This window comes from Medicago truncatula, chromosome 2 (assembly GCF_003473485.1).
Source record: "Medicago truncatula cultivar Jemalong A17 chromosome 2, MtrunA17r5.0-ANR, whole genome shotgun sequence".
Classification (NCBI taxonomy): Eukaryota; Viridiplantae; Streptophyta; class Magnoliopsida; order Fabales; family Fabaceae; genus Medicago; species Medicago truncatula.
The window spans coordinates 44,451,998-44,522,485 of record NC_053043.1 but is presented as its reverse complement, the minus strand read 5'-3'; the positions used below and the strand labels follow the sequence as shown (position 1 = coordinate 44,522,485).

At 32.6% G+C, this 70,488-nt stretch overlaps 9 protein-coding genes, 1 long non-coding RNA gene and 1 other non-coding gene across 13 annotated transcripts; 4 read left to right on the top strand and 7 right to left on the bottom strand.

Annotated features, from left to right (window-relative positions):
* Positions 1-6,227: 6,227 nt before the first annotated feature.
* LOC25487647 (uncharacterized) lies at positions 6,228-9,587 on the bottom strand. 3 transcript variants are annotated; one of them, XR_003009169.2, is made up of 4 exons: positions 8,729-9,578; positions 8,081-8,273; positions 6,768-6,886; positions 6,228-6,485 (listed from the first exon to the last, which is right to left on the bottom strand). It is a non-coding gene; the product is annotated as an uncharacterized lncRNA (long non-coding RNA). The 3 variants fall into 3 exon arrangements; XR_005644208.1 differs by lacking the exon at positions 6,228-6,485 and having other exon boundaries at positions 6,520-6,886; positions 8,729-8,936; positions 9,207-9,587; XR_003009168.2 differs by lacking the exon at positions 6,228-6,485 and having other exon boundaries at positions 6,524-6,886; positions 8,729-9,559.
* A 7,287-nt stretch (positions 9,588-16,874) lies between these two features.
* On the top strand, positions 16,875-19,685 carry LOC25487645 (E3 ubiquitin-protein ligase RMA1H1). The gene is made up of 2 exons (XM_013609629.3): positions 16,875-17,016; positions 18,568-19,685. The coding sequence occupies exon 2, from the start codon at positions 18,610-18,612 to the stop codon at positions 19,351-19,353; it is 744 nt and encodes a 247-aa protein (XP_013465083.1). The 5' UTR covers positions 16,875-17,016; positions 18,568-18,609; the 3' UTR covers positions 19,354-19,685.
* Positions 19,686-21,627: 1,942 nt separating this feature from the next.
* Positions 21,628-25,113, bottom strand: LOC25487644 (pentatricopeptide repeat-containing protein At2g20710, mitochondrial). Its single transcript, XM_013609628.3, has 2 exons — positions 24,767-25,113; positions 21,628-23,087 (listed from the first exon to the last, which is right to left on the bottom strand). Exons 1-2 carry the CDS (start codon positions 25,019-25,021, stop codon positions 21,888-21,890), a joined length of 1,455 nt encoding a protein of 484 aa, XP_013465082.1. The 5' UTR covers positions 25,022-25,113; the 3' UTR covers positions 21,628-21,887.
* A 5,236-nt stretch (positions 25,114-30,349) lies between these two features.
* Positions 30,350-33,469, bottom strand: LOC25487643 (uncharacterized). The gene is made up of 4 exons (XM_013609627.3): positions 31,665-33,469; positions 31,051-31,287; positions 30,776-30,895; positions 30,350-30,686 (listed from the first exon to the last, which is right to left on the bottom strand). The coding sequence occupies exons 1-4, from the start codon at positions 32,769-32,771 to the stop codon at positions 30,600-30,602; spliced, it is 1,551 nt and encodes a 516-aa protein (XP_013465081.1). The 5' UTR covers positions 32,772-33,469; the 3' UTR covers positions 30,350-30,599.
* Positions 33,470-35,783: 2,314 nt separating this feature from the next.
* On the bottom strand, positions 35,784-35,856 carry TRNAV-UAC (transfer RNA valine (anticodon UAC)). The gene has a single exon. It is a non-coding gene; the product is annotated as a tRNA-Val (tRNA).
* A 5,374-nt stretch (positions 35,857-41,230) lies between these two features.
* Positions 41,231-43,743, top strand: LOC25487640 (expansin-B3). Its single transcript, XM_013609625.3, has 4 exons — positions 41,231-41,551; positions 41,857-42,157; positions 42,346-42,475; positions 43,231-43,743. The coding sequence occupies exons 1-4, from the start codon at positions 41,395-41,397 to the stop codon at positions 43,423-43,425; spliced, it is 783 nt and encodes a 260-aa protein (XP_013465079.1). The 5' UTR covers positions 41,231-41,394; the 3' UTR covers positions 43,426-43,743.
* Positions 43,744-47,293: 3,550 nt separating this feature from the next.
* LOC25487639 (expansin-B3) lies at positions 47,294-50,069 on the top strand. Its single transcript, XM_013609624.3, has 4 exons — positions 47,294-47,582; positions 47,915-48,215; positions 48,755-48,884; positions 49,590-50,069. Exons 1-4 carry the CDS (start codon positions 47,432-47,434, stop codon positions 49,782-49,784), a joined length of 777 nt encoding a protein of 258 aa, XP_013465078.1. The 5' UTR covers positions 47,294-47,431; the 3' UTR covers positions 49,785-50,069.
* Positions 50,070-56,574: 6,505 nt separating this feature from the next.
* LOC25487637 (expansin-A16) lies at positions 56,575-58,854 on the top strand. Its single transcript, XM_013609622.3, has 3 exons — positions 56,575-57,081; positions 57,544-57,862; positions 58,326-58,854. Exons 1-3 carry the CDS (start codon positions 56,946-56,948, stop codon positions 58,627-58,629), a joined length of 759 nt encoding a protein of 252 aa, XP_013465076.1. The 5' UTR covers positions 56,575-56,945; the 3' UTR covers positions 58,630-58,854.
* A 75-nt stretch (positions 58,855-58,929) lies between these two features.
* On the bottom strand, positions 58,930-61,290 carry LOC25487636 (probable L-type lectin-domain containing receptor kinase VII.2). The gene has a single exon (XM_013609621.3). It carries the CDS (start codon positions 61,244-61,246, stop codon positions 59,177-59,179), a length of 2,070 nt encoding a protein of 689 aa, XP_013465075.1. The 5' UTR covers positions 61,247-61,290; the 3' UTR covers positions 58,930-59,176.
* Positions 61,291-61,721: 431 nt separating this feature from the next.
* Positions 61,722-64,382, bottom strand: LOC25487635 (bifunctional epoxide hydrolase 2). The gene is made up of 5 exons (XM_013609620.3): positions 64,152-64,382; positions 63,856-64,070; positions 62,914-63,084; positions 62,501-62,736; positions 61,722-62,149 (listed from the first exon to the last, which is right to left on the bottom strand). The coding sequence occupies exons 1-5, from the start codon at positions 64,219-64,221 to the stop codon at positions 61,900-61,902; spliced, it is 942 nt and encodes a 313-aa protein (XP_013465074.1). The 5' UTR covers positions 64,222-64,382; the 3' UTR covers positions 61,722-61,899.
* Positions 64,383-67,091: 2,709 nt separating this feature from the next.
* Positions 67,092-69,402, bottom strand: LOC25487634 (bifunctional epoxide hydrolase 2). Its single transcript, XM_013609619.3, has 5 exons — positions 69,242-69,402; positions 68,943-69,157; positions 68,242-68,412; positions 67,815-68,050; positions 67,092-67,558 (listed from the first exon to the last, which is right to left on the bottom strand). The coding sequence occupies exons 1-5, from the start codon at positions 69,309-69,311 to the stop codon at positions 67,309-67,311; spliced, it is 942 nt and encodes a 313-aa protein (XP_013465073.1). The 5' UTR covers positions 69,312-69,402; the 3' UTR covers positions 67,092-67,308.
* Between the last annotated feature and the right edge of the window lie 1,086 nt (positions 69,403-70,488).

Sequence of the window (70,488 nt, the reverse complement as noted above, 5' to 3'; positions counted from 1 at the left end):
ATTCAAATATATTATTTGCTCAAGTATTTAAATGAAAAAATGGAACAATTGAAGTTAAAGTTACAACTGAAGATGAAACAGAGTTTAAATGTATTGATAAATTTTGTTTTTTTTTTTTTTGTCAAGTAGCCTAGTGGTAGAGAAATTCACCTTAAAGATGAATAAATTTTGTTTTTTATTGTTATAGTTTATTATTTAAATGTGGTTAATTGGTTATGTTTTGTTTAAATATTAGGTTACATATACATATATGGGAGCCCCTAATATGGTCCTCAAAAATAAAGGTCCACTGATGGACCTGTTTAAATGACTGGCTGCAATCGGTTACTCTCACTTTAATTACTAGAATTTATTGTGTAAATACTAGTACCAATCTTATCCTGATTCATTCCATGCGGCCCCCACTAGAACAACAACTCACTTGCTTCTAATCTTCCCAACCTGCATAGATCTGCATTGAAGAGTTTACTTGTGAGGGTTGGTAGAATGAAAAGAGAATGAGTTTTTGCAGCCAAATCTGTGGAGTTCGAAAACAACCATGGAAGATTTTCTATACAGATCTACTGAGATTGGACTTCATCATCACTATTTCGTTTTGAGCCTTTCATTTATTTTCTTCTTGTTCAATGTCTAGTTGCTCAAAATTGTTTTACGAAAAGTACATAACATTCAATTCATATATGTTGGCTTAATTTTTTACTTTTGCCTTGTGTAATCTCTTGGCTGGCTGCTTGACAGAAACAAAAAGCAAACAATACTTCAGATATTTTATTTTTATTAATCCCATTTAGATAATAAAAATCGATTCCCATGAAGAATTAAAAATAAAAATAAAATAGTAACCCAAAGTCTCTAAGTTTGGTGGTTAAGTCATTGTATCACTATCAAGGGCTTCTTCTCTTTTTACATCCATAAGCTTCACGCCGGTTGGTGCTTGAAGGAAGGTGAGAGTTCGTGCAGTGAAAGAAAGAATTGAGCTTAGTGATGGAGAGGACACACTCAAGGCTAATTAAATTAAACTATTTAACTAAATTGAGGATGACCGGTTGCAGCAAGTAATATGTAAAGATCTACCAATGGACCTTTATTTTTGAGGTCCATATTAGGGGGCACCTATATATATATATATATATATATATATATATATATATATATATAATATTTTATATAATTTAATTTTAGGTAAACTCGTACGAGTTTACGATTCGAGTTTACATAGCTAAAACGAGTTGAGGTAAACTCTCGAGTTGTAAAAGATCACGTATTACCGGAGTTGATTATAGCGAAAGAGGATATACTTTCACAATGTGACAAACCAAAGTTTGATTTCTAGCTGATAAAATGCTCATATTTAATCACTGTTATGCACAAATCATATAAAATTACTTTCGATTGAAGGAACTTATGAATTTTTTTCTTAATTTTGTCTTATTCTCTCTACACGCACATAAAAGGTCTATTTAAATTTTGTTTTAGACCTAAAAATACATTGGATCGGCCCTGTCACAGACCATGATTTTGACAATGGTAAGTTGTTTTCTATTTTGTCAAATTAATTTTTCCTATTAGCTCTTTAGGAAATTTTTTAATTCTAGTTATAGTGCCTAAAAAACTCTTGAATAAATTCATCCTGAGTTTCAAAATTCATTGTTACAACAAATATATAAATAAATGGAACCGTTAACTCTTCAATAACCAAGAAAAATCATCTAAAAACTGAAAAAAGTTGAATGAGAAAGGGGAAGAGGTTATATTACTATGTCTAGGAATTTCAGATGTAGCTTCGATTGACAAGAGGAGAGAAAATGAAACCCTCAATTGATAGTTGCAAGAACGGTGCAATGTTGTGATAAGGGTTTCGTCGGTAATGGTGACGGTGAGGAGCGAAACGGAAAAGGAAAAGATTGTCGATGGTGGTGAGGAGCGAAACGAAGGTGAGGAACAAAGGGAGAATGAACCTAGATGACGGTGAGGTAAGGTGAGGAGCAAAGTAATAGTGACAGAAAGGGGGAAAGGTCACGTTAGTGATTTTTTGTTCTTTGTATGAGCCGTAGGATTTGTTTAATCAAACGGTTGAGATTTGGTGTAAGTCTATCAACGGATCATGCGTTATATATATTATTTTTAGGGCATTCTAAATTCTAGTTGTGAAATTTTGTTGTTTTTGTTATTGCACTAGTTTTGGTGTGTTTTTGTATTTTTATTTTAATTTAATGTTTTCCTTTTATAAAAATTAAATGAATAGTTACATCCAAATTATCTTCCAACTTGTTAACAATACTCACATGGCGATTGTGCGATCCAAGAACGTTGTGCATTGAGAGCAACAACAACACACATAACATTAGCAATTTTGGGAACACCATAGACATCACACCTTCAATTGAATCTTTTGGAGGTGAAAAACTTTTGATATATGAAGGTTACGATAGTTGTTAAAAGAATAATATATGTCGATAGTTTTATAGGAAAAGACACGAATATAAAAAAGTTTAAATTTGTAAATATATATCTGATATATCTGCATTCAAGGTGCGCTTAACGGGTCATGGTCTCCTGTATTCAACAAACCCTATTATCTGATAGTTTGTAAATATATTTATCAGATAAACAATATATTTGAACTTTTTTACATAAAGAGTACTTACCTAAAACTTGTAAATATATTTATAAAAAAGTTTAAATTTGTAAATATATCTGATATATTTTGGGATCTCGGAGTGTGCTCCTCCTAAAGGTCTTATGTTTGATTCTCCCAATGTAAATAATGTTAAATATTTGACTAAACGCAAGTTTTATGTTCTTAGATCCCTTACAAATAGGGCTGGAAATGAGCCGAGTCGAATCGAACCTATTTGAGCTCGACTCGTTAAGAATTGGCTCAGTCCGAACCTCGGTTCGAGCTTGACACAAACTTTTTTTTCAGCTCGAGTTAGGCTCGTTTAAAGTTCACGAACAGTTTGGTTCGGCTCATTAGGTTCAATTCGTTTGTTTAAAGCGCATAACTTTAGGTGTGGAAATAAGTAAAGCCACTTGAACGACTTAACTCAAAAGTCAAAGAATTTAAATTTTTTACCCGTAAAATATATTGAAATTTATACCAATTTTTAATGGACTGTACGAGACTATTATTACACATAGTAATTAACATCGGTATGCAACCACCAAATCAAATTTTGCCTTCTTGTGTCATATGTTTCTCTTGTTATAGATAGATAATCATATCCTTCATTTTTCATGCATGTTCCTATGCAGGACTATTTTACTTTTGAAATCCTTAAAAACTGCAATAACATTGTTCATGACGTTGTCTATCAATTTTAATATAACTTATTTTTATCCTGTTATTACTAAGTGTTTGTCTTTGTTTTTAAAATATTATATATATGATCAATTATCTATAAATTTTAAAATATTTTTTAAAGTGTTATATATATAATCGGGTCATCTCGTGAACCAAACGAGCCGAACTATATATAGTTAAAGTTCAGCTCAATTAGTTCACAAACTTAATTTTCAGCTCAAGTTCGGCTCATTTGGTTCATGAACCAAATTCGACGAATCAATTGTCGAATCGAATTGATTCGGTTCATTGTCAACCTTACTTACAAAAATATGAACAACTATGTTGGTTATCAATAAACTTGTCCTCAAAATGTAAATATGAAGACATAAAAAAATACAATGCTAAAAAGAATAGCACTAAACACATATGAGCCTTGGTGATTCGAGTAAATAGCATTCACTACAGTAAGAATCACTTTCAAAAACAACAAACAACTCGATCAAAACCTTTGGTGGATCTCGGAAAAAAAGTTGTTGCTTTGCCTAATTGTCCCTGCCAAAGTAAATTGCCCATGATGATCTCGGAAATAACTTGCAGTGGTTGTTACTCCTTCAAATTCAAAGAATCCTACATCGAGATTTTTTTTTAAGAGGCTAAAATGAATTATATTACCACAACAAAAGGCCTTCCTAACATAAGTTGTGTCGAGGAAGAAACACCAGAATCAAAACAAAGTATAAACAATAATTACAAGGCAACAACCTGAACCAAAAGAACCAAACCAGAACAAAATAACAGTAATTAGCCTATACCTAGAATGGTAAACGGACTGAACCACCAACCATGATAATTGAAGGGAAGTGTAGCGAATTTCACCTTCAACTACATGTAAGTTAACGACTTAATCTTGTCCACCACTTGCATAATTGAGCATTCTTTTGCATTAAAAATTATGTTATTTCTTTCTGTTCATATTTCTCACACTATTGCAAACCAAATAACTTGTAAGATCGAACGCCTCGACTTAACAGCACCACCAAAAAAAACTGAATTGGTTAAAATGACCTGCTACATCGTAAGGCATAACCGCAGAAACACCAAGCCACCGAAAAATGTGGTTCCAAAAAAAGCCAAAAAGATTACAATGTAAAAGTGAGCATATGTTTCAATCAACCCACACCCATCAACACAAATTTGAGCATCATTGTCAAGGACACGACGATGATGAAGGTTATCCTTAGTAGAAAGTCGATCACGAAACAGACGCCGCGCAAACAGCACCACCTTCACTGGAATGTCCTTGTGCCAAAGAGAAGACACAGACGCCGCATATTCAAAAAAATTTATGCACTATGGACTGTATAAATGGAAGATGGTTCCAAGCTCCAAATCCATCTATCTTCCCTGTCAACTTGCAAAGTAACATTTTGAAGAAAATCATAAGCTCCCCTACCAACTCCCCTTCCCACGCAAACAACATACGCCTCCAACTCCAAGCCGCCCTAGACTTTGTTTAATCCATCCATCCATCCCCAGACTTCTCCCACCGTGGGCTGCTATCCTAAATAAAGAAAAATGCTAACAATTGTTTTTAGGACATTATTTAAAATTAAAGTATAGAAAACTTGCTTTTAATCAAAAGTCCATTGGTGAAATGAAAGGCAAAATTACATTAGAAGACATCTATCTTATTTATTTGTAACATTTTGATTTTTTTTTTAAGTATACTTTAGTCTTTTATCTTTATTTTTTTCCCCATTTAGGTCTTTTATCTCTCATAAAAGCACATATAATTCATTTTTCTCATTTTTTTTATTAACAAATACATAGTTTTATTTTTAAAAATATATTTTATTAAAAATAAAAATAAGATGAACATGTTCATCATCTTCATCTTATTCCTTTGAATCATAATCCTCTTCATTTGAATCTTCACCATCTTCCTCGAATAAAAAAAATCTACACAAAAATATTTCCAAATATCATGAATTTATGTTATGTTCACCTCAAATCTTCTTCTAAACACAAAAATCAAAACCTCAAATTCTCAATAATTAAATTAAGAACAACAAATACGTAGAGCAAAACGACGTTAGAAACAAAACTGAAGAAAATGAAAATGGATTATGGTTTGGGAGGGGGAGAGATAGAACCACTTACGCTAAATCAAACAGTATAAGCGGTTAATTGTGCTCTACGTATTTGTCTTTTTTTTAACAAAAAATGGCTTTTGATTTATGTGATTCGTGCTCATAAGTTGAACTTAATGACACAAACAAAGTTGTTTATGAACTTTAAACATTCTAATCTCAAGTCAGTAAAAAGTTGATATCAAACTCAAATTGAATTTTGAACTAAACCAATTTTTATCAAATTGAATCGAGTTTAAACAAGTTCGACTCAACTCAATTTATTTATAGTCTTGCATCTCCGGTAGACTAGAAAGAGAGGGAAGTTTAAGAGAAAAAATAAAGTGTGTATTTGATGATCTTGAAAATGAAAACAAAGTCTTAAAACTATGGAAAAAAATTGGGTTCTCAATACCACAAGTACCACATTTATGAAGATTAAAAATACATTACATTAATAACTTCTTATTCCAAGGAAAACAATGTGTACTAAGGAAACATGGTCCAGATTTCCCTATATACCAATTGCAAACACCACAAACATTACTATCTCTACTAGACTTGTACATATCATACCAATGAAGCTCACCATTCCATTGAAAGGAACAGTAGAATAGTGTGGTGCCAAAAAAGTTATCGTTCAATTCCCAACCATAAATATCACCATTATGAAGAAAATGAACTCCAAGATCATCATCTTTAGATTTACAATGAACTAGACTTTCCACCCGTGCGTTCATAACATCACTTGCAACATATTTTAAACAGTAGTTGTGGTATATTATGGACACAACTCGCCTAAAAGTGTTTATAAATTCACATGGTCTATTAAAAAACGTATTCTCTGTATATGAGTTTGCTCGTCAATTATTTGTCCGAAACGCATATCAATTGGAATGAAAGTGAAATTAATTGGATAAAAATGTTGAAGTTCGTTAGGATTGATACACAGCAGCAAATTATACAGCAACAGTGAATCGAATTCATATTACCATGAAAATTGTGCATAGTGTACAAACATACTGATACACTGCCTTTGTATTCAGTCTGTTTTCAGCTTTTATATAATTCTGCAATGGAATGGCAACGTATCAGAAATCCTTTCACGCACTACTAATATAGAAGAAAACACAAAACAGTTGCATCTGCAAAAGTATGCCTTGGTAGCACGGCATATTGAATGTTAAATAAACTGCAAACAATCAAGGTTCAGTACACAAAACAGGATAATAGACATAAAAGTAAAAAGTCTAAATGTTCCTAAAAATCTCTCGATATACAACATTTCAGGAAATGTGCCTCAAATTTACATAGAACTGAATGCATAAAATTAACAAACTTAGGTGACATACCATATGCATTGTCAGGTGTATATCGAGATTTAAGCTACATCAATGTCAGTTCTGCTAAATTCTAAGCAATACAAATCTGCCCACCAGCCACAACCCACAACCAATCTTGAAATGCGAATCTAAATCACAAAGAAATTGAGTGTTCAATCCCAATTGTGTTCACAATCATTCAACTTGGGACTAACCAAAGGAACTAAAGATATAATTGAAATAAAATAATAAGCAAGAAGTAAAAGGAAAATAAAATAAAATAAAAAGAGGAAAGAACTAAAGAGTAAACGGGACAATGCTCTATTAAGCTTTCCTAATTAGCATACATAAACCCCCAAACCTCTTTGCAAATTTAGTGAGGAAAAAAACTGATAAAAATTGGACAGTAAATTCAAGTTATACAATAGTAGTTTCTCATCCAAATCTTCACATAACGATCTCTTGGGATAGAAAGATGCATGCTGACATAAGACACTAATCAATAACCAAATGAACATGTTATTGTGAGCACATAATAAACTAAATATAGGTTCTAAAAGTGGCTTAAATAAATCATACAAAAGGAGAGTTCCAGCCTATTGGTTGGCAATATAGCTACAAATGCAAAGTAGCACCAAGCACTATCAATCTCAAAATCATCTCACACATTCTCAAGCACCAAGTCAATTTCAAAAACATCGCACTCATGCTCAAGCACCAAGATAATCCTATATAGTTGTTATTATCACTAAATATAGTGTTGAAAACAATAACAATAAAAATTCAAAACATATAAAATAGGGCTCAATTAACGGGGTACAATCCATTTTTTTTTTAGAGGAAAGAATAAGCAAAGACTTCTTAATAAAAAAGACAAAGCTTTCATTGAGCAATTTATTTGATTGATTGTAAGAATTTTAGGCTTGTTCTTCTACAAATATCTTCTTATGTAATTTATATATAATCTCAATACTGTCATCAAAATTTATATGAAACCAATATCGGTGATTATGGTCTTATTTTTGGTTCAATTGAAGAAGCCATAAAACTGTGGTCTTAGTAAACGATATTCATTGACTAATTATTCAAGTTTAGTGTAGTTTCATTTCCCATTCTTTTTACTATAGAAGTATGTATCAGAAAAGTAAAGTGCATTAGATGGTACCAGGAACAAAGGGCTGAGTTTAACACCGTATCGAGCGTCTATTACCCACGTGGCTAACTGAACAATGAAAATAATACAAACACAAAACATTTTAAACTTGACAAACCTCAGCTGTTTTAATGCTTTATAGTCTAGGAAAAAATTTAATGTTTGGTGGAAAACTGAACATATAACTTACCTCAGAAACTCCAAGAATAGATAAGAAACCACCAAATAGAGGCACAACATAGCAACAGGTTTAAGGAAGAATCCACTCATCAAAGCAACCGTTCCAAAAGTAGTAACAGCAAATGCAACTGCACTTAAGTATTGCTCATATTTGTTGACTGAAATTGGAGATCCATTTCTGCTTTTGGTTGCACCATACAAACCTGAATGTACAAAGCACGCAATTAACTGAAAGCCTTAATTGTATTTTTGTCCTTTAGCTTAAGTATCGTGTGATTTTAGTCTTCATAATCTTAATTTTTTAAATCAAATCCTCATACTTTTCAAATGAAATAGATTTGTTTTAACATTAACATTTCTTACAATTGCTAATAAAAAGTAGCCCTAAATAGAGAACAAACATAAACCTTATAATCTTATATCACTCTCCATTCTAGTTGTTAGATTTCTTTACAACTACCAAAGGATTTCCACAAAAAAAAAAAAAAAAAAAAAAAACTTGATTCAATCAAAATTAGAAAACCAATAAATAACAGAGAAAATTAAATCTCAGTTTTGCAATATCATAATACTACTCTACTGATTAGTAACTAATTGAATACACATTTGGGCAAAAAGTTTTTTACTGTTTCTATAAAGAGATTGCCGGAGAAATTACCCTGTCGGTGGTGATATCAAAGAGACTGGATCTATGGCGACAGCAATTGCGATTACTTCGGCAGAGAAAGTACTTCTGAGCATGACTTGCAACCTGCGAAGGCGTTCTTGTTTTCACATAGTTCCTTGAGATTCCTCTCCAATCACCTTTGTCAACTTTCTGCAATCCAACCGAAAACAACTTGTGCTCTTCCTCCGTCCACGGAATCCTTGATCCATTCAAAGAAAATCAATAACAATAATCACTTTTCAATTTCAATCAATTCAAACAAAGAAAGAAACAAAAAAATTCTCAAGTTAATTTCAAGTTTTAGTTAATTTATAGAATCTCTATAGCCAAAAACCATGTAAATATGAGACATGTAGCCATTGTTTGCTCAGAGAGAATGCAGTCAAATAGCTACTTAAAATCCTGAGGTAAGCAACCTTTAATGCTCAACCTAAGTGAAAGTAGCTGCAACTTAAGATGTAGTTATTACAATTAAAGTTTGTGTTAACTCCAATGGCAGTCTCCTCATTCTCAGCCCCTAAATGAATAAAGCACACCAAAAATTGGACATCGTTGTAAGTAATAAACCTGCTGCCTTACAAACCAGAAGCAAATTCGCAAAAAACACACAGGACAGGGGGCACACAAAAAACAGCTCTCAAAAACTCAGCACCAAACATTTTTTGGTTTTGAATCTTCATAATAGACATTGCCTGCTACAGATGAAAGATTCAACTTATATAAAGAAAAGCTTGCATACATATATATGCTTTCACACAAATTTGCAATCGCTACAAAACCAACATGAACCTAGAGAGGAGGCCGGAGGAGAAACGCATGTTTTTTTTAGAGAAAGAAACGCGCGTGTTGTGTGGTGTGCATAGTAATTGTGGTGAATTTCCAAGGATTCAAATTTCAAATTTGAACTGATTGTTGTGATGTGTGCAAGTCAACATATAAGATCAATGGCTGATATAATAGCGGCACCCAAAGATAGAGATCCAACGTCCAGAACGATTTGGAGCCAAAAAATTAGGATTAGGGTTTGGCAAATAGGGTTTGCATTGCTGCTAGGATTAGATATAAAGGATAGTATACATTCAAGTTATCTTCCAAAAGGTTTTCAATATTCACACGGTGATGAAATCCAAGAACGTTGTGCATTGAAAGCAACACCAACACACATAGCAGGAACAATTTTTGGGACAACAGAGACATTGCACCTTCAATTGATTTTTTTAGAAGATGAAAAACTTTTGTTATTTGAAGGTTACAATAGTTGTTAAAAGAAAAATATATGATGATAGGTTTATAGGAAAAAAATATATTAAATTTATTAACATATTTTATATACTTTATTGAATTTACTAGTTTATAGCGTATAAAAATAAATTCAGACAAATATTAAAGATTACCATAAAAATTGAGATATTTAAATACATTTTAAAGTATAATAACATAATATTACTCAAAAAAAAGTATAATAACATACTAATGTTTGACTCGAGAAAGTGTTGACCATATATCTTAAAAAAGTAAATTCAAAGAAAGTTAAGGTTTTATTTGATATAAGATTTTTTTTTTTTAACCGATAGCCTAGTGACTAGAAATATAATAATGCATTGTCCTACCAACCGAGTTATGCTCACGGGACTGATATAAGAATGTTTTATTTAATTGAATAGTAATTTAGCAGCATAATATTTTTATTGGCTTTGACTATCATTTATTTTTATAGAAGCTAGTGAAATATATTAAATTAAAGAAAAATGCTAACAAGTGCTCTAAGAACATTGTTTAGGCATCTAAAAGTAGCAACTTTTGTATTGGAAATTGTACGGTTATGACTTTAAGAAGTGTTTAACTTGTATTTTCAAAACATAATTTCTTTTTATGGATTCCTTAAACAATGCCCTTATGACACTTGTTAGCAAGACCCTAAATTAAAAAGCGAAAACCATTCAAACACGAGGGGTGTGTCTAAAATGGAATCAACAAAGTTGCTAAGTATACAAACAAAAAACAAAGACAATAAGCCACCAAAACAACATCAAAAGTTGGAATAACCAATTCAAGACAACGGGTTAGACCACCAAAAGCTCAAGTAAAAAATAGAACTAGATCTTCGAGCCTTCAAACACTACCATGAATGCAGCTTAACCTTCGCAATCAATTGCACAATAGACATATTTTTGTTGGAGAAAATCCATGAATTTCACTCCTTTCAAATGACCTAGATACAAGCCAACCATATCACTTAGGAGCAATGACAAATTATATTTGTAATATTGTGAAATGTTTAAAGATGTTAACTAAAAATGATCAACATCAGTATAATGTTTCGATTAAATATATTTCCTTTAATATCAAAAGTTTGTTAAATATTTGCACCGCGTCCGCTGCGTCTTTTATTTTTTTGTCTTTCCAAAAGAAGTTTTTTATATATTGATACGAGAAAGTCAATAGGATAAAAAATTTAAAACTCACAACTATTTACAAAATATCAACATTAATGTAATTTTTTATAATATTTTGTAATGTTATAAGCAAAATAACATTAAATATTTGTATCATATCTATTAGACGCGGATTTTATGTTTTTATATCTGCAAAAGCAAATTTTATGCACCGATATGAAAAAGTTGATATTGTAAAATTTTGAAAATTCATGACTATTTTTAAAATATCAATAAATTTAAAAGGTTTAACAGGTAAAACCGGTCACACGTAAGTGATAAAATAAAACATATTATATGACATGCTACAAGAGGGTGTGTTAAAATGCGACTGTTTAAACGTCTGTTCCTAACATTTTCAATGCATGACCTCAAGAAATAATACTCTAGTTTATAGATTGTACTCTCAGCAAGTAAGTACAAAACTCCTTTTTATCACTATTTGGAGTATTAAAAATATTTTGACCACTTGACCAAAAATATATTTTGACCATAATTTTGAAAAATCTAGAAAAATCAATGGTTGTGATGCCTGTGTCGACGTATACACTTTTTTTAATTGGTCCACATGTGTGATGGAGTGTAGACTATTTTTTAAAGGTGATGAAGTTTCGTAAGATATGCGAAGTCGAATACATACATTTTGTGGTATTTAAGAGCATTTATTATCCACTTTAGAAAAAAGAAGCATCTTGACAAAAAAAAGAACCATTTATTACCTCAAAATTAAAAAAGAGCATTAATATTTTTTTGGTAAAAAATAACTTTTATCAATCTTGAGATTAATAAAATTCGAATATACCTATCCACTTGATCTTAAGATTAATTCTTCAAAAAAATTAATTTTAAGATCGAGTGTATATATACTCGAATTTTCAAATGTATCATAGAAATTGTCTTTTTATATTCCTTTCAAAAAAGAAGAATATTTATGTCGTTTGTTAAAAAAATAACAACCAACTTAGTTTCAAAACTTTATATATGTCACCAACATTCTGGTAATAAAACCAAGGTCGTTCTTACGAATCCGAAAGTTCGGCTCTGTAAGTGAAAAGAGACCCGCAATAAAATAAAAACATATATTTTTTATAAGAACAATGTTCTATTTAAATTTTTTAAAAGATAAATACAAGGTGTCATATATATGCGATACATTCAAAGGTGAAAATCACTACCGTATACATGAGGAACCTCAAACCACCCTCTTAAAAAAACACCCACCTAACACCAAAAGCAAGATGACCCTATTCTAATAGGCCTAAAACAAGACAACAGAACAGGAAAAGAAAATCAAATTGGGGAAGAAGAAAACGAAAGTTTGATGGAGTGACAGTGATGGAACATGTGGTATCAGAAAGAAAGAGAATAAGGAATTTTGTTTAGTGGGGTAGTACTTAGTAGTACTATTGGACTATACATTATTAAACTCGCACACAACTATGAGGTCCTGGATTCGAACCCTGGTCACGACGTCCGATCTTGCAATTTCGGCATTTATCAGTTGTGGCATTTACCAGTTGTGATAGGAGTAGTATTTTTTTATTTTTTTTTGGTCAAGTAGCCTAGTGGCTAGAGCTCACACAATTTAATTGTGGAGAAGTGGGGTGTCCAGGGTTCGAACCCCGGCCGGCCCCTGCATATAATATGCAATATCCCTACCAACTGAGCTAAGCTCACGGGGATGATAGGAGTAGTATTTTAATAGAACTTTTAATTGATTTTAGTAATTCAAGATCAAATTAATGAAATAATGATGATTTATGAGTAAATTAACCGTTTATTAAAAAATAGAACACTTATATTTAAAAGCATTTAATTCTTTTTAACTACGCTAAATATGCCAAATTGGGTGAATTTTAGGGTGATAGATCAATTAAGTCCCCTCATCGATGGACCACTTAATTTAAGTGTTAGATTAAAGTAAGACAACGTAAAAAAAAAAAAAAAAAAAAAAAAAAAAAAAAAAAAAAAAAAAGGTAAGACAACGTGATCCTGATAGTCATTATCAAACCGAATCCAAGTTGTTTCTCTCTCTTTCAACCGCTTGAAAGATTCATCGATGTATGGCGAGCAGTGGCGGAGCCACGTTTGCCTCTATGGAGGCTTGTGCTTCCACTAAGATGATGGCTCTACTACAAATTTACATATATAGCGTCCTCACTATTCAAAATTTATGGCTACGCGCCCCTTCCTCTCATTGCCGAGTAACTTTAACAATGGATGAACTTTTGTTTTGCAAAGACTGTGAATTTAGCATATTTTTTAAGTTTTTAAAATTTTTGTCCTACCATTTTATTTCAAAGAAGGATCAAATTTTAGGAATCTACGGTTGAAGTTTAAGATATGGTTTTAAAGCTTAAAGCTTCGGGATTAGAGACAAGTTTTAGTAAGCAACATCAATTTTGTAGGATGAATTTGGGGGATTATAGCATGAGAAACTAATAGAATTAGAAAGATAGTCAAAACAGGATGAACATTTTATTATTAATAAAAAAATTGAAGTCCCATTGCCTGGCCACAAAGCACTGTGCATTTGGTTTTACAAAGAGTTTAATCGAGGATGAGAAACTAATAAGGATATTTTGATTTACTTGTTTTACCTTTTTATTTTTTATTTGGTTGAGAGATGAGAAATGGTGCTAAGAGGGGGATACATCATGGAAGAGTAGGGAAGAGCCACAAATGCAATGGCTAGTTTTGAGGTTTGCGGTGATGACGGTTGGGGTGAAAAGACAAAAAAACATGAAGAATTTTTGTTAAATATTTGATCCTAAATTGGATGTTTAAGATGATTGAAAAAATTCTGATTGTGTGTGGTAAAGTGCACATGTTCTTGTTTCAATTTATGTTAGATATGAACCATTGATAAAATCTAATGATGTTATTTTTATGGTTTATCGGTGAGGGACTTAATTGATTTCTTATCCTATAATTCACCGTCAAATCGAGTACATACATGTTTTCCTATCTAATCAATAGTATTTGTTTCTTTTCCAATATATATAAAAAAATAAAAAATAAAAGAGTTTTTGTTTCTTTTAATAAAATTTAAAGAAAAAAAGTAAAATCTCTAAAAAAAAATGTAAAATAAGACATTAGTTTTCTGTGGGGGCAAACCGGGACGGTATATTATATTATATATAAAAAATTGGTACCTTGCACTTAATAAAATATGACAATAGATTTGTGATTATATCTTATCCACAAAAAAGGAAGTGATTATTATCTTTCTGAAAGGAAAAAAAAAATGATAACTATTTTAAGCCAAAAAAGAAATGATTATTGGTAACACACGAAAAAAATTAGTGATCATGTACTTAGATACACGTGTCGCTCAAAATGTTGATTTTTTATTTTATTGAAAATAAAAAATATGATGATGTGACATTAAATCATTTATGTGAATCCAAGCCACGTTATTAAAGATTAATTCAACTAAAAAAACGTTATCAAAGATTAAATTACATATAATTTTTTTAAGATAAAAATAATTTGATTTAAAAAAAAAAGATAAAAATAATTTAATGTGTTTAAAATATGTTACAGTTTTGTTTTTAAAATATAAAATGTCATATATCTTTCTACTGTTTATCGGTAAAATCCATACAATTAATTAGATATTCGAATATGCATTCGAGCATATTATTATTTTTAGTCTTTTTTTTAAGACCAAATAATGATATAATAACAAGAACATGATGTTTCCGCACAAGATGTGCTAGAAACAATGCACAAAAATGTCAAAAACAACAATCAGTCAAACAACTGTACAAACCGTAAAAAAACAGACACAAACAACATCACAAGACAGTTGAAACACACATAATAGGATTAAGCCTCCAAAATTGGTAATCATAATCGAAAGTAACATAATGCCTGAATGTTCTCTTGTTTATTCTGAAAAATGTGACGATTTTGCTCTTTCCAAATGACCTAAACCACCGCAATCCAAATAATATACGGGGAATATCTAACTTTGGTCGAAAATCCCCCTAGGCCACCAAATTGAGTGAGATGAGACATTAAATTTCTGTGGAAAGTTGTAGAGAAACCGAGCCAACTACCTGTGGGTTGCCAAATTTTACCGTAAAAATGACTTTGAAAAAATAAATAATCCATGTCTTCAGTTAAACCACAATTTGCAGAACAACCCTGCTCGACATCTGTAAGAACCCTCCTTTTAAATAAATTGTCTTTTGTAGGAATACGATTCAAACCCAAACGCCAAGCGAAAATTGATACTTTGAGAGAAACCACTTTAAGCCAAAGAACCTCAGAATTCTAAATAGTAATATTATGCAAGTCCTCTGTCAGTTTATCATAAGCATTGTTGATTGTGTAACCATGAGACGAGTATAAATGTCAAATCCATCTATCCTCAAAAGCCATAGCAGAATTAAGTTGTTTCACACACTCCCCACCATCTCCTCCCACACAAATAACAATATTATGCTAGTGTTGTCATTCTTCAAGTTGGCATGGGTACATGGGTTTTTTTACACAATCAATCATAAACGTTGGATTGTCAAAATATTTTGAATTGTGTACGAAAAAACTTTTAACATCATGTACTCTTAAAAAAAACTTTTGACATCATATATAAATGATTATAATTAGGAAAATGTTGGACATTTGTTAAGAAGACAATATGAAAATAATTATCTTAAAACTTGTGTAATCATTTCTTTAAAAATCTAAAAAATATGTTCTTTTCAATATTAAATAAAATGGGTTTAATATGTAGAGTATGTATTGACGTGCTACGATTTATGTTAAAAAGGGTAAAGATCCTCTCCATTTTGTATAATAAACGGAGTATGCAATTTGAAGAGAGATAGACAAATAAAATAGATAGTGGGTGCTACTATTAAGTGAGTCCCACCATCAATAATTACTTTTTAGTTTTTCAAATTTTTTTTGTCTATATCTCTCCAAATTGATGAAATGGAGAGAAAAATAAATGGAGAATATCTTAACTCGTTAAAAAGACATTTCATTTAATGTGTTTTATTGCATCCTTTGACAATGATATATAACAATTTAAAATAAACAATTAAATAAATAACATCTTTTGACCATGAGTTAAGTAGTAACAATTTTATTTATTTCATATATTTTTTCTTTGGCCTAATTGCACATTTGATCCCATATCTTTCCAAAAGTTGCGATTTTAGCCTCCTAACTAATTAAAATACAAAACAACCCCTATGTAATGAATCTTTGACAGTTTTGACATTCAATTCCACTTTTGACTTAGTCTTCACTGACGTGACATCCACAATGATCGACACGTGACACCTCACTTAAAGGATGTGGGTGCCACGTCAGCGAAGACTAAGTCAAAGTGGCCTTGGGTGCCAAAACTGCCAACGATCCAATACATATAGACTGTTTTGTATTTTAATTAGTTAGGAGGCCAAAATCACAACTTTTAAAAAGATAAGAGGCCAAAAGTGCAATTAAACCTTTTTCTTTTAGTTTTACAACTTTATCATTCATCATAAAGAAAATCTTGAAAAATACTTATTCCTGATCTTGAAAAGAAATGTTAAAAAGTACTTAATTCTTCAAAAAAAAAAAAACAAATTAAATATTAAAAAAAACTCCACCCTTAATTTTGATATATTATTAATTTAATTTAATTTAATATTTGTGATAAAATAACACTCAAAAGTTTGACTCCTTCTTCTTCTATAAAAACAACAACAATATCAGATTTTCTTCCTCCTCTTCTTCATTTCATTCCTTCCGCTCCGCTGCCACCGATTTTGCTTTTCACACCTCTCTCTCTCTCTCTCTCTACTTCTCTTCACCCTTCAACACACACCATCGTTTCTCATCTCTGTAAGTACCAATGACCCCTCTCTCTCTCTCTCATGGTTTTGACTTGCTCTTTCAGTTCAATATTCTACACTTTCGATCCTCTGTTATACGATCAAGATTCTTCTAATCATGATTCATTTTTTGAGGTTTACGAGGTTTATGTTCAAATTAAACCTAGTATGCAATTTTTTTTTCCTTTTCTATTTCTTATTTACATTTTTGACCAATTTTTACTCAAAATCATGAACTTTCAATCGCAAAATTCAATTTTTGTAACTTAGAAATTTCTGGGTTTTTTGTTTCTTTCAATATTGTGCTTAGTTTTTTTCAGTGGCTTCAACTTTGGTCTGTTTTTGGTTTGTATCCTGTTATGTACTTGTGTCCTGGTTGGATAAACAGCTTAATTTGCAGCTTATTGATAGAATAGCCTATGTATAATCTATTTCTATTGCAAAAGATGAGAGAAATTTAAATTGTTTTCTTTATAAGCTATTTTCATAAGCTATCATGGAGATCAGATGAAAATAATCTATGAATGTCATGTCATAAGTTGCTTTCACAAGCTATCTTGGGGATCATACGAAAATAAGATGAGAATACCTTATGGATATGTCATAAACTGTTTTCATAAGTTAAGTTCCATGATTGCTTATGCTAGTGGATAAGTTCAATTAAGTTGATTAAACATGTATTTGGTGATTCAATCTTGTTTTCTCTCCCATGTGACTAAGAGAGAGATTTGATTAACTTTTGGGATTCATATAAAAAAAATTCCCATAGATTGTTTTAGTCAATGGTTTTATTGTTTTCTTCTCTCTCTTATGTACTTGTTCAGAATAATAATAATATAGGACAATATAACTGACACCCTTCATTTAATCTTATCTGATATAGGTGGCAAGATTGTGACTTTTTTCTATTTCCCTTATGATTAATCTCATTTTTAGTTAGTGTAGTTTAATTTAATTATTGGGTGTTATTATATTTGCTATATCTGCTTGTTTGAAAGTAGTTATATTTAGTTAAGAAACTTTTAGGTAGGTTGGAACATAACATGTGAATGTGGAATTAATGTGAACAAAACATAATGTTTCATTGTGCTCTATTCAAGTGCCAAAGGTTATCCAAAGTCCTTAGTTTTATAGTTGTTTTTCCCAAACTGTTCTGAATAATTTACATATTTTTGGTGGTTGGGCCTTATCTCTTAGAGCTGAAAATTCTTGAATATTTTGAAGAAAATGAAACACATACTCTTTATGTTAAAACAGCTATAAAATTAGTTAGGTGAGATGTTGATGTTCACATTCATTTCACCAACCAAAATTTGTTGTGGAATCTCAATCACGTCAAGTAAACTCCTAGAAGGTTCTAGTTTCTTAATCACTTAAATTGTCTTGTGGGTGGTGTTTAGGATTTATAGATAACATGAATTTCTTGATCTGAATACAATTTTATAGTTTCAAGTAATTTCTTCCATGATTTTGTTATATTAATGAAACTTCAACAATGAAGGATGAATTATCTGTTCACAGTTATTTGTAATTTTTGTATTTATACTCTTTTTCTTTTCAGATTTAGGTACCAAACAAGGAACAAATTGTAAGACAAAAGAGAATGGCCTTCAATCAATATTTTGAGGAGGGTATGAACCAAATTGATTCCTTGGAAGAAAAATCATCTCAAGAAATGTGGAAATGTGCAAGTGCTGAAGCAATTTCTGGTTCTAGTGGCTTTGACTGCAACATATGCTTGGAGTGTGTCCAAGATCCAGTGGTCACTCTTTGTGGTCATCTCTACTGCTGGCCCTGTATTTACAAATGGCTTAATTTCCATGCCGAAAATCAAGAGAAGCAGAAGGAAGAGCCACAATGTCCAGTATGCAAATCAGAAATCTCAAAATCATCTCTTGTTCCGCTCTACGGCCGCGGCCAAACTACACCGCCTTCCAAAGGCAATGATCACCAAATAGGGAGTGTCATACCACCTAGACCGCTTGGTCCTTCATGGATGACGAACTTGCCAAGATCACTTGATGCTGCAAATGTTTCACAACATAATTCTCGGACTTATCATCCCCATTATCTGAACCATTCTCAACGATACGCTTCGCCAATGCTTAACACAGGTGGTTCACTGCCCAATCCATTGGATACAAGTTATGGTGTCTTTGGTGAAATGATATATGCAAGGATCTTTGGAAACCAAGTGACAAACATATATACATACCCAAATTCATACAATCTTACGGGGATCAGTAATCCAAGGATCAGAAGGCATTTGATGCGAGCTGATAAATCGCTCGGTAGAATCTGTTTCTTCCTCCTTTGTTGCACAGTTTTGTGTCTTCTCCTATTTTGAATGATATTCCATATTTTTGTGCAATACATTCCTGTACAGAAAACAAGCGGTATCTCGGTTTAGTGGTTAGATGTATCATATATATCAGAGAAGTTGCACATTTGGTGCTGAGATAGGTTGTTGGTATAGTTACCTGTCTCTCTTAGATTATTTGAACTGGATGTTTGAATAAGTTTGCATCTGTTCTATTTTGGCTTTCAGCTTGTTATAAATTAAATAAACTGTATTATATTTCCAGAAGGAAAAACAACAGATCTTTGCATTAGTTTGCAATTGTGTAATTTATGTTTGGCCTTTATGCAAGTGAAAGATTATCCTCCATTTCCTTTTCACTTCCATTTCTCCTCAAATCCTCACTCTCAAATCATGGGATTGTCACTTCTGTTTAGTACATTTTTGCAATTTTTTGTTTTTTTTTATTCATTTATTGTAATTTTTAATATTTTTCTATTGGATTATTTATTAGGGTTCAATTGTGGTTGAAACAATTAAATCATTAGTTTTCGTTCATAAATCAACAATCCTTTTGTTTGGCCAAATCATTCTCTTCTTTTGATAAATTTGACTAAAATTAATCAATTGAAGTAAATTGTTTTATGTAAATTTTTTTTACCAAATTTGAATTAAAATTATGACCGGATTAATTTTCTTGTAGTATAACTTTAACACACGAATAAATTTACTACAATTGTTGATTTTTGAGAGTTTGTATTGTAATCAAGGATCATCACTTGAGAGATTGGCTTGTAATCAAGGATCATCACTGAAACAATAACTTCAATTATTCCCTTGATATTCATATCTCTATTCTAGTAAGTATATAACCCAGGGGGAGTTACTTCATACTTCTCCCTCCATTTCAGTTTAACTTAGTCAATTGACCATTAAAGTTTTGAATGATGAAAGTAATATTAATTAGAGTTATAACTGAAAAAAAATAATTAATGTTGTATTAAAAAGTGAAATGAGTCAATATTTTTTTACAAATAGCTTAGTTGTTATGAGACGGAGGGATAATATGTTTATAGGAAGCTTCGTTAAAATGCAAGTACCGGTTGTTAAAACATCCTCTTCAAACTTTCTCTATAAGCTGTTGATAAGTGATCACAATTGAAATGGGGGATTATATAGGATTAACTTTCCTCCAACGGCATAGCATCTGTGCAAACACATGGATAGGGTGTATGCCTATATTTGCTGCATTTTGAATTATAAAGTAGAGTAATTGTTGCATTCTTTTTCCAACTTCTAAGCCCCACTTTTGATAATGAAATTCGACCTACACATGGATAGAGTGATAATTAGTTGTCCTTTTTATTTTGCACAAATTAAATATATATATATATATATGTTTTTTTAATTATAACAATTGATTTTTTTTTTTTTTTTACGGAATGACAACAAATGATAGAAGTAGTTGTTAGTTGGGGGTTGAACCCTTGAATTGATGACTTTATTATCAGATTCACGAAAAAAATAATTCAAGATTTAAATATATATTTAGCTCCTCTAAATATAGATTTAAATATATATTTCTTCTCTACAAATTTACCAAAAAATAAAACTAAAAAATCTTCTCTACAAAGTCACAAACCGTCATTTTTTTTTGTCTCTGTCATCAACATCCACCACATAAACGATGTTGTTGCAATCCAGCTCATATCAGATTCATCATGTTTACTGATATGACACTTGAGTTGGTGTTTATGAGGATTAAATCGAAACAATTAAAAAAACATAAGACACCAAATCGACTAAAAAAATAAAAGATAGACCAAATTGATCAATGAATCTCCTTTCCAAAATGATGACTTAATTTTTTTTTAAAATGTATCATTTTTAAACCAACTCGATCAATGAATCTTCTTTCCGAATGATAAGTTAATTTTTTTTGCAAATATATCATTTTCGAATACAACCACCCAAAAAGTCGTCAATGGCGACCATGTCGATGAGGGAGGGAGGGAAAACCTCTTTCACCAGCTTCCTGTGTTGTTTAGACTTCCATTTACTTCTTTCAACATGGTCAAGAAAGATCTGTAAATAAATTATAGCCGTAGGCGCTAACTCGACTATTAGATCATCTGTTAATTGTTACATAAGCTAACCTTTTTTAAGTAATCGAAGAACCATGTTGATATAACGTTTGTAACGTAATAGACCGGTTCAAAACAAATAAAAGATAAGAGACTATATGAAACTTAACATAAGGGGGAAAAACCTAACCTTTATTTCACAAGGGTTTTGGTTTATTTCTCCCTTGAATCATCGGTCTTAAAACAAAAATGAGAGTGAATAAAATAGGATGCTAATTAAATCAGAGACATAACAATGAAAGGTGCAACAAAAAGTGTCTAAACAGGAGGAAAATAAATAAGCAGAGCACCCAGTCAGGACAAAAGCTTTCCTCCTTGGAAATAATTGAATAAATCCTTTGCAAAACATCTTTTACATTGAAACATTAGTTTTCTTCATCATCTAGTTTACATTGAAACATTAGTTTCCTTAATCATCAAATTGAACCTTTTCATTCGTTAATCTTGTGTAATCAGATCACTGGCTTCTGTTGTATCTGGTATTTCACCATAAACATAACTTACTAATCTATCATAGGTAGTGTCTGAGATATGGCCTTTTTCTTTAAATAACTTCAGAATCTCTAGGGCTTGCTCCACATCAGCTTGTTCTTTCAGGTACTTGATACAATCAACCAAATTCCAGGCGTTAGGTTTCCATCCTGGTCGACTTCCCAGTGTTGCTTTCTTTATTGCTTGAACCGCTTTTTCCATAGCATTATCTGTTTTATAAGCAGACGACAAACGGTCCCATGAACTTCCGTCTAATTCCTTGCCATCATCCAAAAGCCTCTTGATATATGCCTCAGCCTTATCCAACAGACCCCATTTACAATAAGCAGTGATCATCATATTTGGAATTCTGATGTCGAACGTTGTGTTTCCAGACTCCCATTCTTGTAAAATCTTCTCTGCGCCTTCAATGTCATCCAGTTTCACTAATGAGCTTAGCATACATAAGTAACTTGAGTTGAGAGTATTTCTAAGATTTTTACACCTATTCCAAAGTCGATAAACTGCGTCCTTGTTTCCAATTGCAGCATGCATAGTTTGAAGAGATTCATACGCAAGCCTCCTCGATTCATACGGAATCCTACTTGTCTGAGCATTAACTAAATTTTCTGATTTCTTCAGCATTGCTGAGCCCTTTTCGACATTGCCAACTTTCATATAAGCATTTGCTGCTGTAGAATATGTATACCAATCCACGGTTGCCATGGGATCAGCTTCCATTTGCATTAGTAGCTTCTCCATCCCCTCTATGTCTCTAGAATTTGCATAAGCATTCAACCTAATAGTAAACGTAGCACCGTTGCAGATGTCCTTCTCTTTCATTTCTTGCATCAACCTATCCAATAATTCATATTTACCTTTCTGAGCATATAGTTTTAACATCATATTATAACACACTGTCATGTGTGCGGGACGCAACTCCTTAATTTTCTTCATGATGACCTCTGCTTCCTCCAAAGATTTATGTTCTGCATAACAGCCTAAAAGAGCAGCATATATCTTGAACCCAATTTTAGCTTCAGGGATGCCTTTGAAAAATTTCTCTGCTTGTTCTAGACCGTGAACTTTAGATATCAGGTTGAGCTGTTTAGCAATGTCTCCAGAAGATAAATCATTGTTACTGTTATTGCTTATCCATTCTGATACCTAACAGAGTGTTTTGACAATGATATGATCAAAAGTAAATTTTCGATGGAATATATATGATCATTAAAACTAGTGGTCGAAAGATGGAAATGAATAGCAGCCTTAAACTATGCACATTCAAGGACAGTGGTGAAAATTTCCCTTGTTCTTTGACTATTCATTATAGTCATAGAGTCAATTTCGATAAACTTCTCAAAATGTACTTAAGGAAAAAGAAAGATAAAATGAATTTTTTGGCACCTTGCTTTAATAACAAGAAGTTGTTTTCACAATTTCCTATAGAACACCTTTATAACAACAAACATAGTGAAAACAAGGTAGCATTTTTGCAACTAAAGTTGAAAATAGAAAAGGAAATGAAAAAAATGAACAAGCCCAATAATTGTGAATTCTTAAACTAAGATTTCTTGTACAAGTTGAAACTAGATCCTTCATCATAATCATTTTTACAACAACCGAGCCTTATCCCACTAAGTGTATCATAATCATTTATAGCCTTTGTATTTAACTTACCAAAAAAAACATCAACCTGGTAACAAACTAATCACACCAGGATCCACAGAAGTTGGAAAAGAATTCAAGATAGCTCATTTCACTTGTTCATAAACATACATCTGCCCCTTGTTATAAGTTACTTTGCCATTTTCACATATATAAGAAAAGTAGATATTGTAGTTGATGTGTCTAATTTGTACATAGATGTTTCTAAAATACTCTTTTATACATGAATGTGTTCCATTTGGATTTCTTATCTCTCAAGACACTTGATTAAAAAAAAATTACACAGACACTTAATAATATTACTTAGAGACACATTTGAATAAATAAATTAATAACTGTATCAAAGGGTGTGTTTGGATGGATGATTTTGGAGGGAAGAACTTCATTTTCTTTTCTGAATTAAGGAAGCCATAAAATGAACATAAAAGTGTGGTTGCAATGTTAAATGATCAGATATATTATGTTATCATTTCAAATCCTTTTAAAATATCAAACAGAAATCCAAATATAGATTTAGCTCTCCAAAACCCTCCATCCAAACATACCTAATAATTCGAAATGGAGCTTTTTATTTCGAGAAAGAGTTAGTTAAACCAACTAACTAAAGACACAAGGATCCAAACAACTTAGAATACAATAGACTAGAGCTTGGTTTTCTACTTACTTTTACAACTGAAGCAAAACAATTATCCAAGTATATAATGAGACTATTTTGGTCATGTTTGAATTGACTTATTTGAGTTCATCTTATCTACTAGCTTAAGCACTTGTGTGACCGTTTGGGAGAACTTATGGTAACAACTTATGACATGTTCATAAACTGTTTTTCAGCTTATTTCCATAAGTTCTTCAGAATGGCTTACGAAACAATTTGACTTTATTTTAACCAAACATGACCTTTGTACACAACATTCCCAACAAAATGAACACCAATTCCCTAACATCTTCATCTTCATTCTAAATCATGTTTATGTCAGTGTATAAGCTCAAATAAGTCAACCTAAATAGGCCTTACTTCTGATCAAAGGCCTATCTGGTGTTTTACATGTGTCGGTATCCGATATTGACACATGTAATTATGTTCAATTATGTCATTTTCTCAAACGACTACCACCGGTGTCGATGTGTCGTGTCCGGTGTCACTAAATATAAAAAGATTGAATGTTTAAAGGATATACCTGAAGGGCATGTGAGAAGCGACGACTATTAGAAAGACGAGCGATGATACGTTTGAGAACTGGTTCGATAACATCACCACCTTGTTCAACCCATTGGTTAAGAATTGGAAGCATTGAAGATTTTGGGTTCCCATTCTTCAATATACGTTTTTCAAGTTCAGTGAAACCAATTGGGGGGGTTGAGTACATTTGAATAGACCTAGAAACTAAATATGGGTTTACGGTTTTGCATATTTTTGACCTAATTAACATCATTTTTCTTTCTTCAATGTAGCTAGCTTTGAAGAAGAATCAATCATACTGAACGACTTTTGTTTAGAGAAAAAAATGAAAAGGAGATAGACACAGGGCCAACAAGAGGCTTGATGGGTTGTAGGCCCAAAAACATAGATTTCCATCATAGATAAAACTTATACTATTACTTTTCTTACCGTATGCATCTCTATTTTTTCTACAAAAAGACCCTTTTTAATCCCAACACAATTTGGATTATATAAGAAGAAAAAGAACATTGTATTGCCAAAATTTACCTAACAACATTGACATATAATATTAGGAAGACGATTGAAAATAACCCAAAAATGAAAGACAATTTTTTTTTTTTTGGTCAAGTAGCCTAGTGGCTAGAGCTCACACAATTAAATTGTGGAGTGTCTGGGGTTCGAACCCCAGCCCCTGCATATAATATGCAATATCCCTACCAACTGACAATATTAAGAAGACATAATTGAAAATACCTTTTTTCTTATAATTTTATGGACAAGTTTTGGAGCAATTTGATCAAATAGCCTAAAAATCGGATTTTTGATTGAGAGACGAAGAAAACAACTAACAATAGCCTAAAACACAAGGATGGAATTAGGATGTTGGTATGATTCTTAAACTGACTATCTCTGTTATAAATAGGCTAAGCCTTTGTGCTGCTATAGTTCAGATTATATAATCTGAACTAATGTATAATCTGAACTAATTTCCCCTGAATTCTTGGCACAAGAGTGGTGTATATGGTGTTTTGGCTTTTATAATCCGAAAAAACAAGAAATGTACCCAGTTATATTGTGTTTTCGGCTATAAAATCTGAAATCGTCAAAAACAATTTGGATTATATAATCAATACTGTCTTAGATTGTGTTTAAGCTTGAGGTTTGGAGGGTTTTACATAGTGCATAACATATGAAAAAAAAAAATAAACGACAGAGGAAAAATCAAACGACATAATTCAACAGCATAAAACAACGTAATAAAATAAGTCATATGATGAAATGGAAGGTGTTACAAGAAAGGAAACAAGTATTACCCAAACCTCCTTCCTCTTCCATCTTCTTGCACCACATGTTTAATATTGGGCGTTTAATAATTTCGTTTAATATGTTTCAATGTAAATGTAAATGTGCTATGAAAGACATGATCTATTAATAAAATGAGACTTTGATTAATTTTTTGTCATTTTCAATTACGCCTTATTGATATTATACGTCAATGTTATTATGTAAATCTGGATAATACAAAGTTTCAAATTCTATAATACAAACTGTGTTCGGATTCTAGAATCCGAACAAAGAGTGTTTTGGGGAAGAAAAAAATAGACGCATGAGAAACACATAAAGTGGAAAAGGTAATAGTCTAAAACATAGACAAAGTATTTCCCCGCCCTTCACACAACTTTTATGTCATTAAATCACATTCTACCAAAATAAATTCAACATAATACACCAACAATAATAATTGAAACATCATAATTAAACAGAGACAAGATCTTGAACCAACCAAACAAACTTCATATGATTCCTCCATACAATTTATGATTTCTTCGTATATTCTAGACTGAATCAAACTTTCTTGAATATCATGAACACTTCTTCCTTGTAATGATCATTGAACTACAATTGATGGAAAATAGTTTGTCCGACCCACACTAATTGTAACACCAATTTTAGTGATTTTGTCCTAGCCTAAGTTTAACTTGTGGAAGTAAATTATTAATTAATTAACGAGTTAAGTCTATTTTATAAATAGAGAGATGATTGTTAGCAATAATCACATTTTTGGTGATGTAGGGTGTAAATTAAGTTTAACTAGCCAAGATAATTTGATATCGATCGACTTTTATGTGGGCATATTTCTTCTGCAATAACAATGATAAACAAGTAATCATGGAATTTTTTCTAGGGTTAATATGTCTTTATCCCCTGTAATATAGGTTATTTTTGGTTTTTCCCTGTATAATTTTTATTTTGATTCACCCCTGTAAAATATTTTTGTTTTGATTTACCTCCCTAATAGGCCAAACAAAAACCAAATTTTTTTTTTCAAGAAATTTTCATTTTCGTTTGGCCTATTAGGAGGTAAATCAAAACAAAAACATTCTACAGGAGGTGAATCAAAATAAAAATTTTACAGAGAAAAACCGGAAATGACCTATATTACAGGGGGTAAAGACCTATTAACCTTTTTTTTACAAGTAACATGCAAACAAAATGTCACAAAAATTGTAAAATCAAACAATAGAAATACATGAACACGCATGCAGTGGAATGCAACTTCAGGCATTGATTAGTCTATGTCTGGACTTGGCCCCGAAGGTGGAACAAAGCCTTTTGGAAGCATCAATGCAAGAGTCTCAAGTTTCTCTTTCGTGTCACAAAGTTTCCTTCCATGTATCAACGAAAATTGTATAACGGAAACCATGAACACAAATATTAAGAAGCGTGTCAATTTTTTCATCTCGTACTAATAGTATTATGCCTTTTAATTATTATTCCAATTACTTTATTTTTTGGCAATGCCAAGTGAATTGCTTATATAATGAAGCTTTGTGAACTGGGATTTCGTATTGCCGGCACATGTTTCATTGGCAGCTCTCATGAGTCATGTGTTCACAAGTCCATACCACTTGTAAAAAATCTTAGTCTTGCCGGCTTTGTCGTGTGTAGTTTGATTTAGCGTAAGATTAAATGTCATTGACTGAAATATAGTGATTTATTTGCTTGATTAATAACAAAGACGTTGTAATTCATAACCTTCTTCCATATGCTTAATTAATTGAGAACTAGTACTAGATTGAGAGCTGCGGTTTAATATTACTTTGTCCCCATGAACATAATTGAACATACCTCAATTGATAAAGACATCGCATAAAATATATGTAGAAACGGAGATTCAAAACCAAATTTCTCACTTGTTCACCTTAAAACAATGAATTTTTATCCATAACTTTGTGTCGATGCTGACCTTATTTACATGGATACCTCCCTTCCATCTTAACACTATTTGTCTCTATCAAGTATTAACCCTCCAATTACACTCATTGTTTCTATAATTTATTTGTGTCGATAACCACTAAAGTTTATTTAGTTAACAAAATCTATTGTTTATGTTTTTGTCTTCAATGGACACCAAATTAAAATGCAACAGATAAATCGAAAAGCACAAAAAATAAGCTAGAATTCAGGAATCAGGACTTCATGTAACCACTCAACACCGTAAATAAGAACATGACTTGTGTGAGAATCGGAGACACATTTAACATAAATTAAAAATAAAAAATAAAAAGTAAATTTTATGTTTATAGTGAACTGAGTAAGATCCCATGAAGATTTTGACGAGTTTTATCCATATGTATGAGCTACGGGATACTTAGATTCATAAGGGACGAGTAAAATAACGGTGCGTCGACTTTGAGTGGAAAATTGGCAGTACTAAACTTCCAAAATCTCATGGTTGTTTCCCTTTTCTCTCTCTTCTCTCCTTCTGAAACCCTAGCCGTCACCCGTTTCTTCTTCTTCTTGTTGTTGTTGTTAGAGGGGTGATTTTGGGTCAATTTTGACCCAAAAATCACATCTCCGATTTGTTTTTCCTTATACCCTAATTGAATAAGTGATTTCACATTTTTTTTGTTTCCTTTTGTGATTCCGTCGTCTCTGAACGACTTGTTTTGATTTCCCGTCTTTGTGCGGTGTGTTTTTTATTTTCCGTCTTAGTGCGGTGTTTATTTTATTCAGGTTGAAAGATTAGCTTTGAGCAAGTGCAGATCCGATCAATGACAATAACTTTGGCGTCATCAACATTGCAGATCCGGAGACATGAGGATTCCGGAGACTTAAATATAGTCATATTTATAGGCATAGGTACCTTGCCGTTTTAGGCTATTAACATGGATGCTCTGAGTTTGTTCACACGTTCATCCTTTTTGTTTTTAGCGAATTTGAATTTGTATTGTATCGATGTGCTTTATCAATTTGAATGAATGAATATCGTTTATTTTTGTCAAAAAAAAAAAACTTCCAAAATCTCACTGCATTTAGTTACATTATCCCATTTAATTTGCAACCAATTCAGGTGTATACCGACTCATAGGGTTGAAAAATAGGTTCTGAATGCCAGAGGCAACAACTTATTAATGAGAACTCCAATACATCAAAATGTCTTATAATATTTGATAAATGAAAGATATAAACATAACTCAATAGCGCTTAGATGAGATGACGCGAGTCTCTTCTAACTTAAGAAAATTTTGGGTTCAAATTCAGCGTTAAAACTCTTACAAAGGATTTATCATCCATTTAGATCTCATAAGACTCAAAGGATTAATCCCTGCAGTTACACGCGGAGGATACCGAGTTTACTCCAAAAAAAAAATATAAAAATAATTTTATCCAATTATACTAATAATTATTGACGTATTTTCATTATCAATAATGCAAAATAGAGAATACAATTGAAAAAGAAGCAAAGTTTATGTTTGGTATCACAATAGGTGTGTCAAAATCATGGGTAATACTACTGAGTTCATCGAAACAACTTTGCAGACTAGAGAGAAGGATAGCTGCACTATTTTTTTTCTATGGTAAATAGACAAAATGGCAATAACTATTGAAAATTCTCATACATAAATGAAAAAGATAGCATTCAAATCCCGACCACAGCGTTCAACCTATCTATTTCGATATTTTTACCAATTAAGTTAGGACTTATAGACGAATAGCGCACACATTCTGTTTCATTGATGAATTGATTATTCGAATCTGATGCATATGGAGTGCCTAACAATTAATTATCGATATTTGTTATTAAAAAAAAAAAAAAAAAGACCACAAAACTGTGAGTATTTTGCCTTTCACTGCAGCCGTTTTACTTTTATAGCATCATCAAAGTCTATTCTTAATTTGATTCTATTAGTATTAATGGCTAAAAATTTATGTCAGTTTCTTCTATGACCATTAACTACCATCAAAACTGACCAGGAGTATGTTCACTCAATTTTGAAATTCTTTATTAAATAGTTCAGAAATGAAATCAAGTTTAATTACCTACACATAGATTCAAGTTCACATTCTACCATAAAACCATCTGCCTATTAAAATTTAGACTTTCAACCGATTAAGTCGTTTAATTCAAAATTTGAATAAGCGTCAAGGGACTAATTTATCAACAAAATACCAAGCGCCTAAACAACAAACAAGACCAAGTTATGAGCAGATACAAAACTCGTCATTATTACGAGTGTAGGTTTCAGAGTTGATCCTAAGATCTTAACGATTATGTATGGGCAATAAAAAAAAATCTCTACTGTAGAATCCATGCTTGTGCATAACAATGATTAACTACATAATTGGGAAATAAATTACTGGAAGTCTAGAACGATATTTGACATTCCTTTAGCATGTACATATCATGTCATAAGAACGTGTGTATACACAATGTTAAATATGGAGACTGTCTGCGAGGTTATATAACTCGTCTTTTTCAACCTACATCTACTTAAAAAGCTACCCATAATTCTTAAGAATGCAAAGCGAATGTATGTACTCGGATATACAGCAGTCAACAAACCCTATGCAACATTCGCACAATTCTTACTCACAACATGCTCGTCATCAGCACGATAGAACTGCAACATTTTTATTGGCTCCACATTTTCCTGTAAGCAAAGCCATCACAATATATGTTAGAAGATCAAACACTCACCATTATCTATGTTTAGATGAAAATCAATGAAGTATAAAAGACCTCAGCTATCTCTTCAGATTCCGAAGGGAAGTGAAACCCAATTGAGCAATTCTGCAAATCTTCAGAACTCTTGATCCATTCTTTGCGTTGTAGAATTATCTTTAATTTCAGTCGAAACATCTGCACAAAGATTATTAATTCCAAATGAACTATTTTTTTAACACAAGACAATATTCACCTAAAATTAAGATATCAATGCTCAAAGGAATCCAAAAGGGAAGGGATATTTTATAATATGTAGGATTAGGAAAGGATTGTCGATGTAATGAACAAACCTGGGACAGAGAACACAATTTTGGTTGCTCCAACCCATCAGCAATGATCAGACCAGCACCTTGACACTCTGGACAGAAAACGTGTTTTATATCCCTGTCTTCTTTACCAGAACCTGTTACAATCTTTTTCTTTCCTTTTTGGCAAGCATTTTGATTAACTAAACGATCTGTGATCATTTCATATTCGCACAAGAGTATCCAGTGTATGACGCAGGCTGTATGAAACACATGAAACGCCTGCATATAAATGCAAATATAACTTTTCTGTTTTGATAAATGAAAAGGAGAAATGGTAGGGGCACAAGTTAAGGAACTAAAGAAGGATATATTTTCATGGAAATTGTGTATTCAATGTTTTTCAAATTCAAATATTTTCAATACAATTTTTTTTTTCTTAATTCGATTTTGAGTTCCTTAACTTCTGCCCTAGCATGACCCAGTGAAAAATGACTGTAACTCTTTTCCAAAGTTTTGAATACATGTATTGTATTGTATTGTGAATAAAATGCAGTTTCAACTTTCAATGTCGTAAGTTTTTACGAATGCTTGCTTTATTACTAACAAATATAGATATATAGCAAAACAGGATCAGAGCATTAATGAAATGATTTTACCCCAGTTGGATTCCGACTGCAACAAACTACTCTTCCAGTCTTCAGATTCAGAAAAGTGGCTACATCTTTACCAGGAATCATGTTTTGTTGACAGATGTTGCATACTTTTTCTGCTGCTAAGCGCTCTCGCCGTCTGATTGCCTTCCTGATCGCCCTGTTTGAAACAAAGTTAGTTTGAAGAAGCTGACTGTTGGATTGATCAAGCGTCAATGTTGAGGGGGCATTCCTCAAAGGTGGAGACTCTTCTGAAGCATAGTGCCTGCGAATTTCATCAACATCTTCAACGTCAGACGATGGTTCTTTTCTCTTTCGACCACTTTCCCTCTCATCTTCCAGTTCTAGCATAGAGGAGGATGGGAGTAATGACTTAGCATCCTCGACCTCAAGCACTTTGTCCCGACCCAAATCATAGCTATAAGGGAAAACTACAACCGCAAAATCATGCTCTTGAACCTCAGTGTCATCTTGTTGATTATTCTCTTTTCCTAACCATTCACACCAAATTCTTCTAATTTCATTCCCTAAAGAGCCATACTTCTCAGCAAACCTAGCAGAAATCTTCCCCAAGCCAATTTTCCTAACTTTCACATTAGTAGCTTCACTTGCAATCTTCAAACATGGAATCACCGACATAGAACCATCAGCTTGTGTATCATCCCTTGCAATTGGTTGAGCATCTGACTGAGCCTCTTCATTAAAAGCCACAATGGCACGACAATTGTCGTTGCCACTTTCAATTAGCTTCAACAATCTATTTCGGTTACCATTTACAGTTTCCGGTTCTTTATCACCCTCAGATGAATTATCAAAGAATATAAGACCATCACTAAAAGGCCACGGATTCGGCTTCATCAAAGTACGTCTAGCATAATCTAATCTAGACCTATGAAGCTTACCCTTCAAATGATCATACACAACACTATCACTATAACATCGAGCAAGACACAAAACACAGAAATATATATACTTTTTCCCATTCTCACGTAACTCGATGTAAGGATGCCCTTGAGCTCTAATGTGTCTCAGTATAATCCTCGCACCTTTCTCTCTCAGATTATTCGAACCACCAACATTCGAACAAGACCCCAATTCCAACTTCCCACCCATTTCAAATTTTTCCACCGAAAATACGAAATTTCAAATTCAATAACCAACAAGAACACAAATTCAACGAAAACTTTCTCTGAAATTCTAAAAAATAATAATCTCCTAAGCTATTATCAAGATTTCAAACCCTAGAAGCATACCACAACAGTAATTTCTCAAATTCAACAATAATTTACTTTCAATATTCAAAGATTTGATAAATAAATTCATACTAACAGAAAATATTTGACAAATGCAATAAATCACGAGTAACAAGTCAACAATTTCGAGCAAAAAAGGGGTAATTAAACAATTGAAAAGCGAAATTTGAAGAAGAAACCTTAAAACGCAGCAGTGAAACTAGGTTTACTTTGCGTAATCGGTATAAAATGTTGGGGTATTCGAGGAGAACGAACAAAACGGAAAAAAGCGGTGAGAATGATGGAGAGGATTTCAAACGAGCGCAAATCTTCCATTGACATCTCCATGTGTCGCCGGTAAGGAAGAAAACGTGCTGGTTAGGGTTAGGGTTAGGGTTTGTTGTGCGAGAAAACGAGAGAAAAGTGAAGGAAAATGAAGAGGGAAAATTGGAAGAGGAAAAGAGAGAAAAGAAAATGGTTTGAGAGTGATTTTCGAATTCTGTATATTTTTAGTTGATGGAATTTTCTTTATATGGGAAATGGTTTTTGCAATGATGAAAGTGTGAGGAGTATGTGAATTAATTGGTGACCCTTGATTATTTATTATCAACGGTGGTTGGAGTGGAGATGAAGTTAATGCATTTTAGGATAAGGAAAGGTTAGGAGTAGATTCGAATTTTTGTGTAGATATTCCTCCTAGTGTTTCCCTTTGTTTCAATTAATTAATAAAATTATTATGTTGACAGTGACATTCATTTATTCACTTTGAAAAAAGTGAATTCTAACTCTTAAACTATTTGATAAAAAAAAATAATTTTTTTTTTTATCATTTACTTATTTTATTTTAACAAGACCATTTCTTATATAAAGACATATTGAGTTGTCGAACAATCTCTTTTAATATTCACTTTTTTTCATAATGAAAAGTGATAAGAATGATCACTCTTCTACTTTCTTTAAATGTTAAAAAGAAAATAATAACAATGGATTAATGGTTTATTTGCAAAGAAATTATTTAGCGACTTTTTTGAATGTAAAGACCAAATTATCTATTTTTAATTACGGTTAGAGATTCAAGTGTTGCGTCAATTTTCTTTTAGAGACAAAGTGTTTTTTTTTTTTTTTTCGATAACTATATTAGATCGCGCAATATGTTACTTATTTTTCTCTCTAAACACAAAAGCTCTCATCTCTCTCTAACACAAATCATTGTTTTCCACCGCTTTCCACCTTCTTCTCTGCCAAATCCAAACTTTCATTTTCAAGATGTAGACTTAGATGATGGTGGGGGTACGCTAGGCCTTCACAACTACACCATCACCAAACCCCCTTTGAGGTTTCAGTCGCCACAACTTGCTTAGCAATCGTTGGGGTTTGTACGATGCAGAAAGCTCTTATTGACAGTTATTGATTTCTCCCTCAAGTGGTTTCTTTAAACATGTTTATGTTCATTTTGTACGACCAAAAAACGAGTCGGTCTTCTCTGTATATATTTGTTCACGTCTCTAAGTGTGATTTCACAATATATTATTCGTTGGTTCCAGGTTCGAATGATGTGAATCGTGTATGGGTTTCTTGGTTTTTGATGTGTTTGATCCCTAGCTCATTGTATTCAATTTGAGTTACAATTTTGTCTTTCCACTTCAAGATTTGAGATCATGTGATGTGATTATGGGTTTGAGAATCATGTGTGGTGGTTTTGATCTTGTGATCCACAAGATATGGTCCAACACTCATAGGTTGTGTTTAAGATCCTTTAAAGGTTGGTTGAATTTCGGATTGTTTGGCTCAAAATGACCATTATTTCTTCTTGTGGTTTTGTTTCATGTTGACGGCCAGGTTCACTTGTCGGGTTTTAAATTTGAATTTGAGTTCGTTTGGACTCATTCTTGGTTTTGTGCTTGCGAACGTTCTTACACCACACTTTTTTGCAATCTAATTTCGCACTCATATACATGTTCGCTAGATTTTGCTTGTGTTAGGTGGGTGTTTGCTAGAGTTTCCTAATTTTTCGTTAGAGTTGATTCTAGACCGCTTTTGTTGTAGTTTGACCGTTTGTAATACCTGCTAGGCCTAATGGCCTAATTCCTACATTTGTATGTGTTTTGATTGGATCAAATTTATGTCTTCTCAATCTTTTGTAATCTCCTTTTATTTTTATCTATCTATGATGTTGTCCAAGATTCATTATCTATGTACTATTTGTCTTAAAAAAAACGAGTTTGAGCAATTTGTCTTTAAAGCAAAATTGTATCTCCATTTTAAAATTAAAAAGTTACACACCAGCAAAACAAACACAATGGAAATTTTGTTAGAGAATAAGGTGTTCCACTATTTTTATCAAAACTTTTTATAATATTAAACTGAATAACGTATTTATAAATAACGAATATAACATTTCCCTTATAAAACAAGAATTTAAGATTTATCACTTGAAACATGTGATTTTGTTTAACAACAAGACAAGCAAAGGCTCTTATTTTTTAAAAAAGGTGAAGCAATGGCGTGAACTGTGATGGGTAACAACACATCCCTTTCCTGAAGTTGAAAGGTATCTTCTTCACCAACCAATTTCTTTATTTTTACTAAGCTTCAAACTTGCCAATTTTGAGTAAAATAAACTCTTATCCACGTTCTCTTTTCATTTTTCTTAGTTTATTTTTTTTGGTCAAGCTCTTAGTTTTTTTTTTTTTCCCCATGATAATCCACCTACTTATATAACTGAGAACAATTCAATACTCAACAATTCAATCCAAAAATGCTCACTAATTAACGTTCACAATTTTTGTACAAAAAAAAAAAAAATCTTTCGAAAAAAGACCTTAGGCCAATCGCAACGAAAAAAATGACTCATGTCCGGTCAAAACTCAGAAAAAAATAAAAAATGTTAACCTGTTGCTGCCCAGGATCGAACTGGAGACCTTTAGTGTGTAAGACTAACGTGATAACCACTACACCACAGCAACGTTGATGATGAAAATTGAACTATATGGATAATAACTATAGTAGATGTAATATATGATGCATGCAATGAAAACTCTCGGAGTGCATTTGATTGAAAGTATATCTTTAATATTTCTATTCATAATTTTTGTACAACCATCTATGGGGTAATGACTCTTCCTACTGATTTGAGGCTTGATTACTTTCGAGATGGATGTGGACTACCTAATTACAAACTCCCTTGATTTGTTGTTCGATGGTCTCTGTTGTTTTTGCTGTTCTCTTTTCTGCTTTTTCCTGTTTTTAGAGGGTTTTGGTCTAGTCCCCCCTCCTTTTGTAATTATTTGTCCCCCTTTTTTTAATAAAATTTTATGAGTTTGGCGGCATAGGATGGAGGCCTCTCGAGGTGCCAACCTAGTTAGGATGTCGATGATACCTCTTGATGCATGTCCACTCTCCTAGTTTATCAAAAAAACTAACTACACAAATATCAATCATCGGGTTTTGTATTAAAATTTTGTATAAAACTTCCATAGGGTTGTTTTGAATTTAACCTATTTTATTTGCACTGATAGGTAATAATAAAAATAAACATAATTTTTCATACCACAATATAAAGCTAAATATAATAACATTCTTAATTGTAAAATAACCGATATACTTCATCCGTTCTTACATCTAAGCACCCTTTTATTAGAGGCAAATAATGCTTACATCTAGGAACGGGGGAATATTTCATTTAGGGTGTGTTTGGTGTAGAAGAGAAGTTGTGAAGAGAGAAATAGGTAAGAGAGAGTTTGAAAAGAGAGAAAGAGGTGAGAAATAGGGTAGATTTGATGGATTGTTTGGTACAAGAGAAGAAAGAGAGAAATAGAGGAGAAAGAAGTGTGTTTAATTTTTGAAAAGACCAAAATATCCTTATATTAAAAAAAACTAATACAATTATTATCTTAGAAATTTAATTTCATATATAATTTTTTAAGAGGATCTCATATATAAATTAATGTAGTTTTTTATTCTAATTTAATTAAAAAATTAAATTGATTATTTTTACAAAGGAATTAGATTACTTTTTAATTAATTTTTAAAAATATTTTAACATAGTCGGTTAATTAAATCAATTCATTACACTAGTTTTATTAAAAAAAAAAATGACTAGATTATCACACTATTTAATTTTACTAGTTTTATCGCTGTTATTTAGTTATAAAAAAAAAATAGTGTTATTCAGTCTTTAAACAAACACTCCCTATCTCTCTATCTCTCTCTATTCAAAACAGCCTTGATGAGACACTTCTCTCCTATCTCTCTCTTCAATTTCTCTCTTCTCATCTTCTCCTCAACCAAACACTCCCTTAACGACACAATATTCAAATTACTAACAAATGAATGCATATCTCACAACGAGTTGATTGTATGCATTATAATAAGCAATTCACATAAAACTCAAGTGAAATGAGGATATGTAGAGTAATCACATGTTTGATCAAATTGGAATTTTTAATCAACATGAAGTAAACAAATTTTAAAATATCCACTTTAGATTACATAAAAAAAAAAATAGAATATCGATTGTGAGTCGTTATCATCCACCTGCGTGAAAAAACACACACATGAGTTAAATAAAATGAAGGCTATATATATATATATATATATATATATATATATATATATATATATATATATTATAGGCTATTCAGAAGTCCTAACTCAAGTATATATAGTTATTATGTTTGTGTTTTGAATAACTAGTAACATATATATAGCCTTCATAGGGTTGTTTTGAATTTAACCTATTTACGTTAAAATGAAGGCTATATATACATATAATTTTTTAGATAAATTATATATCTTACTAGTTATCACTTTGAACTTAGAAATGAAACATCATTAACAAAAAATATTTATTGGTTCTCTCATTTATCTCCATCGATTCTTTTATATTTTTTTTTTCTTTCTTCTTCTTGTACGAATGTGTAAAAATAAAATAAAACATTTGTCTAAACGCATGAGTACCTTAATATATAATTAAAACCAAAATTGGTATCACCCTAACTATTTACCGATACTATTAAAAAACTACGGCGTACCTCGAAACATTTATGCTTTCTTTTACATACTTTTTATTTTCAAGTATTGTATAAAATGATACATAATTTTTAGAGGTGATGTATTTAGGAGAATCATATTGCATTACAAGGTTTACACTCTTTGTATGAGTTTCTTATATCCATTTTTCTTCCTTATATCAATAAAATGACAAGCCTATTATCAGGCCTCGTTTCGGTTTTTGACATAACAACATGGTTGCAATGCCTGATACAATATCGAGTACAAACAATGATCTTTCTACATCAAAATTAGATTAGTGATATGGACAAACTTTGTGAGATGGTTTTGGCTTTACAATGTAGTGATTCGTTTCTCTTTATTACCATCCACATAGGATAATAGCATGCCGACAAACCACGTCGAGAAAATGTGGATGCCGGATGGTCATTGATGCGTTAATAATGTCATGTTAATAGTGAAACTAGTTAATTTTTTTTATGTTTTAATTGCACTTTTTTCTTATATTTTATCACATTCACAAAAATTGTTCCCTCTATTTTATCATGCTTATGAAAATTGTTCCCCCTTTTAAAATTGAACTTTTTAACCCTCGTGCCACATTTTTTGCAACTTCACATATTTGTAAGTTTAATAATGGTTAATTGTGCGCAAAAAAAAATGGTATATTTATGTCCCACAAGCGGTATTTTATCTTGAAATATAAAATTTATGCAAAAATCATCACTTTTGAGGTACAAAAAATATGAGTTGAGACCAAAACTGCAAAAAATGTGATACTTGAGGACCAAAAAGTTTGATTTTAAAAGATGATAAATATGTTTTCGTTTCTATGATAAAATAGGAGGTAAAGAATTTCAATTAAGCCTATGTTATATATTACCGGTTTGTATCGATCCCTCTCATAATATGTAAAAAAATCAGTTTGAGAGCGAATCAATTTGCATATCGTGCTTTACACAGGTTATTACATTAGTATAAATATAAAAAAAGTTGTCGAGCAAATCAATTTGGTTTGGTTTTATTAGACGCATTGTTTGATGATTTACTTTAGGGATGGACAACGAGCCAAGTTGGATAGGTGCAGGCCAAAAATGTCTACCCAACAAAAATAAATGGGATCTAAACACCAGCCCCCGCTCCATAAATAAGGAAGTGATCCAGAGTGATTTTTTTTTTTAAGAAGTCGAACTAATCTATCAAAATTGATACTTGAAAGAATTGAATATGAGACTTTAAGAGAAGTATATTTTATTGTTTTAAATCAATACCACTAGATCAACCCAATTAGATTGATCCAGAGTGAACCTTAAGACAATGACAAGAGTTACTTAGATACAACGGGGATAATGGCTGCTTCCAAAAGAGGTTGGTGTGCCTGCAATGACTCTAACACTCAAGTCACCGAGGGTTTTAAGAGAGTTTATATGCACCCTTTTCATTATAAGCATAAACAATCGTTTTAGGTTAGTGCCAACCAATTGAGCTCCCTCTTCCATTGCTTTACCTTCACGAATCAAGAAAAATGAATTACCTTCCTCCCGATTATAACTTCCAAGCAATGATAGATTACCACGGTTTTCTATCGATGCTCTTAATCCTTATTATCATAATTGCATATTTAATAATAACCCACACTTACAAAAGCAGCATAAATTATTGAAAGTTACTGTATTTACTGATCTATCATTATAGTATATGAATGGATACGGGATATATTGCACAAACTAAAGACAAAATAACACAATTATTAGCCAATAAAAATATGGAGAATGATTACCATTGCTCTTGGAGCATTGGTTAAAATATTAAAATAAGTAAATTTGCATCGAAAAATGGTGTAATTATTGCTAAGATAAAAGTAAAAACTTGTATTTCCAAGATAAAGTTTCTATTAATGGAATCATTAACGGCTTAACCACTGCCCTTTGGGCACTGGTTAGCAAGACCCTAAAAATATTAAATGTATGTTTACAGAAATTGAAGCTTGAACCCCGCACCCCACCATCTTATTCACTTTAAAAAAAGTGTATTTATAGATACTAGACTACTTAATCTAAAAAACAATATTAAATGTCCCTCTCAAAAAATCCAAGAGCGCTTGTATGAGATATAAAACATGTCTCTTATAGCTTAACCAAATCCCTGGGTTCGAATCCAACCTTATGCATGCAGCAGCGGTAAAACTCTTAGGAAGAGCTTGCCGCCCATGGGTCCCACAATGCTCAAGGAATTAGTCTATACAGTTGCGCGCGGAGGATACCCGATATACATAAAAAAAATTGTCCCTCTCAAAAAAATATTAAATGTCAATATTCATTAGTAAATCTGCTCGCCTAGCTACAAACATCTAGCAAATTGAAGAATAAAAAAAAAAAAAATACTGGACCATGTTAGTTTGTAAAATATAAAATGATTTTTTTTTTTATGGAAAAAATAAAATGTTATCATCTATTTTTTTGTTTATTGAGGAATTGTATCATATAAAATTGAATTATAAAAATAATTATTGCCTAATTGACTTTTTAAAAAAATCTTTATGTTTTATTATCGTCATTGATTGGCTAATTTGGCTTTTGTCTAGTAATTTCATTCAACAAAACCAATAATGCACTAGACTATTAAATCTAATTTTTTTAATTAATTTAAAACAAACTAATCACAATCACACCAAACAAATAAGTCAAGATACAATCTAATCCTTCCCATGGTGATCACAATTTGCATTTTTTCCACCAAAATGCCGAATTGTCCGCAATTATTAAATACCCGCAGTCATGTTGTTAAAGGATTAGTGATCATCTAATCAAAATCAGATAGTCGCATATTAAAGGATCACAAATCTTAAAATTGTTTGATTGCATGTAGTCAATGACCGATGACCGCATGCAATCTCAATTCTCAACTCATTGTTATACGGTTCACTGTTGAACCGGCATGTTGTTGCCAAACCAACGTTGTTTTATGAAAGCATTATTGCCTCATTTTCCTTCTAATTAATTCGACCGTTTCCGTCTCTTGAACAACTATAACGGGTTAACGGTATCAAAGAAAAGAAAAACAAAAACTCATAATTTTTTTTGGTAATAAGAACAAAACCATTTCTCTTCCCTCAAAAAAAAAGAACAAAACCATTTCTGTTGCATATGCATTCTGTTCTGCCTAACGACACACACAACCGCCAATGGGACCCAACACAGTGGCAACTTCCCTAAATATACTCCTAACAAAAGGGTAATAACGTCCAAACAGATATTTGTTGGGGTGGACCCCTTGCATTGCAATGTACTATAAAAAACACCAAAATTCTTTAACGGTCTCATAACCCAAACCTTGAAGAAAATAAAACCACCTTTGCCACCATCAAACAAAGTGTCGGCTACATCAGTTTTCTTCTTCTTCTTCTTCTTGTCAACTATTTTCGCTGGTCTCCGAATTTACCGGAGCTGACAATTGCGGCGGTGCATTACGCATTATCGTCTTCAATCAGAATGAAGCACCACCGTTTCTCCACTTTGTTTCTTTTAAGCCTATGCTTCATACTTGCACAGGGACAGCCTAAGGCTAACCCCAATGTTCACCTAGATACACATTGGTACCCAGGCACCGCCACCTGGTACGGCGAGGCTGAGGGTGATGGTAGCACAGGTAAATTCTAAAGAATAATAATGTTTCTAGCTATAATCATATGAATTTGAACATTATTAATTGTTGTTTGTTAAACTCCATGAACTAACACTTCTGATGGAAAACGTGTCTGCTGTCTAACGCATGTTGTCAGCACCAACAAGACGCTAATACATACAATTACATTTAACAAATTTATAATTCTAAATTTATTACTAGTATCACAACGTGTTAGTGTTATGTATGGTATTTGTGTGTGGTCTGTCTCCGTATAATGTTTCATTGTTGCTAATAATTAGTTTTATGATGATTTATGGTTTGTTAAGGAGGAGCTTGTGGGTACGGAAGTTTGGTGGATGTGAAGCCGTTAAGGGCAAGAGTAGGAGCAGTGGGGCCAGTGTTATATAAGAAGGGAGAAGGGTGTGGAGAGTGTTATAAGGTCAAGTGTTTAGACCATACTATATGCTCAAAACGGGCAGTGACGGTTATAATAACTGATGAATGCCCTGGCTGCCCTTCTGACCGAACACATTTTGACCTTAGTGGTGCTGCTTTTGGCCACATGGCTGTTCATGGTGAGAATGGTCAACTTAGAAATAGAGGTGAAATCCCAGTTCTTTACAGAAGGTATTACATTCTCAATCATATCTTACCTTTTTTTGGATTAGATGGATTATATATAGGTTCCCTTATATATATTTATGAAAAAAACATGGTAAAGGCTTAAAGATACTCATAATAATTCTTCACACGTGAAGGGAATATTTTTTCACTGATCTAAAACATTAGTGTTCTTTATGATGGTATTTTTGCAGAACAACGTGCGTATATGCTGGCAAAAATCTTGCATTTCAAGTTAATGAAGGCTCCACACCATATTGGTTATCACTTCTAGTGGAGTTTGAAGATGGAGATGGTGACATAAGCTCCATGTATATACAAGAAGTATGCACCTTTCTTTTCTTGTTGATATTTATTTACATAATTATAAAAAAAATAACCATGCATGTGTCCAGAAAATGAGATGCCATTAAAAGGGTCTTTTGATATGATATATACCAAAGTTATAGGATTTTTTTATGGCTAAAAGGAATAGAAGTTGCTCAAACGTGCACTAAGGCATCGTGGTCACTGGTCATATACTTTAATTCGTGTCAATTGTAGTAACAAGAATGGGCATGGCCAGTGTGTACAATTCCAAATGTTGTGGATATGTCACTTGAAATCGAAATCACGTGCAATGCCACTTTTGAAATATCCTTTTTTCTATCTATATGCTATATCCAGAGTGTTATCCTCATATAACGGTGCCTATTGGTAATCAATATTGCTCTTGGTCGTGTGTGTTCCTTTTCCTGAATCTTGTGAACTCAAAACCATGTGATATATGGGACCTCTAACAATAATTATATTCAATTCCTCATTTCTCCATTACATTATATATATAATTGAAAACAATGTAAGATCTTTTATATTGCTAACTAACCATATTCTATTAGTTTTAAATTAAATGTAATAAAAGTCAAACATCTCTAGGGACCGAACTCTTTAGATTTACTGCAACGTCTCTATGTACTGAGTTATGCTATGCTCAAGAGTATGAATATAAAGTAAATTCTATACAACATATATATGTGTGTTATAAAACTATGAGTCTAAATTTTTAATTGTGATTGGATATTTTGGTGTTTGGTATGCAGGCTGGGTCTAGTGAGTGGCTGCAAATGAATCATTTATGGGGTGCAAATTGGAACATTGTTACAGGACCTTTGAGAGGACCTTTCTCTGTGAAATTAAGCACATCAACGGGAAAAAGCATCACTGTTAAAGATGTTATTCCAAGTAATTGGTCTCCAAAATCCACTTATACATCACGCTTAAATTTCACTCCTTAAACTAATTAAGCTCACTCCCAAAGGGAGTGGTAAGTAAATAATTAATATAAGTACCATTTACCAAGATATAAAGTTACTCAAGTGGAATAAGGTAAAAATTAGTGGATTTGGACCAATCTTGTTATTTTTATAGCCGTTGAGTGCACATGGCTATCTAGATAGTGATTTATATTTTATAAGTCTAGATGGTTGATTTTGGTGTGCAATTATTTGTAATTTGTATGAAGAAGTCATGTTCATGTAGCCCCCTCCAAAAGAGGAGAGAGAGCTTGAAGTGTAGTAGTATATATGAATGAATGTATTGTTGAATTTCGGGTACTGGGTCCATTGGCTTAAATTAAAGACTAAATTATTTAATTGTAGAACCTAAAATACAATAATTTTGCATTTACCTTTGAAATACATTATAATTAACGATATTCTTGCGATTTTCACAATAATCTCATGTTAGTACTCATTTCATACGGTTCCTCCAATCATGTGATTCCCTAGCTTAGCTACAGATAGTATTGGCTGCAAAGCTAAAGAAAATAAAATTGAACCGTTGGCATAATTTAATAGGGAGTCATATTAATTAGAACGTGGGTGCAGACAATACATCTACTGATGAATTTATTGTTGTATGCCTTCAGTTCCCTGCGAGTAAGGTATGTGAGGGACTGATGATAAATGCAAACAAACGAGGGTTTGCCAAATTTGTGCTGTTAACCTTGACCATATCTATCATCAAGGGAGAGGATGTTTGAAAAATTGTGTAAACACTCACTTCAGTTGCGGAAGAAAAAAAAATATTTTCAAGTCTTTGGATTTAAATTCTTATACATATTTGTCGATTGAGTATGGTGTTTAGGGGTATAAGTGGTTTGGATAAGACAGATCAAATAAAAAATTCAAACAAAATTAAATCAAATTAAAAAAAATATCTGATCTAGTTTGGTTCATTTTAAAAACAAAATAAAATGACATAAATCGATATAAAATGATTTGGTTCTCGATTATAATACAAACCAAAAAACTAAAAAGATGGGTAACCACACCCTCCATTTTACTAATATCATACCTCCTTAGTTCAACATTAAGAGAAGTTATTTTTAAGAATATAAAATACTTTTTAATCCATTCATTTCCATTGACTTTCTATTGTTTTTTTTACAGATTTTTTATGATAATTCAAAAGTTATTTTGAATGTTTTATTCATGCTTTCGACCATGTGCTACTATATCAATTTTTCTTTCTCAACAATCGTAATTCTTTGAGCCATGCTACTTGTTTAATGAGTCAAAGAAGACGTGTATCTATAATGTTCATCTTTGTAGATTATTGCACAAGTTTTCACGTGCTGCACATACAACTTTCATCCCTTAAATGTTCATACTATTTAAAACTTAATAAGTTAAAGGATTAAACTAATATTTTTGTCATACTATTTAGCCTATTATTTTCTATGCTTAGCGCTTGCTGGTAATGGTCGGCAGTGGCTTCCATAATTGCTGATTTTTAGATAAATTAATTTATCAATCCCATATTAGAAAGACCATTTTTAAGATCAAGTCTAAAACCATTTTAAGATTTTTTCCCCTTTAACACAAGACTATTTTTACAAGTTATACTTGGATGGATTGAGGCTTGGCTCAATCATTTTAGTTTAGTTCCAACAACCTGAACTCAGTCTACCATTTGCTTTACCTTCACGAATCATTATTAATCAAGAAAAATGAATTGCTCGGAACTTAAAAATGTGATAATTTATTACGGTTGCTTGGAACTAAAAAAATAGTTATCACATTTTGTCCTTATAAGTATAATTCAGTTGGTAAATATTGATTTTATATATAAAGATCGAAGTTTAAACTCTAATTTCCGTACTTATTAGATGAATTTTTAACCAATAGATTCCTTGACACACAAAATAAATTACCGCAGTTTCTATCAAAGCTCTTACTTATCTTATTATCATAATTGCATAATAACCTACACTTACTGAAGCAACATAAAATATTCGGTGACTGTATTTACTGGTCCAGCATTAATATATGAACATTACACACACTAAAAGCAAATTGAAGGATTTATGTGTGGACCTGTCAAAAAGAAAAAAATAAAGAGAAGAAAATAGATTGGCTAGATGAATTATTAAAAATATATGCATGTTTTATTATCGTCATTGATTGGCTAATTTGGCTTTTTTTGTCTGATTTCATTCAACAAAACCAATAATGCACTAAATCATATCTAATCTGAATCTTTAATTAAATTTAAACAAACTATTCAAAATCTCACCAAGCAAATAAGTCAAGAATCAAGATACAATATCATCTTTCCACTCACATCGACAATCAGTTTTTGCATACGGTTCACTAATATTGAAACTGACGGCAATGGAGTTCTGTACAATGTTGTGTGATTGCAAATAGAAAAAGAGAACTTTAAAGGAATTAACTTTCACCTAGAACATTTTATTATTTAATTATGTTCTAATGTTATTATGCAGGTAAATATCTTTATAATAATATCTATTCAAAAAAATCTTTATAATAATTATATTAAATATATTAAGAAGGAGTCTAAATAGATTAGTGATCAAATTAAGAAACAAATGTAACTGGATAATTAATTAAATATTTAATTAATCGATATGAGCTCCATATGAGTGAAATGTCGTGATGCCTCATTTTAGAATAATGAGAATCATAATTGGCCGGACACATTACATATTGTTTCTTCTCTCCGTTTGAAGAGTGTTTAGTGCATAAGGAGTTCAAGTTGAGGAAGAATCACAAGTCAACAAGTGTTAGTCACTTGTTTCTCTCTCCTTGTGTTTTAGTAGTGCAACCAATAAACTACCTTGCTTCAACGGTTCATCCATCCTCAAATGAAAGTGAATTTGCTCAAGAAAATGCGATCATGACCAGATACAATGATTTTAGACATACCATACAGTTAAAAAACTATCTAGCAAACAAGTCGGCAACTTTGCTAGTGGTAGAATATGTTGGTAACATACCAATTAGGGAAACTTAAAAAAAAAACAATGCACAACCACTAGAATGTCCGCGTATGATTGGGAAGAAGGGAACCCTACAATGAAATTTAGGGAAATGTCTTCGCATACACCGTTTGGAATCAATAAAGGATGTATCAACCAATATGAAAGGTGTGTCGGATGTTTGTTGTGTTTTTTTTTAACAACGAAAAGATTTTTAAGAGAAGAGAGAAAAGTACAAGGGGTACTCAACCCACACAAAAGAAACCTAACTAAATCGCGACAAAATACAAATCAAAGAGTTTGAAAATCATTCATAGTACGTACATACAAGATCCCGCTTTGCTCCTAGCTAAAAATCACTTTGATCGTTCAACAATCTCCTCTGCCTCCATGGTCTTAGAAGAAAGGATGACGTGTTCCTAGCTTCCGGGATTTTCCAAATGTTGCGTTGGCCGGTGTGACAAGCATGTTCAAATATACATTTTCCGCTCGAAAAAAGAGTTTGAGGAATTGTGTCACGTCCTTCTTCATTCATTCAGCCCCATACATTTTCCTTGAGACGTCCCAGTGTCATGTGGATACCGCTATGGCCACCAATATGAGAGGATGAAGAAATGTATAGCTTGCCAATAATTATTTCCCTTGATTAACGGTATCAAAGAAAAAACAAACAAAAACTTATAATAATTTTGTTTGGAAAAAGAACAAAACCATTTTTGTTGCACATGCGGATTCAACGCCTCAACCGCCAATGGGACCCACTACAGTGGCACACTCAGTAAATATACTTCATACATTAGGGTAAAGAAATCAGCATAGATATTTCATTGGATGGACCCCTTGCATCACAATGCATTATAAAATAACTAAAATACCTATAAGGGTATCATAACCAAAACTTGAAACAAATAAAACTACCACTTCAATCATCAAAGTGTCGGTGACACATTTAACTGTTTTCTTCTTCTTCTTCTTGTCAACTATCTACGGCGGCACGTTAAGTTTTGTCTTCAATCAGAATGAAGCACCACCGTGTCTCCGTCTTGTTTCTTTTAAGCTTATGCTTCATACTTGCTCGGGGGCAGTCTAAGCACAGTGTACACTTCGACCCACATTGGCACCCGGGAACCGCCACCTGGTACGGCGAGGCTGAAGGAGACGGTAGCAGAGGTAAATTCTAAAATCTAAATAATAACTGGCTGAGAAGACTCGATGAATTAAATTTTAAGTATAGCACTTATAGTAGAGTATTCTTTTTATATCGGAAAAAAAAGTTTTATTAATAACCGTGGTATTAACCATCATTTTGCAACTATCTTTGAAATTTGAACTCTAGCTTTAAAATATGAACTATGTCACTCTCACTTTCTAAATATATTACTAATATCATAATGTGTCAGTGTCGTGTTTAGTGCCCGTGTGTCTAACCTGACTAACCAGCTCGGTATAATGTTTCATTTGTTGCTAATAATTTGTTTTATGATGATTTGTTGTTTGTTAAGGAGGGGCTTGTGGGTACGGAAGTTTGGTGGATGTGAAGCCGTTAAGGGCAAGAGTAGGGGCAGTGGGGCCAGTGTTGTATAAGAAGGGAGAAGGGTGTGGAGAGTGTTATAAGGTCAAGTGTTTAGACCATACTATATGCTCAAAACGGGCAGTGACGGTTATAATAACTGATGAATGCCCTGGCTGCCCTTCTGACCGAACACATTTTGACCTTAGTGGTGCTGCTTTTGGCCACATGGCTGTTCATGGTGAGAATGGTCAACTCAGAAATAGAGGTGAAATCCAAGTTCTTTATAGAAGGTATGCTCATATGATAACTCTTTCTTTAGTTTTCAGTATTCTTTGAGTTTAGAGAAGGGAATTAGTACCTATTTTTACTAGGTTTTTTTTATTTAATGGATCAGGCTAATAAGCGTCCTTTAGGGCACAAAGGACACTTGTTAATGAAGTAAAAAGAGGAAAATTTATCTTGAAAAGAATATTGTTTTACTTTTAAAATATTGATTACACATTTTAAGAAATAATTATTATGTAAATTTTACTTTAGGGCACTCCTTTAACATTTTTTTTTTCATTTCCACCGTTTTGAGAATGGGTTTCACCTAGAGTAATATGACCTACATAAATTTGGCTCATAAGAAGGTGAATGTTTAAAAAAAGTGTTAATTAGAATGACTGCTTCTAGATTTATTTTTATGATAAATCAAGCTAAGACAGATGTGATTAAATGGATATATGAAAATGCAAAGGCTTAAAGCTGCCGAACGTGGACTAAAAAGAAAGGAATATTTTTTTAGTGATCTAAAACATTAGTGTTCTTTATGATTGCATTTTTGCAGAACAACATGTGTATATGCTGGCAAAAATATTGCCTTTCAAGTTAATGAAGGCTCCACACCATTTTGGTTGTCACTTCTAGTGGAGTTTGAAGATGGAGATGGTGACATAAGCTCCATGCATATACAAGAAGTATGCACCTTTCTTTTCTTGTTGATATTTATTTACATAGTTTTTCACTATGTTTATTCCTTTAAAAAACCTAAACTCCCAATCAATTGAATCTTTGTTAATAAAAAAAAAAACCATGCATGTGCCCATAAAATGAAATGCCACTAAAAGGGTCTTTTGATATGATATATACCAAAGTTATAAGATTTTTTTATAGCTAAAAGGAATAGAAGTTGCTCAAACGTGCATTAAGGCATCGTGGTCACTGGTCATATACTTTAATTCGTGTCAATTGTAGTAACAAGAATGGGCATGGCCAGTGTGTACAATTCCAAATGTTGTGGATATGTCACTTGAAATCGAAATCACGTGCAATGCCACTTTTGAAATATCCTTTTATATATCTATATCTATCATATGCTATATCCAGAGTGTTATCCTCATATAATGGTGCCTATTGGTAATCAATATTCCTCTTGGTGTTCCTTTTCCTGAATCTTGTGAACTCAAAACCATGTGATATATGGGACCTCTATAATGAAAATTATATTCAATTCCTCATTTCTCCCATACAACATATAATCGAAGTTAATATAAACTTTTTAATACTATCAACTAATCATATTGTATTAATTTTAAATTAGGTGTCATGAAAGTCAAACATTTATAATGATCAAATCCATATTGAGACTGAATTAATTGGATATTTTGGTGTTTGGCATGCAGGCTGGATCTAGTGAGTGGCTACAAATGAATCATCTATGGGGTGCAAATTGGAACATTGTTACAGGACCTTTGAGAGGACCTTTCTCTGTGAAATTAAGCACGTCAACGGGAAAAAGCCTCACTGCTAAAGATGTCATTCCAAGTCATTGGTCTCCAAAATCCACTTATACCTCTCGCCTAAATTTCTCTCCTTGAACTAATTAAGCTTACTCCCAAAGGGAGTTGGTAAATAATATTATAAGCACCTTTTACCAAGATAAAATAAAGTTATTTAAGTTTCATAAGGTTACAAATCCAAGTCTTCAATATGTTGGTAGGGATTTAGGACTCACACAATAAGTGCGCAATACAACTATCAATCTTGATCGTCAGATTTCAAATTAATAAGATCGTTTAGAGATAATTTAATTATGCGTGATATAATTTTGGGGTACAAAGGAGTAAGGATCCATTAGTTTAAATGAAAGACTGAATTATTAATTATAGAGCCTAAAATGTAGTTAATGTTTGCATTTAAATAACACATTATAATGATTTTCTTGCAATTTTTACAATTATTATTCTCATATTTCACGTGTTCCTAATAAATATGACAATGAGGAAGAAAAGGGGATAATATCATGTGATTACCTAGCTTAGCTACAGTACTATTGCCTGCAAAGTTTAATTAAGGAACCATATAATTGAGCCGTTGACAAAATTTAATAAGGTAATCATATTATAAACGTAATGCTGATGAAGACAATTGTATTCTATACTGTGGGGAATTTAATGTTGTTTTCCTCTTGAGTTCCCTACGTGTAAGGTACTCTAAATCAATCAATTGGTATGTGAGGCACCAATAAATGCAAATGAGTCTGACTGTTACCAAAATTGGACTACTGACCATATCACACAGACACACTATATGAGCACAAACTATTCATTCATATTCCATCCAAATATTTCAAATGACTTGAAAATCAGCTTTGCATGCTCTATCCTGAACTTCTTCAAAATATTACTTGCGTACTTTTTCTAAGAAATGATGATTCCATCATTTTGTTGAACTACATCAAGGTCAAGGAAATATTACATTAGACCCAAATCATCATTTCAAAACAACTTATATAGCCTCCCTGAATTCTGCTGATCTTTGAAACCACCACTAAAAAAACAAAAATTAGCGAGGGAAAACGTAAAATCCTTTTCTAATTCTGTCACTTAATTTTACGACCAAAGAATTTGTGAGGAATTTCATTTTTTCCGTCACTAATTTCCCTTACTAATTTTGCTTTTTCTAGCCGCGAACAAAGCAACACACCTCTCACTAAAGAGCATGCATACATTAATTATTTATATTTATATATCTATAATACGCTTTAATTAGGTCAATCCTATAAGACATTTCAAATACTATCAATATTAGATGATTCTTTCCTCTTCCTTCTCCTGATATATATATATATATATATATATATATATATATATATATATATATATATATATATATATATATATATATATATATATATATATATATATATATATATATATGGATTTGTAAGAACACACCCACTAGTTTTTATGTGGGAGTGTTTTAGCAAGCTACACCTTAAGGTGTATTTAACTACTTTTTAGTTATAATTTGTTAAAACACACTTTCTAAAAAATAAGTGGGTGTATCCTAGCAAACCTCATATATATATATATATATATATATATATATATATATATATATATATATAGTCAGGATCCGTTGACACCTAGTGTCAACGGATTCATTGACACCAAATCTCAACCGTCAATCTATTTTAATCAAAGGCCATTAATATTCTCTAAATTGACTCACGCTAATGTATCCTTACTTAATTACTTTTGATGGCAATTTAAAATCACAATGATGTTTGTTCAACAAAAAAAATAAATCACAATGATGCTCAATTGTTTGTTCTGGACAATGCGCTGCTCTCCACCACATCCACTCCTTGATTTATTGCTCATATATAGATTGCAACCTATAGATATAATTTATCTATTATTCATGAAATCGATTGGAATTAGAGGAAGATAATGAATTCATGGTATTTTGGATGGCTTCACTTTGATTGGTGGAATTTTAGGTGTGAAAATTGACTTTGGAAATTCAGATATGTGAGAAGCAAAGATTGCTTTTAATTGTGTTCTTGAGTTCTTTAAATTCAGACAAAAAAATTGTTTTTTAAATTGAGTTCTTCAGTTTCACCACTTTTAGTTGTGTTCTTGAAATTCATACGGAAGAATTATTCTTGAAATTAAGTTATTCAATTTCTAAATTGCTTTGATTGGTGAAATTAACATGAAAATTGTGTTTCTAAATTTTGGATGGGTTTGCATTAATCGATATTGAATGGGTTGGTTATTTGATGTGTGTTGGAGAAGATGAAGCAGAACATTGGGCATGGGATCAGGTGAGATAAGGAAAAAAAAGATACACAAGTTAATTGAACTAATAATTATGGACCATTGGATTAGACAAAATTGATGGTTGAGATTTGGTGTCAACGAATTCGTTGACACCTGATGTCAACGTATCCTGTCTCATATATATATATATATATATATATATGTGTGTGTGCGCGCGCGCGCGCATGCATTATAATACTAAAAATTAGCCCTTTTTTCTTATAAAATTTAACCTGTAAGTTGTTTTTTGGTGTCTCTGATTGTCATGGAACGGGCCCCTAATAATCTAGAGTTTGATTGTGAGGTAAGTATAGTTGGTCCAAGAATTATTCCATCTAAGAATTGAATTCAGGTCCTTCCAAATCCCTAATTTGTTTAATTTGTAAACTTAAAAAAAAATGTTAAAAGTGATTTAAAATATTAATTCAAAATAAATAATATAATTGTTTTCAAAATTGAATGCCATAACAATTGGTTGTTTTTTAATAGAATAGACAAACCAATGTTAGCAAGCTGGTCTGCATAGTGATTTCCTTCTCTATATATGTGGGATACATTGAAGTTAAAAAGCTGAAGAAGAAGCATACAATTGTTCCATCTATTCGTGAGATTCCAAGAAACAATCTTAGAAGATTTGAATACCAAGAAAACTAACATAGATTCAGTTTCAAGCCAAAAGTTGGGCTAGTGTTTATGATGAGCTATTTCAATAACTACCATTGCTTCAATTAATTCTGAACTTAAAGCTGAAGTAACATCAAGATTGATTGAGAAAGCTCCCAAGAATTCAACATTAGAATTCCTAAAAATTCCACCATAGGTTTGCATCACCAGGGTTTCCAATTGAAGCTCCATTAGTGTTACATTTAACACAATCAAGAATAGGGGGTGACCGTAAAACTTCTTTGGTGATTCTTGGCTTTGGAGGATTAATTCTAACTTCAAAGAATTTAAGGATAGAAAAGTCTGTGATTGATGAATTAGCAGATAGAAGTGAGTTGTTGCCAGAACAAGAAGCACCTGAGATAACCATGTTGACAACATATCTGACATTGATTATCTTAGCATTAAATCTTCTTTGGTTTATGCAAAACCAGATGGTGTTGAAGCAGTGAATTATGGCAGATAGAGCAACCAGTCTACATTGTGGGGACCAATTTCTTTTAGCTATCCTTATGATGTCCAAAAAACTTGAAAAGTTTCAGGTGATTTTGAGAATGTGAAACAACCAGGACCAAATGTCATAAGAGAAAGTGCATTCACGGAACATGTGAGATTGAGTTTCTTGATTTTTCCACAAAGAGAAAAAATAGAGGGAAGCAAACAACCTCTTTTCGCAAGAATGTCATCTGTGGGGAGCTTGTTGAGAAGAATCCTCCAAACAAGAAGAGGCTTGGAGGGGGACAATAGCAGCATTACAAATAGTTTTAGCCCAACTAATGTTTTGAGGATGAGGGGAAGTATGAAAACGATATGCATCTTTAAAGGAGAGACTTCCATCATGAGATGGCTTCCAAATCAGCTTATCTTCCTTGTAAGAATTAGGAATGGACAAAAGTTTCAACTTCTGTTCCAAAACTAGGCAAACGACTAAGATTTCTTAGGAGACACTCCACTTAAAATTATGAATGCAAGTATCAAGAGTAGCTTGTAAATGACTATGAAGATGGGGGAATGTTAAGTGCAGTTGTCAAAGGCTCTCTACACCAGGAATCAATCCAGAAGTTAATATTTTCCCCATTTCCAATATTTCAAGACACATTTTCTAGCACAGTAGAGTATTTATGCCTAGCACCACTCAAAACAGATGACGAAACATGATAATTGACTGGTTTTTTGTTCCTTAGGATCCTGCTTCTAATGAACTGATCCCATTGTAAATCTGATTGCATGATATCCCAGCAAACTTTAAGGTTACCTGCTTCATTGATATCTGAAAGATTTCTAACTCCTAAGCCTCCCTCTTTTAAAGGCGTACAAACTTTGTTCCAAGCAATAATTACAAGCTTTCTTTGGTTTAAATCTCCACTCCATATAAAATTTCTCATCCTTTTCTCCAAGTCTTTTAAAAGTTTAACTGTCCAAGAATAGATGGTAATACACTTGAATTACACTCTTGATAGTAACACTCTACCAGCAACTGATAGAAGGGATGCTTTCCAAGCTGCTAGCTTATTCTTGATTTTATCAGCAATAGGTTGACATATTTGGGCTTGCCTTTGAAAATTGGAACTCCAAGATAAGTAAATGGAAGAAAGCCAATGTTAAAACCAAGATCATTAGCCAATTGAATCAATCTATGATTACTGATAGAACATGCAAATATATAAGATTTTTTAGGTTTAACAAGTTGGCCAGAAACTTCACCATAGTTGAGAAAAACTTTCTTGAGAATCGAGATGTTGGAGTTGTTTCCTTTGCAGAAAATCTTCATGTCATCAATATACATGATATAAGAAGGAATATTAAAGTCTCTGGATCCATGTATAAGCTTTAGTTTCGCTTCCCTAACTAGTTAAGTCAATTCAAATTTCATTAATGTCTTTGGAGGAAGGTAAATGTAAATATTATTGTGAGTATTTTTTTTTTTCTTTCCGAACCCTAAGGTCTAATTGTTATTTACAAAATAACACATTTGCTATTAAAATATTGGGTTAATGGTGCTTTACCCCCTGTAATATAGGTCATTTCCAGTTTTCCCCCTGTATTTTTTTTTTATTTACCCCCTGTAAATTTTTTTAGTTTTCGAATACCCCCTAATAGGTCATTCAAAAATGAAAATTTCTGCAAAAAAAAAAAATTGTTTTTGAATGACCTATTACGGAGGTATTCCAAAACAATTTTTTTTTTACAGGGGGGTAAATAAATAAAAAAATTTACAGGGGAAAAACCAGAAATGACCTTTATTACAGGGAGTAAAACACTATTAACCCTAAAAATATTTAACATGAACTTTAACTTTTCTGTTATATTCGACCAAAATATATCATACATTGAATTCATTAAACATAGATAGCAAAATAAAACATGATCATAAAAAAATGTCATAACCAATTTTAATTTCATAAGATGAGTTTAAACATGCAAGTCATATACTCCACATAAAATTAAATATAAACACAAACATTTTCATCATAGTTATCATATAACTAATACATATATCATAAATTCATTGTGTTAAATTCAAATTTTATGTTTAAATATGTTTCATGATACATTTTTATAAGCACTAGAAATAAAATAGTCAAATGAACTATTTAATTAAGGCCCTGTTTAGTATAAAATAATGGATAACTAATAAGCTAATTTATAACCAAAGAACTTATAACAAATGATTTATAAGTTAATTTATAGTCGATAGTGTATAGCTTAGCTGATTGAATTTGCAATATTTGTTAAAATTAATAGTTGAAGTAGCTTATAAGTATGCAATAACATAAAGAGGTAAATTTAATTAATATTTATTTATTCAACTAATATTGCAGGGAAGAAATTGAAGTAAAAGTGATAAGCTACAACTATAAGCCAAATGAATAAGCTTATCAAAAAACACTATTAAGTTCATAAAATAAAGGGATAATTACATTGACCTCCTCTGAGGTCATTTAAAATGTCACTCATCCCCTTATATCTTTTAATTTAACACTTACTTCCCCTTGTTTGACGGTGAGTTAACCTGCCGTTAGCAAGAAAAAGGAAACTACCGTTTTAACAAAATATAAAAAATCCTCTTGTCTTTTCAAAGAAACAAAACTAAGAAATTGTGATAGTTTCTGTACAATAAGTATTTTGTATTCATACTTTAAATTATCTATTTTTTCTGTGATGTCCAGCCCAAACCTCAAATTTCCTTTACGACACATCCAAACTTTGCATCTCCTTTTCCAAGTTTTTTCATTTGGGACCTACTTTAAGTAGAAAATGGATTTTGTTTCACCATGATTCTTGCTCTGCACATTGATAGGTGTTAATCTGTTAAGCTATGAAGTATTTTTTAATAGGTACTGATGTGTTATGTTATCGAAGTAATTCAGGCAAATGATGTAGTCTACAATGGAAGTAATTCAGGCAAATGATGTAGTCTACAATATTGTGTAGCTTTCTACGCAGCTCTCTTATTTAAAGATTAGATTGTTTGATAGAAAATGGTGTAGTCTTACGATGAGTCGATTGGTTATTAATGGTGATTCAACAATGATGGATTATAAAAACAAAAATTAACGGGAAATTGACGGGGTTAGCCAAAAAGGGGTGTGTTTGTATATTTGATTAAAACTTAAGGGAGGTTAATGTATGTTTTAAAACTAGAGGGGGTGTTTGTGTCATATTAATAGACCTCAGGGGAGGTGAGTGTAATTTTCCCTAAAATAAACTATAAACTTGTGTGAAAAAGACAATTATCAAACAAATCTTTTTTAATCATAAAAACTTTATAAATTGTAAATGAAATCATTGTTTAAAAAATTAAACAAATGTTGTTCTGGTAATTTAAAGTCACAGATCATTAATAAAGATTAATATTACAAATGAAAATTTATGATGAGACAGTAGTATTATTAATGAAGAAACAGTTTTAGCAGTCAAGTTTTCACATTGAGGAGTCAGTCTTCTGTGACTGACTGCCTCTGCCAGTCACTACCAAACAAATCATCAAATAATTCTTTCTCAAAAAGTGCCCTACAACTACAAGCCTGTGCCCTCCATTCCCGCCTAAAAAAAGAAGGGTTACAAAGGCAAACTAAGTTACAAAGTAGAACCTTGAATCCTGGTTAGAAAGCAAAAAACATGGGTTCAAAATGTCAAAGCTTCTATCTTTTACTTTATCAATGAAATATACATCATTTTCAGTTATAAAAAGAAGGGTTTTTTTCTCCCTTGTTTAGTGTTTATTGTTTCCATTAGAAAGAAGAAAAAAACAACTTTTTGTTTCAAATGGGTGTTCTACAATCTATATTTCTCTACCTGGTTTTACTACAAGCATGCATCAAGGTTTCTTCTTACAGAGATGAAGAGTGGAAGTCTGCAACTGCAACATACATCCAAGATAAAGATGGGTCTCTCATTACAGGTAATTTTTAGAGCTGTCAAATGAACTACGTAAATGAGTAAAATCGGCTCGGCCCATTTGATATTAGTCTACATATTATTTAGCCAAGCCCAACTACTGTGGGCCGGATAAAAAACCCAAGTCGTTTTAGGCTTGTGCTGTAAATAAAGCACGGATACGGACACATACACTAGACACGACATTGTCATGCTGACAGTTATTTGAGAAAATCACATAATTCAGTGTGATTATATGTGTCGGTGTCATATTGGTGTTGGATACAACACGTGTCCAACACTGGAGACGGTTAATCCGAAAAGTGTCCGTGCTTCATAGCGCTTGTGTTTTACAACTAGTCCATGTAAAATTACGGGCTATGGGTTTGTCCATCTGGCCTAATATTTTTGCACAAAAGTTTAAGTAAGTTGGGTTCCGGGACTCTCCAGTTTTAGTTTTGACAATGTGGTTGTGAATTGATTACAGAAGGAGCTTGTGGTTATGGAGACATTCACAAGGTTGATTATGGGAAATATAGTACTGGGTTAAGCACAATTTTGTTCAACAAAGGGAGTACTTGTGGTGCCTGTTATGAGATTAGATGTGTTGATCACATTTTATGGTGCTTGATTGGAAGTCCTTCTGTCGTTGTTACTGTTACAGATTTCTGTGCTCCAAACTATGGACTTTCATCTGATTATGGTGGATGGTGCAACTTTCCAAGTGAGCATTTTGAGATGTCAGAAGCTGCATTCGCTGAAATTGCCAAGAGAAAATCTGATATAGTTCCAATTCAATATAGGAGGTAAAACTAAAATGTTTTCATGAGACATATTGATTGACTATTAGAGAGTTTATAGAAACAACTTATCAGATATCCATAAGCCATTTTTATCTTATTTCCGTAAGTTCTCTGGGTTAGTTTATAAAACAACTTATAGCTTATGAAAACAATTTGACTCTATTTTATTTTACGTTATAGAAATAGCTTATAATAAGTACTTATATGATAAAAATATTTTAAACTGCGGTTACAGTTGTGGTTATGCCGCGAACCTTTATATAGCAGCAAAATGCGACCTATACGGTTGGAATGTTGTTAAGGAGACATCAAAATTCTTTATATTGGGGCTACCAATTTAAAACTATAAGTGCATATGTTATAAGTGCTTAATAAAGCTATTTCCTTTATCCAAACAGGGCCTAAGTCTTTTTTTAATGCTTAGGCTTAGGCATCTGGCTTATACAAGGAGTTCTTTTTTGTGCAGGGTTAAATGCAAAAGAACTGGTGGCTTGAAATTCACAATGAGTGGAAGTTATAATTTTTATCAAGTTCTTATTACCAATGTAGGGTTGGATGGTGAAGTGGTTGCTGTGAAAGTGAAGGGAACAAAAACTGGCTGGATACCAATGGCAAGGAATTGGGGACAAAACTGGCATTGCAATGTGAACCTTCAAAAACAACCTTTATCCTTTGAGGTTACCATCACAAGTGGAAAAACAATCACATCTTACAATGTAGCTCCTGCAAATTGGCAATTTGGACAAACATTTGAAGGAAAACAATTCTAGGATGAAAGGATTCAGAATTTTGATGGTAAGCGATAAGTTTTAGTGACTCGAATTTTGAACTTCTAACTGTGATTTTGGACCCTTCATAGCACTTTTATTTTGACATGTTCAATTTTAATGCTGTAATGATGTTTTAGATTGCCTGAGCTTACAAAGCCAGCAGATAAACTTAATTTTATCTAAATTCTGAACTCTAGTTGAATAATGCCTCCTAATTTCCTTTGACATGATGCATCTTCACATTTTTAAATAAAGGTATGGACATATACAAATCTACAACAATATTATTTATCTTTTCTATGTTTAAATTACATACATCCTCTGATCACCATGTGTAATTTTGCACAGAATTTTGGCCTTTATAAATACAATATTCTATGAAATATGTAAAAAATTATAGTAGAAAACAATTAACTCATTGGATAGCAACTTCCATGATTTGGTAGTGTACACAAATCATATCCAAATAAGCTATTCCTTGAATATTCTTCATTCATTGCCACATGATGGATAACCTAAAATCTGCAGCAACCAATGACCTACAACATTACCGGCCTTCCCGAATGATATCTGAATCCGACGGTAAAATTGAACTTGAGCCACTTGTAGATGTCTTAGAATTATAACTGAACATTCTAATTTCTTCAAAAGTAGGGTGATCTCTATATGGAAGTGTACTTTCAGTTCTAGACCACATTGCAGCTGATTTTATTCTTCCAAGTAAACTTTTCTCTGTATTTTCTTCATCAGATTCAATGCTTTCCATTTCTCCCTCTAACATTTTCACAACCTGTCTCATTACTGGTCTAACACTAGGGTCTGAATTTGAACACTGTAAACCCAAATGAAGCAATCTCTCAGCTTCCTCAATGGTGTATCCTCCCTTAGCCTTCAACCTTTCATCAACAGCACTGTGAAGTTGATCAAGCACCATTAGGGACTCCATCCATTCGATTAGCCCTGGCTTATGTTCATCAATAGGTCTTCGGCCGCAAATCACTTCCAACACCAATATTCCAAACCCAAACACATCAGACATAGTTGATGCTCTTCCTGTTCGAATCACTTCTGGAGCAATGTATCCTAATGTTCCGAGTACTTTTGTTGTGCTGGCCACTTGTCCGTGATGCTCATGCATGAGAGCCAAACCAAAATCCCCCAATCTAGCATTCATATCCTTGTCAAGTAGAACATTGCTTGCTTTGATATCCCTATGCAAAACCTTGACTTCCCAACCTTCATGCAGGTATAGAATCCCTGTGGCTACATTTTTCAAAACTTGAATCCTCTCTTCCCATGTTAGCATCTTTCCTTCTTCACACTCAAAGATCCATTTGTCTAAACTTCCATTAGTCATGAAGTCATAAACTAGAATCAAGTTTCCCTTTTCTTCCTTGCACCAACCTCTGAATCCTACTAAATTTCTATGTTTCAGTCTTCCTAGGCTTGAAACCTCGGCCAAAAACTCTCTCATCCCTTCTCTCTCTTGAGGGATTATCTTGACAGCGACTTCAACGCCTTGCAAAATCCCTTTATATATACTTTTGTTCCCTCCTACAGCAACCGCATTCTCTTCAGAGAATCCTCCTGTTGCTGCATGAATCTCTTGGAAACTAATCCTATGTGGCCAATACTCTAATTCCCAATCTTCAATTTCTTCTTCTCCTTTGTTTCTCATATGGCGAATGAATAACACTGCACAACCAATGATTAAGACACAGACAACACTGGTTATTCCTACATCTATAGCCTTTGCTCCGAAAAACCATCCTTTATGAGGGACAAATGAAGGCAAGTTGTGTGTTACTAAAGCATCACCAATTGAAAAATTTGTATTACTAAAGCTCCAAGCAAGAATCTTAACACTATCTCTTTTCTTCCCCGTGGCTGCACAGAATCCAACATAAGTTTCATCCCTAAGAACTCCAGAAAGGTTAAGATTCATGCTGATAAGAGGCACACGTGGCCTCTTTTGTCCTGCCCGAGCCATCGTAACGTTTATCTGAGAGTGCATAAACTCAATCCATACTTGATAATTTTCTCCACTGTTCATGTTCAACACATTAAACTTCTTGTCATGTTTCCCACCCCAATAGCCAGCCTCATGTGAAGATACGGATGTTAGAGAGTTTACGTCGATACCAACATGATTATCATCAGTATCATTGAATTCTTCGTTTCTAACTATATCGAATTCGACTCCAAAAACATGGTCGTTAGGATTACCTTGATTTGTAAGATTTAAAAAACCGATATACTCGGTTGATGTTGTTCCATTTAGACCACTTGAAGGTGTGAATATGAAGGCAAAGCCATGTCCTGTGATAAAGTTTTTGATGGGGGAGACAGAGAAAATGAAGGAAGTAGCAAATGGGAGAAGAGTGGAAGAGTTTGATGGTTTTGTAGGTATTTTTTTAGGGTAAAAAGCACGAGCTATTGAGAAGGAAGTAGAAGTGTCATTAGTCAGAGTGAGAATGGATTTGTTAATGGTTGCATTTCCATATAGGATAATGTTTTTGGAGTTGAAGTTTGTATTATAGACAAATTCAGTAGTGGAAACATAACTCAAAATGGTTAAAGTGTAAAGAAGAGTGAAAAGTAGCTTAAGTTGAGGCATTGGCAAAGAACTAAGAATGAATGAGAAACAGTTGACAAATTGAGTTTATTTAATATTAAATATAATAAGATATAAATTTAATAGTGATGTTACATGAGTGAACTAAATTAATTAGATGCTAGGAAAAGGAAATGAGTGGTTTGTAAAAAATGCTAAAGTATATACTTGTTTGAAAAATGAAGAATGATGTATGTACACTTGACTTTATAGGTCAACCCTTCAATTCAAACACAACACGTTTTGTTTGTACTACTTGATAGGTTTCAATGCAAATTGGAAAAAAACATGTCACGAGGGAAGACTTTTGTTTCTCATTTATTGTTTCAACAAACAAGTGATTTGAATCTTCAAATTTTATTTTTCGTTCGGCCGAACACTAGATTAACAGATTCTCTTTCATTCATTGAGATGGATAAAGAAACTTATCAAGCGTTTATAAAAATATGAAACTCTTCGTTGAACTTTTTTTTTTAAAAAAAATATCGGGGAAATTTTATTTATGATTGTAGAATAAAATCCTACAGAGTTGTTGCTGAAATTACTTATTGGAATGGGAGGTACAATGCATAGAATAGAAATCACACACTCACACCACACCAGCACACAACATTAAGCATGGGACTCTTAATTAGCCTCTACAACCACAATCACAATCAGATACTTTGTTTGTCAAGGAAGTCAATGATGAGCTTGTTCACTTCATCTGGGAATTGTTCGTGCACAAAATGACTTCCTTCTGGAATATAAATGATTTCTAAGTCTGGCACAAAATTTTTCACCACCCCACTTCGGATGTAGTCTTCCATGCCGGGAAAGTTGAAACAGTAGTCTTTCTCACCCATTATCAGCAGTGCAGGAACATTTACTTTAGGATCAATTAGGCCACTTTCCACTGTGAGAGACCTGTGTGGATCATAAACAATGTTTTCTAATTTCATATAAACATGCACTCTCAATGTGTGAGGCAGTGTCGCTATAATCAATCCCTTTATGTATCGAAATTACAAATAAATCATTGAGTGTATATTCTGTTAATAATTTGATGGAAGGAACTGACTAATAAAATACTCATTTGATTGCTAAACTAACAAATGTAAAACATTTGAGGACTAAACCGACTAAAACCACCTTTAGGGGACTCTCTCCTCCCAACTACGTTTTTCTTTTCGCAAGGTTCAAATCTAGAAGTGTAAGAATATTGAACATTCCATTTGTTAAAGAGCATTTTAAGTTGAATTTTGAGACTTTGATTACCTGTATGGAACCTGCAATGCAAATCTGAAGCCAGATTTTTCATACAGTGATGCATAAGCTGTTAAGTCTTCCTCAGAGAACCATGGTGGGAGGGGAGTAGATGGGTTAAACAAGTCCATTATTTCTTGATCATCACTTGCTACTGGCACCTCAGTTTTAGAAAAGAGTATATAGATGTTCCTTATAACTGATTTGACATCAAAGCGGCCGAAATCTGCTTCTGCTCTCCCAGGCTCCTGAATTAGTTTACTCAACAGTTCATTATTGTTATAAACTACTCCAAACTTGATATTTATAAGAAAAGTACGTGTATTTGGTTCAAATTTTGACCAGATATATGTACTTTTTTGTTTATGTTAAGTCTAGAAAGAGTATAGAAGAAGAAATAAATGATTATGGGAGAGAATGTGCACCTGCCACCTAGTAATGTAGAAACCTTTTGGGAGAAGATGGTTCTGGATTGCAGAAGGACCAGGATTCATGAAAGGAATGCCTAAAGTTATGAGAGAAGCCACTTTTTCTGGATAGACAGCAGGTACAAGATTTGCTACAATGGCACCAGAGTCCTTACCAATAAGGAAAGCCTGATACAAGCAATTAAAATTGCACATCCAAAAAACTATCAGACAACGCTTTCGCCTTAATCAAAAGAGTCTTATTCTTTGCCTTTTCCTCACACTTTTTTCTTCTATGACACGAATTTTACATTCAACAAAGCCAAAATTGTACAAGACATAAACGAAAAAAATTACCTATACTATTATAGATCATAGGCGCTGTAGGAGCTATTTTCAATACAAAATGACAATAAGCACTTAAAATTGCCTTTGACATAACTTCCTCTGAAATCTCAACTTTCATGCCGATTCTAGTGAAAAACAACACCTATAATTTTGGGAGTGATAGGGTTGTTTGGAGGAAGAAACATAAGTGTTAAGAGATAATGGTCGTAGATTCTACTTCCCCCTCTAGCATTTCTATCCCACGAAACACTGACATACCGACATGTCAACATGTGTTGGGTCTGACACTAATCAAATGTGTCGGACACCAGACACACCTTTGATCATACGTATTGGTGCTACAGAGTTTCCAACAACTCATTACTAATATTTTTCATAAAAAAAACCGCTATGATCCCGAAGGTAAGCTTTGTCCATAGACCAATTTTTAGTTTCTGTTTTCTATCTTGCTCTCTTTACTGACTATTAGGGTCTGTGTTCTGCTTATATCTAAGCTGAAGTATGTAGAGAAATTTTGGTGATAAAATTTCATGCATATTAAAAATTTATACAGGAGATACTATAGTAGGTAGAAATTGACTGTAAAGAAAATCTTGATCTTTAGTTCTTTACCTTGTTGATACCTAATGTATCTAAGAGATCCTTGACTTCATCAACAAGGTCCATTATGGTTGATTTTTCTGGTTCTGCTGGATGATCAGAGAGTCCATAGCCTCTAGAATCAAAGGCTATAGCACGGTATCCAGCATTTGCAACAGCAATCATTTGGTATCGCCATGTATACCATATTTCTGGGAATCCATGTATGAAAACCACTGCTTTTTCACCTACACAAACAAATTTTTTGTTATAATACTTTCGAAACGAATCAATCATGAATATTTTCTGATATAAGGGTGTTGGTATACCAGTTCCAATCTCAGCTACATGGAGCTTCAGTCCCTTCACTTCTACATGACTGTGTTGGATGTTATCCATCTTTGATGCTAGATGAAGTGTGTGAGTGTGTGTGAGGGAGTTATAATGGCTAAAAGAGAAAAGTTCAACAAAGGTATAAGACAAATGAAGCACCTAACTCATTTCCTTCATGTGCAGATGCAGACAGATTAAATTTAGTATTTAGATGCTGTTTTGCAAATAAATTGAATAGAGTATTTAGATGCTGTTTTGCAAGCAAATTTAATAGAATATTTAGATGCTGTTTTGCAAACAAATTAATTAGGGTTAATTAAGTTTTTAGTCCCTACAAATATCTGCAATTTTATTTTTAGTCCCTATATCAGAAAATATTGGAAACACTTTTTAGTCCCTACAAAATTTTGCAGATATTTATAGGAAAATATAAAGGGTCTAAAAATCTGCATAGAAGATATTTTGCAACATAACAAAACTGCAGATTTCATGGTCAATATATTTATAAATATCAGAAAATATTGCAATCTAGTTATCAGAAAATATCAGAAAACTGCAGATTTTGTTATCTTCAATATTTTCTGATATTTTTACAGATAAATTAAAATCTGCATAGAAGATATTTTGCAACATAACAAAACTGCAGATATTTATAGGGTCCAAAAACTTAATTAACCCTTAATTAAATATTTAGATGCTATTCTGTAAAATAAAGGGTCAATGGTGAGAGATTAAAACGTGGTTGGATGAGTATATTAATATATGTACACCTAAAAATAAATAATTTCTTAGCCGAGATCGGCAAGTAGTTGGAATTAGGGTCAGTTGAATTCTCCTCAGTAGGTTGAAGGTTAAACGAATATAGAAACAACTGGATATGAGTTAGTCGAATCTTTCTCATGTCTATTGAGGTCCACAAAGATCGTAGAGGTGTTAGAAACAATTAAAGTTAAGTAGAACTTGAAAATTTGACATTTTTACCCATGTTCCATGTTTATAGCCCTCCCAACCAAAACAACTATTGGCATGGAGGTGCATTCTAAGGAAGCAATGCACTCGTGGATGGAAGGAGTGGGTAATGCCGCGAAAGACGGAAGGTCAACCCAAACATGGGGCACTACGTACTAAATTTGAGTATTTCTTTCGGTCGGAATCCAAACTTTGCTTCACCACATTGTAAGAGTCTATGGTAGATAAGTATATTTAATAAATGTAATATTTAATGGGAGAATCACCATTTTAATTTTCTTTTGCGTAGTAGTAAAAATAAATAATTTGTCTGTGAAGCCTAGCTCAACTTCCAGTGCAGATATTGCTAGACTGGACACAATGCGACCTGGAACCTCCGCCTGGACACTGTAGACCATAAACCACGGATAGTTCTTCATTAGCTTCAACTGTAAAATCTTTTAGTTTTGTATTTAGTTTAATTATGTAAGTTTAGTGTTTAATATAGTGTCAATTCAAATAAATTGTGGATTATGCAAAACTCTTAACATTTGTCAAAAGGATTCGCATTGTGAGGGCATCATCTGGCATTGCAATCTAGTTATGTTGGAAACACTTTTATGTCGAATCTTGCAATGCAACACATTGCAAGGCCTGAGTGTTCAACCAGTGTACAAGACCTGCGTTGCATTGCAATGTAACTTGCACACAATGCGACACTTTGTTTTTCCAGACAATATTTAAAGGATTTTTAACACAGTACTCCTCTAGATTCTTGCATAATCCTGACCTTGAGAAAACATCCATAGCACATTGGAGACAAAAAAAGTGGAGATTCAACCTTGGAAATAGGCGTTGATCTTCCATAAATTGTTAATCATGTGTAACTCTATATTCACTATGTAGCATATGTTCATTAATATGAGTAGCTGAACTCTCATTCTTGGGAGTGAGTAGATTTGATGAAACCTTTATGTTTTGATTGAATTTATGATTATTTGAATAAATTCTCCTCAATATTTTTTTTTAATCTGTGTTTGTAATGAAATTTATTGACAACTGATTGGATGATTTATGGTTCTTAGTCGGAGATGGAAGTTTATCTATGAATGCTTGAGACCAAAGTTATTGATGCATGAAATCAATCGACATTCATCGGTAACACTATTAATATTTTAAAACTTCCTTCTTGCACATTTGTTACAGTTTACAATCAACAATTCAGTCACATCCTTTTTCCATTCAATTAGGTAATTTGGTTAGAGAATTAACATTAATTTTGAGGTTCTTGTGTCTGACAACCTGATGTTTTACCTGCTAATAAGCTAAATGATAAAGGGGTTCCAAGCACAAGTAGTGAGCAGATACATACTCGTTCACAAAAGGATGTGGTAAAAAACAATCCTAAATATTTGTGACACCGACTGTCATGTTGACAGTTTTGTTCATATTTTCTGTTATTTTGGTTGGTTGCTGAATCTATCTTGGTGGGATAGATAGGATTGTTTTGATATTTGGTCTTTTTCTGCTAGTTCTTTGGAATCTGAAAAGCTTTAGTTAAAAGCTTGAAGTTTCTTGGCTCCTAAGGGATAATCTAGGCTTACCTTTCCTTAGAGTTTCTCATGTGTACTCTCTGTTTGTATACAGTTCAGGCATTCTCTCGACTTTTATTGCTTTATTGTGCCTTTATAAAAAAAAAACTGATATTTTACCTTTATTACTTGCAATGATTCAGTAAACTTGCCAAGACGCTATAGACCACTGCTATCGTGTTCCTCTTCTCCTCTACAAAACTCATTTGGTTAATCCTTAGACAAAGAAGTAGAAACTTTTAGACTGCCACCTTCTTTCATCTTTCTTGGCCACTTTGGTGAAACATTATTATCAAAATCATTTTTGTTTCATTTTAGATTGGGAGCTATAAGATTGGTACATTGATTTGAGTGAGATGGTTAAATAGCATAGTGATAAGGAGGAAGAGAGTTTGGTTCGCATCTACAACATAATACTAACGATACTAACATTTACCAGATAAAAAATATCTCATAGTAGACTATGTTAATGATTGTAGAATAAATCCTACATAGTTCTTGCTCTAATTACTTATTGGAATAGAAATCACATTCACACCACACCAGACAAGGGAATTATTTGTCATACACAACATTAAGCATGAGACTCTTAGCCTCAACTACCACAGTCAAATCAAATGCTTTGTTTATCAAGGAATTCAATGATGAGCTTGTTCACTTGCTCTGGGAATTGTTCATGCACAAAATGGCTTCCTTCTGGAATATATATAGTTTCCAATTTTGGCACAAAATTTTTCGCAACCCCACCTCGAATGTAGTCTTCCATGCCAGGAAAGTTGAAACAATAGTCTTTCTCACCCATTATCAGCAGTGCAGGAACATTTACTTTAGGATCAATTAGGCCACTTTCCACTGTGAGAGACCTGTGTGGATCATAAACAGGGTTTTCTAAATTCATACAAGCATGCCGCTAAAGTTAGAGACTATTTTAGAGCATTGGAAAAAATAGACTGAATACAAAAATACGAAGAAAATGCCATGAGTAAGCGGTAATTTTGGTCCCTAAATATGTGAAGGGGTATCTCTATAGTTCCTTAATGTATCTCTAAAAAGTGTAGGAATACTGAACATTCCATTTATTAAAGAGCATTTTAAGTTGAATTTTGAGATTTTGATTACCTGTATGGAACCTGCAGTGCAAATCTGAAGCCAGATTTTTCATATTGTGATGCATAAGCTGTCAAGTCTTCCTCAGAGAACCATGGTGGGAGGGGAGTAGATGGGTTAAACAAGTCCATTATTTCTTGATCATCACCTGCTACCGGCACCTCACTTTTAGAAAAGAGTGTATATATGTTCCTTATTACTGACTTAACATCAAATCGGCCAAAATCTGTTTCTGCTCTACCAGGCTCCTGAATTAATTTACTCAATAGTTTATCATTTTCATAAACTACTCCGAACTTAAATACAAGCAAAAAAAGTACATCCTTGAATATGTCCATCCGGTTCAAATGCGAATCAGATACATATACTTTTTTTGTTTATATTTAAGTCTAGAGGAAGTATATAGAAGATAAATATGATTATGGAAGAGAATTTGCACCTGCCACCTAGTGATGTAGAAGCCTTTTGGAAGAAGATGGTTTTGGACAGCAGAAGGACCGGGAAGTATGAAAGGAACGCCTAAAGTTATGACAGAAGCTACTTTTTCTGGATGGACAGCAGCTACAAGATATGCTGGGATGGCACCAAAGTCCTTACCAATAAGGATAGCCTGATAGAAGTAATTGAAATTTCACATCCAAAAACTGTTAGACAAGTTTCTCATCTTAGTCTAAACTCCAAGTCCAAAGTGTCTTGTTCTTTATCTTTTCTTCTCAAAATATAAGCCCCTATACAAATTACTAAGTGCATTTATTAGGGACGGAGGGAGTAATAAATGGGAAGGTCGCTCCAGCTGGTGAGACGTAGGCACAAGGAACATTTAAGTGGTTAAAGTGTAATCTTGTAAACTAGACCTTTAATACTTAAACACAACTTGTAATATGTAATTATTTGGAAAAAGAAATTTTTTGGTGATTAAATTTAAAATTGTCTGTGAACATAAAATTGTATGAATATATTAATGAGAGATATTTTTGTAAATCAACTCACAATTACTCTTTTCTATACACAATCAACTACGTTTCTTAATTTATGTGAAATTGTTAGAATGACATATAATTTGGAATAGTGCGAGAGTACTATATACAAGAGATATTGTACTAGTTAGAAATTGATTGTATAGAATATCTTGGTCCTTACGTTGCTGATACCTAATGTATCTAAAAGATCCTTGACATCATCAACAAGGTCCATTATAGTTGCTTTTTCCGGCTCTGCTGGATGATCTGAAAGTCCATAGCCTCTAAAATCAAAGGCAATAGCACGGTATCCAGCATTTGCAACAGCAATCATTTGGTATCTCCAAGTATACCATATTTCTGGGAATCCATGCAAGAAAACCACTACCTTTTCACCTGCACAGATAAAAAATGTTGTTGTACTTCAGAGTTTAGAAACAAATCAACCAAGAAAAGTTTATGATATGATAGAGTTGATACCAGTTCCGATCTCAGCTACATGGAGCTTTAGTCCCTTCACTTCTACATGACTGTGCTGGATGTTCTCCATCTTGGATGAATGGTGAAGTGTGTGTTTGTGTGTGACTGTGTGATAGAGTTATATGACTAAAAGAAGAAAGAAAACAAAGGAAACAGACAAATGAAGCACCTAACTCATTTACTACATGTGTAGATACAGACAGATTAAAATGAATATTCGGATGCTGTTTTCTAACAAGTAAAAAAAGGGGGGTCAATGGTGAAATATTAGGCATAGTTGGATAAGTATAGTTTCATGAACTATGTTAAAAAGCATTAGTCATAGGGTTAGATTGCAAACTACCAATTGATTTGGATTCTCCAATGGCAATTGTTGAGCAAAAATGTTTCATGAAATGAACATCCAATTTTCTTTACATCTGCGACACTCGGTTAACCGCGTGTAACATTGTAAGAAAATTGATAAAAATACCGCAAATTGATAACATAATTTGGTTTTATTCAAAAGTGTTGGTAAAGTTTAATTAAACATTTTGGTTGAAGCAACAACTCTTCAACCAACAGGTTAAACAAACTCTACCGACGCTGATAGTTTGAATGAACCTACATTATGTTGTCATTTTAAATCGTGTTGTCAAATTGTGTAATGTTTGTCAGTTTAAAATGTTGTTGAATTATGTTCTATTTTTAATAAAAAAAAATTGCTTATGTTTGTCGATTTGAAGGGTTGTTTCTTGTTCACAATGTTTTTCACAAATCCATCCAAAGCTACGCCTTGAACACAATTCAGGAGTTACCAAACAGTTCAAGAGTTATATTTCCTGAACAAGTTATTTAGAGCTAAAAACGGAATTCCGAAGGGCCTATGAGCAACAAAGGGGGCAGGAGAGCAATTTCTATTGTAGTAAGGTGAAAGCCCACTTCAGCTCCTTGGTTTTCAATCTTATTCAGCACTACAAGACATGACAATGGGGCGGGGTGGGGACGGATTTTGTCATCCCCATCCCCATCCCCTACTCACATATATTTATCCGTTACCCTACCCATATTCAACGGGGATGAGAAATTAAATCTCATCTCCGTCCCTAATGGGTTCCGGTATTCCCGCCCCATCTCCGACCCCGCAATGAATCAATTTTTTTTTTTTAATAAAAAAGGAGTTTTTTTTAAGCTTCAATGGTAATTTTGTAATGCATTATCCAACAATTTGCGTTCATTTTAACATTTCCTTACCGAATTATTCGGTT

Excerpts from the sequence above, each read along its gene's own strand:
- LOC25487640 (XM_013609625.3), top strand. The coding sequence starts at position 41,395 with ATGAAGCACCACCGTTTCTCCACTTTGTTTCTTTTAAGCCTATGCTTC. Across the intron at positions 41,552-41,856 it reads TGAGGGTGATGGTAGCACAG|GAGGAGCTTGTGGGTACGGA; the intron begins GTAAATTCTAAA and ends TGGTTTGTTAAG. Across the intron at positions 42,476-43,230 it reads GCTCCATGTATATACAAGAA|GCTGGGTCTAGTGAGTGGCT; the intron begins GTATGCACCTTT and ends TTTGGTATGCAG.
- LOC25487643 (XM_013609627.3), bottom strand. The coding sequence starts at position 32,771 with ATGGGTGGGAAGTTGGAATTGGGGTCTTGTTCGAATGTTGGTGGTTCG. Across the intron at positions 31,288-31,664 it reads GCAGTCGGAATCCAACTGGG|GCGTTTCATGTGTTTCATAC; the intron begins GTAAAATCATTT and ends ATTTATATGCAG. Across the intron at positions 30,896-31,050 it reads AATTGTGTTCTCTGTCCCAG|ATGTTTCGACTGAAATTAAA; the intron begins GTTTGTTCATTA and ends ATCTTTGTGCAG.
- LOC25487639 (XM_013609624.3), top strand. The coding sequence starts at position 47,432 with ATGAAGCACCACCGTGTCTCCGTCTTGTTTCTTTTAAGCTTATGCTTC. Across the intron at positions 48,216-48,754 it reads ATCCAAGTTCTTTATAGAAG|AACAACATGTGTATATGCTG; the intron begins GTATGCTCATAT and ends GCATTTTTGCAG. Across the intron at positions 48,885-49,589 it reads GCTCCATGCATATACAAGAA|GCTGGATCTAGTGAGTGGCT; the intron begins GTATGCACCTTT and ends TTTGGCATGCAG.
- LOC25487636 (XM_013609621.3), bottom strand. The coding sequence starts at position 61,246 with ATGCCTCAACTTAAGCTACTTTTCACTCTTCTTTACACTTTAACCATT.
- LOC25487645 (XM_013609629.3), top strand. The coding sequence starts at position 18,610 with ATGGCCTTCAATCAATATTTTGAGGAGGGTATGAACCAAATTGATTCC.
- LOC25487637 (XM_013609622.3), top strand. The coding sequence starts at position 56,946 with ATGGGTGTTCTACAATCTATATTTCTCTACCTGGTTTTACTACAAGCA. Across the intron at positions 57,082-57,543 it reads AGATGGGTCTCTCATTACAG|AAGGAGCTTGTGGTTATGGA; the intron begins GTAATTTTTAGA and ends AATTGATTACAG. Across the intron at positions 57,863-58,325 it reads GTTCCAATTCAATATAGGAG|GGTTAAATGCAAAAGAACTG; the intron begins GTAAAACTAAAA and ends TTTTTTGTGCAG.
- LOC25487635 (XM_013609620.3), bottom strand. The coding sequence starts at position 64,221 with ATGGATAACATCCAACACAGTCATGTAGAAGTGAAGGGACTGAAGCTC. Across the intron at positions 64,071-64,151 it reads TGTAGCTGAGATTGGAACTG|GTGAAAAAGCAGTGGTTTTC; the intron begins GTATACCAACAC and ends TTGTTTGTGTAG. Across the intron at positions 63,085-63,855 it reads ATACATTAGGTATCAACAAG|GCTTTCCTTATTGGTAAGGA; the intron begins GTAAAGAACTAA and ends TGCTTGTATCAG.
- LOC25487644 (XM_013609628.3), bottom strand. The coding sequence starts at position 25,021 with ATGATGTTAATTAGGTCAAAAATATGCAAAACCGTAAACCCATATTTA. Across the intron at positions 23,088-24,766 it reads GCTTCTCACATGCCCTTCAG|GTATCAGAATGGATAAGCAA; the intron begins GTATATCCTTTA and ends ACACTCTGTTAG.
- LOC25487634 (XM_013609619.3), bottom strand. The coding sequence starts at position 69,311 with ATGGAGAACATCCAGCACAGTCATGTAGAAGTGAAGGGACTAAAGCTC. Across the intron at positions 68,051-68,241 it reads TCTACATCACTAGGTGGCAG|GAGCCTGGTAGAGCAGAAAC; the intron begins GTGCAAATTCTC and ends AAATTAATTCAG. Across the intron at positions 67,559-67,814 it reads GCACTGCAGGTTCCATACAG|GTCTCTCACAGTGGAAAGTG; the intron begins GTAATCAAAATC and ends TGATCCACACAG.